This window comes from Vicia villosa, unplaced genomic scaffold (assembly GCF_029867415.1).
Source record: "Vicia villosa cultivar HV-30 ecotype Madison, WI unplaced genomic scaffold, Vvil1.0 ctg.001947F_1_1, whole genome shotgun sequence".
In the NCBI taxonomy this organism is placed as follows: domain Eukaryota; kingdom Viridiplantae; phylum Streptophyta; class Magnoliopsida; order Fabales; family Fabaceae; genus Vicia; species Vicia villosa.
Window position 1 is genome coordinate 316,655 of NW_026705785.1, and position 72,089 is coordinate 388,743.

General features: G+C 34.2%; 3 protein-coding genes and 1 long non-coding RNA gene across 4 annotated transcripts; 3 read left to right on the top strand and 1 right to left on the bottom strand.

Moving 5' to 3' along the window:
* The first annotated feature begins 21,797 nt into the window (after nucleotides 1–21,797).
* Nucleotides 21,798–22,316, top strand: LOC131637216 (E3 ubiquitin-protein ligase ATL6-like). The gene has a single exon (XM_058907805.1). The coding sequence runs from the start codon at nucleotides 21,798–21,800 to the stop codon at nucleotides 22,314–22,316; it is 519 nt and encodes a 172-aa protein (XP_058763788.1).
* A 10,580-nt stretch (nucleotides 22,317–32,896) lies between these two features.
* Nucleotides 32,897–34,787, bottom strand: LOC131637219 (uncharacterized). The gene is made up of 5 exons (XR_009294290.1): nucleotides 34,070–34,787; nucleotides 33,908–33,985; nucleotides 33,571–33,807; nucleotides 33,418–33,473; nucleotides 32,897–33,304 (listed from the first exon to the last, which is right to left on the bottom strand). It is a non-coding gene; the product is annotated as an uncharacterized LOC131637219 (long non-coding RNA).
* A 19,498-nt stretch (nucleotides 34,788–54,285) lies between these two features.
* On the top strand, nucleotides 54,286–54,807 carry LOC131637217 (E3 ubiquitin-protein ligase ATL6-like). The gene has a single exon (XM_058907806.1). It carries the CDS (start codon nucleotides 54,286–54,288, stop codon nucleotides 54,805–54,807), a length of 522 nt encoding a protein of 173 aa, XP_058763789.1.
* Nucleotides 54,808–69,477: 14,670 nt separating this feature from the next.
* On the top strand, nucleotides 69,478–70,511 carry LOC131637218 (E3 ubiquitin-protein ligase ATL6-like). Its single transcript, XM_058907807.1, has 2 exons — nucleotides 69,478–69,993; nucleotides 70,407–70,511. Exons 1-2 carry the CDS (start codon nucleotides 69,478–69,480, stop codon nucleotides 70,509–70,511), a joined length of 621 nt encoding a protein of 206 aa, XP_058763790.1.
* Nucleotides 70,512–72,089: the final 1,578 nt, after the last annotated feature.

The window sequence follows — 72,089 nt, forward strand, 5'->3', positions numbered from 1 at the left end:
ATTTACAGTCTTTGTTTAAATTACTGTCAAATATAAACTGTACATATATTTGTTTAGAACTACGTTTGAGTATAAACCTTAGGACAACTAAACTATATATATATATATTAGGAATATGACCTAGGATTGAGAATGTCTTCCCGGTGAAGGCTCTTTCCTAATTAGAGATCTGTAGTTCAAACCCCCAAGATGAATTATTCCCGGTGAAACATCTTGGCAAAAACCTTAGAATCCAAATAATAGGACACATCCACCCAAAGAGGAATTATTCCCGGTGAAACCTCTTACCCATTTGCTTAGAGCCAAAATAAGTTCAAAACTACATAGCTTTCTCTTGTGCTATAACAAGGACCCTCGATTATCCTCCTCTTGGGCTTTGTACAAGGACCCACAGGCTTCTTAAAAGCATTTCCAGCTTCCTCTTGAGCTTGTATACAAGGACCCATCAGGTTTCTTATAAACATAGGAACAGGTCTTTAGTCACCTTCTAGCCTACCCTGGTGAGTTTCTTCCAATTTAAAACCAGACTTTAAACCAGCTAAGTTTGTCTCAATTTCACATTGAGTACATTTTTTGGAATGAGAGACATGGACAGTCTCTGTCACCTTTATCTTCATCAATCTTCCTTAGCAGAGTCTAGGATCCATGTTTGGTCATCCTCAGCATTGAGTCAGCCTTCATCTTGGGCTTTAAACAAGAAGTCTCCATTAGATAATCTTTCTGCCATTCATTTCAATAAAGAACCCCTGGAAAGGGTTAGCCTCCAACATCTGTCTAAAAATGTCAGAACCCCTGGAAAGGGTTAGCCTCCAACATCTGTCTAAAAATGTCAAAACCCCTGGAAAGGGTTAGCCTCCAACATCTGTCTAAAATGTCAAAACCCCTGGAAAGGGTTAGCCTCCAAAATTAATTAAAAATAATTTCATTCTCTTAGGAGATAATTTCCCCAAAAGAGTCAGAACCCCTGGAAAGGGTCAGCCTCCAAAAAAACATGATAAAGTCAGTCTTTTAACAGACAAATTCACTAGCTGAGTCAAAATCCCTGGAAAGGGTTAGCTTCCAAAGAAAAACAGTCTTTTAATAAATAAAACCTCCTCAGTAGAGTCAAAACCAACAAAAACAGTTAGCCTCAACCTTGGGCTTCATACAAGGCACCCAAACAATAAAACTCCCCTGTCAAGAGTCAGCCTCAACCTTGGGCATTGTACAAGGCAGATAATAGAGTCTCCCCAGTGAGTCCTTCATCACTCAGTAGCCACAACCTTGGGCTTTGTACAAGGCAGATAAACCATATCTTTCATGTGTCAAAGATTCCTAACACTTAGGATCTTTCCCCATATAGTCACCCATACTTAATTCATTTAAGAGTCCGCCACAACCTTGGGCTTTGTACAAGGCAGAAAATAATGTTTTCCCTAGCTAGAGTCAGCCACAACCTTGGGCTTTGTACAAGGCACATAAAATAGAGTCATTCAATTATTCTCAACAGTTAGCCACAACCTTGGGCTTTGTACAAGGCACACAAATAGAGTCTCCCTAAGTAGAGTCAGCCTCAATTCTGGGCTTTGTACAGAACACAAAAATACCCTGTAATTAATTCCCAGTGGAGTCATCTCCCAGAGTCAATAATATTAATTAATCAATCAAAAAGCCTCAAGCTTGGGCCTCATACAAGCCAGCTAAATTCAAATCTTTTATACAGTAGATAGACATAGCTTATCTCTATAGAGAGATATTTTTACTACTCTACCACATTCAAACAAACAAACATTTCAATTTCAATTTCAATCAAAGTCTCCCATTTAGGACTCTGAAAGACATGCTCTGGCACATCCCCAGACTTGTACACTTTCCCTAATTTGGACGAGCATCTTTCTTTCATTTAAGAGGCATCTGACTGGCATACTTGCACACACACAAGTAAGGTCCCCCTCTTGAGTGAAATGAATTCAGTTATTCTGTCACTCTTTCAAAATGTTTGTGGTAGAATAGTACAAATACCTCTCTGTAGAGATAATTTCATGTCTCTTTACTGTAAACAGAGATTTAATTCCAAGCTTCAACCTTGAGCTTCAAGCAAGGCACCAAAAACAAATAATTTCCCTAGTTAGTTCCCCGAACTACATTAAGCTCTGACTTCCACTAGGGATATGTAGGCATGAGGTTCACAAGGAATCTCAGCGAGCTAATAAAATACCAAAAATAGTCAGTTTGTCTGTCTGTCTGTCTTTTAAAATCAAATCAATTCCTTCTCCTAACACAAAGGAGAAACTTTCCCAATCATTAGCAATAAACACAAACACAATGACACAGAGAAGGTTCCTGTAGAGTACTACAGATATGTAGGGTGTTTAAACACTTCCCTATGTATAACCGACCTCCCGGACTCCAGAATTTCTAGTCTAGGTGTAAATCCCCACACTTAGCAAACTCCTAGGGTTTAGTTGAGATCTTTTTTCCCTTTCCTACTCGTAGGACAAATAAGAAAGTTCGTGTGATATCGTAGGAAGAACTGAAATAAAATTCATCCCACCACGGGCGCATTCTCCTTCCAAATTTCGCGTGAAGGGTTTAGCGTGCCGTCCTCCCAAGTGAAACGGGGAGGTAAAAGAAAACGACACCACACTAAACAGGTTTCGTTTGTTGAAATCAAGATGTTTCACAGTCGTCCCAGAGCACGAATTAGTCGAAATAGCCGCTGGTGGTTTAGACTATTCAATTAGAAAGAAATTAGATACCCAATATTTAAGAGACATGGCCCAATTGGCAGATAGGGTTCGACAGGTCGAACGGCTAAAAGCAGAAAAGGCTAAAGTGAATAAGAGTCACAAGAAAGAAAGAATATCCTATGTTGAAGTCGAAGACACTGATAGCGAAACCTTCGATGACTCATATAGCATAGAGGAGGTCGAAATAGATCTAGCTGAATTAAAAGAAGCACCGCCTTATGCTTGCAAATTACTTACCCCTGCCAACGGAAAAAATCCAGTAGAAAATGATAAAAGCGATAGATTTCCTAAGAAAACCTATACATTCGATGTCACCAAATGTGACGAAATATTCGATTTACTAGTAAAAGATGGCCAAATGTTAGTGCCTCCTAACTCTAAAATTCCTCCGTTAGAACAACGGAAGAAGCGAGGCTTTTGTAAATATCATGGTTTTTTAGGCCATAGAACCTCACAATGTTTTCTTTTCAGGGATCTAATTCAGAATGCTATCAAGGATGGTCGTTTGAAATTCGCTGACAAGACCAAGAGCCATATGAAGGTCGATACCAACCCCCTGAACATTGCTGACACCAACCTGTGTGAGCCATGTGACATCAACATGGTGGAAGTGTCTGAAGTCGAATTTGCTGAACCAGAAATGATGTCAAAGGGAAAGCAGGCTACTGAAAGCCTAAATGATGACGCGGTCTTCAATACTGATGTTGAAGGATCTCTCGACCCAGAAATGACCGACAATCTGGAAGGAAAAACTAGTGAGGCCACTGAAGACCTCAGGATGAAACTTCAGCATATACAAATTTCTGAAGCCCCTCCGGCAGTTGTCAACATGGTAAATGCTAGACGACCTTTGTCTGAAATCGAAGAGCTGGAGAAATGGCTGACAAGGCAACAGGGAAATATGGATATTTCACCAAAGGGCGAAACTTTGAAAGATTACCTTTGGAATTGCCACGAGAAGAATGGGGGAAAAATGCTGATGTGCCCAAGATGCTCTATAATGCTGAATCGAAGAATCCAAGCTAACTTCGAGAGGACCCTGAGAGAGAGATTGGAGCAGCCTTGGAGAGGCGGAAACCTACTGCTAAAGATATACCCAAGAACTGCGGAAAGTTTGGTGAGTTTCTTGGTCAGATGCCACAAAGCAAATACAGAAGTGGTGTTATGTCCCAGGTGTGGAGCAGTGTATGATGAACTCCTAGCACGTTCCCTCGAAAGGAGTTATTTTATCATGAATCAAGAAACCCAAGGTCTCCGTCCTAATATATATACGTTCGACAATCGAACTTCATATAAGAGGCCTGACAGTCCTCACCCTAAGGCACGAAGGGTCACATTCAAAGTCCTTGCAGATACACCTAGGGACAAATGGGTGCAAGCTGGCGCAAGAACCAATAAGTGGAGAAGTTGGGACCAAGGAGGAAGAACTGCGATGGCCTATAGGAAGCAATTCCAGACCTCAAATCGAGAGATGTATAGGCTTGAGAATTACAAAGGTAGAAATCCTATGTCCAGATCCCAATGGAGACGGCACCAGAGAATGAAGAAGGCCCAAAGAGAATACAAGCCAAGAGAGATTGGAGAGTCTAGCAGCAACCAAGTCCAACACCAGGGGGCAAAGGCAAGCAAACCTCCGGTAGAACGCAGACTCTTCGAAGCTGAAAATATTTTAGAAGAAGAAGAAAAGATGCGTTCCAGTTCTTGGAAGGAAGAAGATAGAATGACAAATGATTTCGATTCGGATGGAGTATCATCTCTCAACTTGATATGCAACGTGGTGTCAGTCCTCCCTCACGAATTCAATCAAGAAACTGAAGTTGACGAGTGTGAAGAAACTGACGTCGAAGAGATGACAAAACACAGACCTGTGTGTTACTACGTGCTAAACAACGGAGCAGTTGAGGAGCAGAACACTTTCTTCGAAAGGCCTGACGAAGGCATGCGAAATCATCTGAAACCACTCTAAATAAGGGCTAAGATTGAGAACGTTGGCATTAACAAAGTTCTGGTAGATGGAGGGGCGGCAGTGAATCTAATGCCCCAATACATGTTGAAGAGAATTGGTATGTTTGACACAGATATAAGGCCTCATAACATGGTTTTGTCAAACTATGAAGGCAAAATTGGGCAGACTCTGGGAGTTGTTCAAGTAAATTTAACTGTGGGTTCCGTTACCAGACCAACTATGTTCATGGTAATACCAGCAAAAGCAAATTATAACCTCTTGTTAGGAAGGGAATGGATCCACGGAGTTGCTGCGGTGCCTTCAACTATGCACCAAAGACTAACCATTTGGAGACAAGATGGCATAGTGGAGAACATCGAAGGAGACCAGAGCTATTATATGGCTGAAGTTAATCAAGTCAACAAAACTAGCTTCGACAAGAACCTGGGAAATATAGGACCTTGTCATGCTGCGGAAGATATATACACTCCAAACAAGAACGCATTATATTATCTATCTTTACACCCAAATGGCTTCCAGTGGAATAGAGAGATAATGGACGGTCCAGAGGACATCGCATCAAGAGAGAATTATCCAACGATACGGCCAACAGGCTGGGACGACGACGTTGATGATGTCTGAGTCCTCCTTCTTTGAGAAGATTTCGGCTTATATAGCCGAGAACAAAAGAAACACGGCTCTCGAAGCCGAGTTATCAAACATGACAGTAAATTCGGTTTCAGAAAATAAGGAGATATCAAATTCAAGGTTACATGCGTCCTCTCAATCCTTTGAAGATCCAGTTCGAATGGTAAACACCACAGAGGAAGAACTTACCCAAAAACTGGACGCAATCTACGACGAAGAGCCTCTGGGGTTCGAAAAAGACCATATGGCCTCAAATATTAAAATGTTAGCCCAAGATCCACTTGAAGAAGTAAATCTCGGGGAAGGAGATCGGAAGAGGATAACGTATGTTAGTGCAAAGCTGGAACCAACTCTAAAATCTAAAGTCATTACGTTGCTGAAAGAAAACAAAGATTGTTTTGCGTGGGATTACGACGAAATGCCTGGTTTGGGACGAGACTTGGTCGAACTAAAGTTGCCAATCAAAGAAGGGAAAAAGCCTATTAAGCAAACTCCAAGAAGGTTTGCACCCGAGATCCATTCGAAGATCAAAGCAGAGGTGGAAAGACTCCTGCGCTGCAAATTCATCCAGACCACGAGGCGGGAGACTTCCTAGGTTTTTTGGTCCACAAGAAGGGGATAGAAATTAACCAGAATAAAACAAAGGCCATTATGGAAGTGAAGCCTCCTTCCACGAAGAAGCAACTGCAGTCCTTATTGGGGAAGATAAACTTTTTGAGAAGATTCATCTCCAATTTAAGTGGACGCACACAAGCCTTTTCACCTTTGCTTCGACTCAAGCAAGGCAAGTTTGAATGGCTAGCTGAACATCAAGAAGCTTTCAAAAAGATCAAGCAATACTTGATGCATCCTCCAATATTGGCTCCTCCGAATGGAAAGAAGCACATGCGCTTGTATATTTCAGCTTCGGATAAAACAATAGGATGCATGTTAGCTCAGGAGGATGAAAATGGCATCGAAAGAGCCATCTATTACCTAAGTAGAGTACTCAATGATGCAGAGACTAGGTATAGTGCAATAGAAAAACTCTGCCTTTGTTTATATTTCTCATGTATTAAACTCAAGTATTATATAAAGCCAGTTGTTGTTTATGTTTCGTCCCATTATGATGTTATTAAACATATGTTATCGAAGCCAATATTACATAGTCGAATTGGCAAATGGGCTTTAGCCCTAACTGAGTACTCTTTAACATTTCAACCCCTTAAGGCAATGAAGGGGCAAATTGTGGCAGATTTCATTGTTGATCATGCAGTAGTGGAAAATTCTCAGCAATACGTGGAAATGCCACCTTGGAGGTTATACTTTGACGGTTCAACTCACAAAGAAGGAACTGGCGTTGGAATATTGCTAATTTCTCCTGAAGGAATTCCAACAAAGCTCAAGTATAAAATCGAAGGCCCTCTGTGTTCCAATAATGAAGCTGAGTACGAAGCATTGATAGTCGGACTTGAAGCTTTGTTAGAATTGGGGGCAACCAGAGTCGAAATTAAAGGAGACTCCGAATTGGTGATTAAACAACTAACGAAAGAGTACAAGTGCATCAAAGAAAATTTGATCATGTACTTTGTCATAGCAAATAGGTTGCTTAAAAAATTCGAATATGTGGATCTGAACCATGTCCCAAGATTGCAGAATCAGGAAGCAAACGATTTGGCACAACTAGCCTCAGGGTACAGGGTATCGAAAAGCAAATTCGAGGAATTGATCCAAGTAAGAGGCAGAGCAATGGCTACGAAACTTTCTCCAAGTGATCTGGAAAACTCACAAATAGGGTTTGCTAACAAAGAAGAATTCGAAGTTTTGAACATAGACTCGTTGGCAGACACAGACTGGAGAAGTCCAATTGTGAATTATTTGAAGGACCCTTCGTCAGACACGGATAAAAAGGTAAAATATCGAGCCTTATCATACTTTCTGATGGGAAATGAGTTGTTCAAAAAGACTCCTGAAGGAGTACTGCTAAAATGTTTGGGTGAAGAGGAAGCTTACTTAGCTCTCTCGAACGTGCATAGCGGAGCATGTGGTGCCCACCAAGCGGGGCACAAAATGAAATGGCTTCTATTTCGATACGGAATGTATTGGCCTTCCATGTTAAAAGACTGCATAGAATTTGCCAAAGGGTGTCAAGAATGTCAAGAACATGCAGGTATTCAACATGCTCCCGCAAATGAACTAAGTTCAATAATAAAGCCTTGGCCCTTTAGAGGATGGGCGTTGGACCTAATTGGAGAAATTCACCCCAAGTCATCTAGAGGTCAAAGGTATATTTTAGTGGGAATCGACTATTTTACAAAATGGGTCGAAGCTATACCACTCGCGAATGTTGATCAAGAAGCTGTGATCGAGTTCATTCAAAAACATATTATATACAGATTTGGGATCCCAGAAAGTATAACTACAGATCAAGGATCAGTGTTTACTGGGCGAAAAATGCAAGATTTCGCCAAAGAGATAGGCTTCAAGTTGTTTACTTCTACACCTTACTATGCTCAGGCAAATGGACAAGTCGAAGCAGCGAACAAAATAATAATTGGTCTCATAAAGAAACATGTAGGGAAAAAACCTAAAAGTTGGCACAGAACTTTGGACCAAGCACTTTGGGCTTGTCGAACATCTCCGAAAGAAGCTACGAACACTACACCTTTTCAACTGACATTCGGACATGATGCGGTACTCCCAGTTGAAATATACTTGCAATCAGTCCGGATACAAAGACAAGCAGAAATTCCCCCTAACATGTACTGGGAACTGATGATGAATGAATTAGTTGACTTGGACGAAGACAGACTTCGAGCTTTGGAGATGATAAAGAGACAGAAAGAAAGGGTGTCCAGAGCATACAATAAAAAGGTGAAAGGTAAAACGTTTATTAATAATGACCTAGTTTGGAAAGTTATTTTACCTATAGATCGAAAGAACCAAGCTTTGGGGAAATGGTCCCCACACTGGGAAGGTCCCTTTCGAATCTTGAAACTATTCTCAAATAATGCTTACGAGATAGAGGAATTAGCAGAAGATCGTAGGATCTTAAGAGTGAATGGGAAGTATCTAAAGAGATACAAACCAAGCATGCATGAAGTAAAGATTGCAAAAACGTAGACATCTAAGTAATACTACGTAAGCCAAAATGGTTAGATTTGCACCAAAATGGCTTCGTGATCAGAAAACATGTATAAATAAAAATACGGCAGAAGATCTTCATTAATTTTTATAAAAAAAAGGAGGTACAAGCGACTTTGGTCCATATGGAGCAGCAAAGATTACAAAAAGCGAAGCAGTAAAAAACCTAAAAAGGATCTACCCTTTAGTTGACCCTTTGTTCTAAGTCTTCCAAAGACAGCATATGAAGACCCTCTGCTTCGAACATGTTCATGCGCCCCAAATCTCGCATCCTTCGCACTACACCTCTCTTGAGGAACAAATAGGATAAAAACCTCCCAAAAGGAAGGCAACTTACTGAACCCTCTCGAGAGGAAGTTAAAGCAACAGTTTCCACGAGTCGTTTGAAGATCAACAAAGGAAAGTTGATCTTCACCCCTCGCAAAGCACAGGAGATGAACTCTAAGTCCTCCACCATAATGTTGTTCTCATCACAGCTTCGTGGGTAAAAGTTACCCACTAGAAGTTGATGCCAAATCCTGATGACTTTGGCGCTATATGGATCATTCTCCATGAGACCCTTCAGTAAGACAGAAGTGGTCATAGTGAAGCTGTTATCATCAAAGGTTGCTCCAGTGTTGCTGCAGCGCAACAAGTCAGAGATGGTGGAGGGCGTGATAGAAACTTCAGCCCCTCGAACTTCAGAAACTATGGTAGTTCTTCCTTCAGGATCAACGCGTAGGTACGCAAACATCCAAAAGTCAGCAAGCATCTTGGGATAAACAATCCCTTCTAAAATTGTTGGGCAAAATCCCATCCCCTGATTGTGGAAAAGAGCACGAAGGCTGATGTGATGCCTGCTGAATTCTTCTGGAGGCCTCAGAATCTTTCTGCGCAGCAGTCGCTTTAACCTTTCTCTTTCGAGCAACAGCTGTAACAAAGATTGGAATTATTATTTCGATAAGAGAAAGAAGAGTCAGTCTAAAGATTAACTAGACCCAAACCTTCGGGTATTATAGTCAAGACACGAACGTGTTCAAGATCTATATGAAGATGCCCTTTGAAAGTATCCAGGGTATGCTTAGTCGGGACCACTCGTTCAGCGCGTTTTTTGGTACTCTCTTGAAGAATTTTGAAAGCATTCCCACACACGAACCAGTCTGGGAAAGGAGGGCTTAAAGCCACACCAAAATCAGCACTTGGTAGTGGAGGGAATTTTGGAGGATTAAGTTTAAATGCCACTTCATAACGTAGTTCTGGTCGAACAGACGGGGGCAATTTCAACTTATCCAGTTTTGCAGAAAACTTTTCACGTAAAATAACAGCAGCTTCGCGAACGGTCCGACTAAGATCATCAGGCCTGTAAATAGTTTCAAAGAACTTTTGAAAAGCTTGGATTTCTTTAATGTGAGTGGAGGTACCTTTGCGGAATTTATCCTGCACAACAGTAAAAGCTTCAGTTAGTTCTCGAGTAAGGCCTTCGACATCATAGATTTGTGTGGTATAATAATCTGACCACCATTGTTGAAAATCTGGATTGGAATAGAAAGCAGGAACGAAAGAGATAGGAGAAAGGGTGAAAACATCAGTATATCTGGCTATCTTCGTATCACATTCATCTTCAGTTAGATATAAAGTACGAAAGCACATGTGGTTCCTTTTGTCATACAGACACTTGGGCTTCACTTGGACCAACCCAAACTGTCTCGACACAAGATTTGGCTGATAGCAAACGAGGATACATTGACCTTTGGAAGGTCGAAGGCGGTGATAGAATAACCTCGGGGTAAGAAAAGCTTCCCAAATAGCCAAAGACTCAGCTTGGTGATCCGGAGATGTTGTAGGAAATTCTCGAGTAAACCATTCAGGACCTACAGCTCTTCGTACAAATGGAGCCATCGAAGAACTGAACTGGTAACGTTTAGCAAACATCATTACATATGCTAAGAAATGTTCACGAAGTTTCCCAGTTTCTTCTTTCGGGGTTAACAAGGCCAATCTAGTCCCTTCGACAGCTCGATTTTTGATTTCTGGAACTTCTTCGTTGACGACGCCCCTGAATGGGAGGTGAGCTTCGAAGGTGGTATTAAGCCACAATTGTAATAACCAGAAGGGACCAGCAAAAAGGAGAGATCCTGTTGTGTAAGTCTTTACAAGATCTACAGCTTCACCAAGGTTTTCGTAAAGAAATCCTAGAATCAATTGGCTCAGGTTCAGTTTCTTACCATCATGTAACTGATTAGCCATGCAAAGATATCTTTTCGCTACTTGTATGGACCTGGAGCAGAAAACACACCTCGAAAGCCATAATGCCAGGAAAGCAATATGTTCTACCTCAGAGACTGCAGCATTTGCCTGATCATGATATTGCTCGATGAAAGTAGTATAAGTGACTGTAGCTTCGTTGAAGTTGATAGTATCAACATCCAAGACATTAGGATCACAGGTTTCGCCAGTCGGTCGAAGCCCTGTGATGGCAGCTACGTCGAAAAGGGTTGGAGTAATCATTCCACATGGAAGGTGAAAGGTATTGTGAGAAGCGTCCCAGAAATGGACTGACGCTACTAACATAGTTTGGTTATACTCTAAACCAGTCTTGGACAATTGAATTAGGTCATAAATCCCTAACTCTTGCCAGAAAGAAGCCTTCTGTTTCTCCACTTTGGCTAACCAAGAATAGTACAGTTCGGGATCTTTTGCTAAAGGGATTGACCTAAAAACCTTCACAAAATTGGTTACATAATCTAACCTAATTTTCTCTAAGGCTACGGGAGGCGCAGTCGAAGCCCCTTCTGTAGGGTTAGAATCCTCTAAGATTGGATTACCTTCATCGTCTATTTTAATCTTGCTAACCAGAGGCCTAGTCTTATAATACGCAGGAAAGAATTTATTTGGTGAACTATTTTCTCCTGGTAACGGGCCCATGAAGGCATAAGTTTTTCCAGAAAGTTCAAAAGGGATGATTACCTGAGAAGCGTAAATGGCGCGTTCCTCCGCAGTATTCGGATTTGGTATGTATTCGTGGTTCCCCATTTGCATAGGTTTCTGAAGCTTCAGGACTGGTTGGAGAACATTTGAAGAAGACGCCATTGAAGGATGTTTGATTTGAGGAAGAAGTTTGAAGGCAACTAAGTATGGTCTTTTCTGAAAAGAGTTTGAAGGAATAGAACTGAAAGGGAAAAAGAGAGGAAAAGACTAAGTATTTAAAGGTTTAACGGAAACCCTTTCAAATCTTTTGGGTAAAGACTAAAGGACACGCGGCAAGTATTGATTTAATCCAACGGCGGTCGAATAGTCACCAGCTCTATTCCTAGGATATAGGAGTAATGATCATAAAGTAAGGTCAAGACGTGGGAATGTAACTGTTGAGAAGACATTTTTGAAAGCGACAAGACGTTTTGGAAACAGAGTCATAATTGATTATGACGTCAATTATTAGTCTCGAGACTCTAAGAAAGCAAAACGAAATCCCATTATGGCAAGAAACGCCCATTTCTCTCGTTTGTCGAAACAGGCATTTATTGGGGGCAATTTGTTAGCTGGAGATTTCGTTTAAGAAGTTGATCTTCGAAGGTTTTAAGTTCGAAGAATGATGGTTACTGATGACCATCTTCGAAGATTTAAAAAATGGCTACTGATGGCCATGCTTCAAGAAAATGTCTAAGTTGAAACGAAGGAGAGAAGTATCGAAGCTAACACGGAAGATATCTTTGCTATAGAGGTTACTTGTGAAGAGTGAAAGTTTGATCGTTTTCAAGAATCTTACATTGTGGGGGTCTAGAAGTTGCTTACTTCTATACAGGTAATTAATTGTTCTCTCTTGCCAAAGTAATATGTTGCATTTTATTGCTTCAGATTCATTCCGTGTATACTTTACATTTTGACAGAAACACAATATACTATTTTGTGCCTTAATTAGTTGTTTTTGTTTAGCTTAATTAAGACATGGATGCATTCAAATCGATTGTCAAAAGAGTACGAGAAAGGGGTATTAGAATTCGTTAAGTTTGCGGTTGCGCACACCGAAGACTCGAGTCGAATGACGTGTCCTTGCATGGGTTGCTGTTATGGGGGTCAGGTTGACGCGGATCAATTGGCATCGCATTTACTACGGTTTAGAATTGATAGAAGTTATACATGTTGGAATTTGCATGGTGAGAAAAGTAACGGGAATGTTGAATCGAGGTATAATATGACGTATGCTTCACACGACGATTGCATAGACACGTACGATTATGATCGAGTCAAAGAGATTGCAGAAGCGCTTGAAGAAGATCTTGAGGATTGTCCCAAAATGTTCGAAAGGTTGGTAAGCGATGCAGAGAAACCGTTGTATAATGGTTGTACAAAATTCACAAGATTGTCTGCGGTGTTAGAGTTGTATAACTTAAAGGCGGGCAATGAATGGTCAGATAAAAGTTTCACAGAGTTATTAGCCCTTATGAAAGATATGCTACCAGAGGATAATGTTCTTCCCAATCGAACGTATGAGGCCAAAAAGATGTTGTCCTCTATTGGCATGATCTATGATAAGATACATGCCTGTCCAAAAGATTGCGTTTTGTTTCGAAACGAGTATGCAGCGTTAAATGAGTGTCCTAAATGAGGTGCCCCTCGATATAAGAAAAAATTGTCTCCGGCAAAAGTCTTATGGTATTTTCCTATAATTCCGAGATTTAGACGCATGTATCATAGTGAAACCGATTCAAGACACTTGACTTGGCATGCAGATGAAAGAATTATTGATGGAAAGTTGCGACATCCGGCAGACTCACCACAGTGGATGAAAGTTGATAATGATTATCCTGAATTTGGAAAAGAAGCAAGAAACCCTCGCTTGTCATTGTCTACAGATGGAATGAACCCACATGGTATTCAAAGTATCTCGCATAGCACCTGGCATGTGATTCTTATGATTTATAACCTACCTCCGTGGCTATGTATGAAGCGTAAGTACATGATGTTATCTATGTTAATTTCTGGGCCTAAACAACCAGGGAATGACATAGACGTATACTTGGCACCCTTAATCGAAGATTTAAAGTTTTTGTGGGAGAACGGTGTGGAGGTTTATGATGGGTATAGGAAAGTAAGTTTCAACTTGAGGGCGATGTTGTTTGGAACAATTAATGATTTTCCACCATACAGAAATCTATCAGGGTACAACAATAAAGGTCAAAAAGCGTGTCCTGTTTGTGAAGATGGAACTGATACGACACGATTGAATATTTGTGAGAAGAATGTCTTTCTTGGTCATCGTAGATTCTTAAATTCTAATCATCACTACCGTGGATGGAGAAAAGCATTCAATGGAGACACCGAACAACGTAGAGCTCCATCTATATTGATAGGTGATCAAATTTTTGAAAAGGTGAAAGATGTGAGTACTCAGTTTGGCAAGCCTTTTGTACATACACTTGTCAAGAGTGGGTGGAAGAAGAGGTCAATTTTTTTTAACTTCCATATTGGAAGTCGTTGTACGTAAGACATTTCCTCGATGTTATTGTTAGCTGGAGATTTCGTTTAAGAAGTTGATCTTCGAAGGTTTTAAGTTCGAAGAATGATGGTTACTGATGACCATCTTCGAAGGTTTAAAAAATGGCTACTGATGGCCATGCTTCAAGAAAATGTCTAAGTTGAAACGAAGGAGAGAAGTATCGAAGCTAACACGGAAGATATCTTTGCCAAGACTTAGACATTTCGCAGAAAATTACATAAAGTACTGAAGCTTAATGTATTTCCGTAATATTTTCGAATATAATTATACGGCCACATGTCGAAAAGGACTTGAGCGGGAAGATTTGAATTGCGAAACGGTTTATGTAACTGCACATAGACAGATGGCATCCCCAGAGTTCTCGTGGATAACGTGGCATTAGATTATTGTATGACCGTTAGGGTCAAATTTAGTATAAATAGGAGTCTTAATGATAAGATTTCGTGTGTTCATTTTGTACAAATCACTCACATATTGCTCAAGTATCAAGTGTTAAGAGAAAGAGTTCGCTGAGAAATGTACGTATGACACCACCAATTTGAATACATGTGTATTTACTTTTATCAAATATCTTTTCGATTTCTTTACTGTCCTTGTTTAAACTTTTACTTTCGAAGTCATTTAATTTCATGCACATTACTTTCCTGCAATTTATATTCTTGCGACTTACATTCTTGCATGTTAATTTTCTTGCAATTTACATTCTCGCAATTTACGTGTTTTCTTATTACGATTTATGCGTCGAAGTTACACTAACTCATATAACTAGCGTTATCTCGAATGATTAGTCATTTGAACATAAATTTCTCGAAATCAAAACAAACAGGTATGAACCAAATCATATCAATAAACCTTCCGTTTGACCATGTCCTAGGATCAATCTAGTCGATCCTGCGAGTAACCAAATCATATTTATTATAGTTTGGAGGACTAGCGGTTGTTTACCGGAAATCACCATAAACAGTTATGCATATTGAAAAAAAATGTATTTGACAGTGTTATTGGTACGTTACTCAATATACAAGGAAAATTTAAGGATGGCCTTATAATAAGGAAGGACATGGTAAACATGGGAATGAGAACTGAATTGGGACCCGTGACGAAAGGAAGACGAACATATCTGCCACCTGCTGTTTATACTCTATCTAGAAAGGAGAAGAAAATAATGTGTAAGTTCCTCAGTGAAGTTAAAGTTCCAGAAGGCTACTCATCAGATATTAGAAGACTTGTGTCCATGAAAGACCTCAAGTTAAAGAGTTTAAAGACGCATGATTTCCATGTTATAATGGAACGTTTTCTACCAATATGTATACGTTCTATTTTTCCAGAAAAAGTAAGAAACGCAATAACTAAACTGTGTTTTTTCTTCAAGTCAATTTGCAGTAAGGTGACCAATCTTGCGATCTTACCAACATTGCAAAAAAAGATAGTTGTTACTTTATGTGATCTTGAAATGTATTTTCCTCCCTCGTTTTTGACATAATGGTTCATCTAGTCGTTCATCTTGTGAAAGAGACACAATTGTGCGGACCAGCTTATATGAGATGGATGTACCCTGCTGAACGTTATATGAAAATATTAAAAGGGTACGTGAAAAACCAAAGTCGACCGGAGGGTTGTATTGCCGAACGATACGTTGTTGAAGAAGCGGTTGAGTTTTATACTGAATATCTGTCAAATGATTTAAACTTATATAAATATTTCTCATAAGTTGTTAAAAAATAAATAAAAAATGATCCATTATCGATATATTGCATTTGTTTACTTCAACGATATGAGGTCTCATATTGAATTTAGGATCATAGAGGACGCCTCTCTATTAGAGCTGAAATTGAAACTGGAGAACTTCTTACACTACACTGTCAATCGAATAGTGGTTATGATCGAGTATCGTTCATCCACAATTGATAAAGAAGAGAGTATCAAGTTTATTAAGTTTGAGTTGAAGATAAATGCATATGTAAGATTGGGTTGAGTTTGTAAAACATAGAAAACATGAAGATTTCCAAAAAACATGAAGGTTTTATTGAACATGGCTTGGAATGATGAGAATAATGTTGGAACTTGTAGAATAGGTGGGATTCGTTTAGTTGTTTAGGGATGATTTTCTTATTGTTATAATGTAATGTGAATTGGTTTAGTTTTTTTGGTCATGTTATAATGTAATGTGAATTGATTTAGTTGTTTTGGTCATGTTAGAAATATGTGAATCGGTGTATATATATTTTGGATTAATTACAATGGTATATAATGTAATGGTATAATTTATAATGCCTTTTTTATATATAATCGAAATCGCTTCTTTATTGAAATAATAAGATTACTGAAATAATGGGATTACGATTGTAAATTATAGGTTTATGGGATAACAATGGTAAATTACAGGTTCGTGAAATAATGCTGCCAAAAATGCAGGTTTAGAAATTAAAAAAATAATAGGTTTATTAAAAACACTAACGAAAGCGCTTTTTAGGTAAAAGCGTTGCCTTAGGCCTATCTATGAAAGCGCTTTTTAAGAAAAAGCCTTAGGCCTATCTATGAAAGCCCTTTTAAAAGCGCTGTCGTAGGTAGCATAAAAGCGCTGACTTAGGCCTATATATGAAAGCACTTTTCAAGAAAAAGCGTTGCCTTAGGCCTACCTTCGACAGTGCTTTTGCCTAAACAAAAAGTGCTGCTAAAACCTATAGCAGCGCCACCTACGACAGCACTTTTAAGCACTTTTAAAGCCTAAAAAAAGCGCTTTCGTAGGTCTTTTATGGCATAGTGCATTATGGATCCTTTTCCTATGGTACCAGGACAAGTGAAGTTTCTTATAGTGGCAGTCGATTACTTTACTAAGTGGGTGGAAGCTAAGCCCATACTTTGGATCACAACAGAAAGGGTGCGATGTTTTTATTGGAGGAATATAACATATAATTCTGGCCTTCTTGGGATTATTGTATCAGAGAACGGAACACAGTTCTCAAGCTCATCGGTCATAGAGTTGTGTAAACATATAGGCATCCAAAATCAATTTATTTTAGTCGAACATCCTCAAGTTAATGGACAGCCTGAAGCGACTAACAAGATTATCCTTCCAAGAATGAACAAGGAATTAGAAGAAGCAAATGGGTTGTGGCTTGAAGCGATTAACATGAGATATTGTAGTCTCTCATAAGATTCCAGTGATGCGGCTAAATCTATTATCATTTTGTCGACAATCGATTAATCTAAATGAACAATTGATATATTCCTTTGAAAACTTAATTTTTGCATTTGAAAAATATTTAATGATAGCTTATGATGCATGGATGATGCATGGAAATTTAGAAACATTAAAGATTAAAAGACTAATGATTTTATGAGAAATTAAAGCTTATATACATATAAATTGCCACTGAATCTTAATCTTCATGATTCAATCTTGATTTCCAAAGCTTATTCAATATTGATACTTGATTCTAATCTTTTTCTTCTTTGATATTTCTTCTATGACAAACTTTTATCTTCATCAAAACTAAGCTAAGAAAGATGATGAACATCTTCTTTACAGACTTGACGTCAAAGAAACCCCTTCACCGTGCTCGCAATGGCTTCAACTTTCTCTAAGGATTTCCTCCTCCACCGCTGGGACATGTAGCGGGCGATGGAGTCTACATTCAACTAATGGCATACCACAGAGGCGTCTTGTCATACATCACATGTGGAGAAATATCAAAAAGGTCTACGTTGGCCTGAAGAAATTCTATTAAGGTGGACCTCACTTCCTGGGAAAACTCAAATCCTATCTTTATTGAACAAGCAAGGTTATTACAGAGCTGGATAGACTCAAACTCTCCATCCAGAATAGGCCAAACTTCATCTTCGCATGCGTCCAGGTCGAACGTGTTGGTTTTTCCCAGATCTTATTTTGCTCCTGTTGTTAACATGAGAATGTGCTTATGAATAAGCTCCTTGTTCCATTTTGCCTCCTCTACGCAAGTGCTAATCATGTCCGACCTTCCTTTATATCTTGATAGGTTACTTTCAATTGGACTGATGATGCTACTACACTTAGATTCACTAAGAAGGATCTCCCCATGATACCTCTGAAGGCACTCTTACACGATATTAATTGGAAATTGAGGATTATCTTTCTCTCACACAATCCTTTTAATATTGTTTTTTGTCAAAAATGTTAGTTTGTTGAAGGCCTAGTTGTTTCAACGTGTCGGTGTAGAGGACGTTGCAAGAGCTTATGTCATCCACAACGAATCTTGTCAAAATTTGATCAGTGATGGTGACTACTAGAATTAGAGGTAGGTCGAAGTTTGAAAGTCCATTGATCTTTTCGCGATCCAGAAATCTTAACTTCGATCAATCTTTGTTTTGATGATTGGCGATATTTGCCGTTTGTAGCAGGAAATCTTATGACATACAAGTGTTGGATGTTGCGGTATCGTGGAATTTATTGATTGGTGACAAATGGTGAATGATTGATTTGGAGGATGGAATGGATCTCTTGAACATGACTAACAGAGTTACCGCTTCTACTCCTTTTACTTTCGGTAGATATCTGATTTTAGATTGAGATTGATCTATAAATGGAGTTCTGCAGGAGTAAGAATTCGTTTCTCATAGACGACGACATCGTTACATTCTGGAACCAAAGTTGGTTGTCATATGTTGGTACGAAATCCTGAGTCAGTGTTGCTAATCTTTGATACAATGGTGCAAGATGGATGTAAAAGTTAACACTCCAACGTCTAAGTCAATTCAAAATTCAAGATAAATGTAATAAAAGTAGAGATAAAAAATTACACCTTGCGTTTCACATAAGATGACTTTTATTCCTCAGATCATGTGAAATGAATTTGAGATGATTTAGGCCTTAGCCATGATAGCCTTTGAATGAACAATTCCAAATTCTTTGCATTTTTAGGATTTGGTTCACTATAAAAATCAACGTTTCTAAATAAAAAAATATAGAAACATAGATGGCAAACACAAAAATAATAGTGATAGCCTCAATGAATAATAGTTAATTAATTATATAATATTAGTATTTTTATCAATTAGAATTATTTCATAATTTATTATTTACAATAATTAAATAGATACAAAATATTCGAAAACAGCACTTTGTTGAAATGATAAGTGTCTCTTTCAATTAATCAGAGGTCTTGATATCTAATTTATATATAAAAAAATAAAATAGAATTTATTTTATTAATAAAATTATATTTAGAAATTATTAAGTTGTAACCTTTAAGAAGTAAAAACAACTATTTTTTTCTTTTTATTTTTAATTTGATGATTAGTTTTTCATTGACCTTAATCAATTGCTTAGTTTAATAATGTTTTAATTTTTTTATCTTAATTTATTTCAGTTCAAAAATATTTTTATCACGTGTAAAATTAATAATTTAAAACTCGGACCGTTCATGCCGATCAGACTAATTAGACCGTGACCATAGGGTAGAGCGGGCGAATAAAGCCATTGGACCTTAGTTATAATTGATCCGGTGAAAATTGGTATGATTCGACCGGTTCAGTGGTCAGACCAGTGAACCCGTAGATTTTTTGATTCGGCAAATTGATTTTTTTTATATTTATTTTTAGTTTAATTATAATTTTAAACCCTTTATTTTAATTTTTTAAAATTTTGGTGACCCTATTTTAAAATTTAATTTTAGTAATATTTATAATTATGTTAAATACTTATAATAACTAAGTAATTTAAAATTATAGAAATAAAAATTCTGTCAAATTTTAAAAATCGAATATTTAACCTTTGAAAACAATTAAGATTATAGTTTTACCAACTGCAACATATATCTGTTCGATGTTTTATTTTGATCATAGAAAAGAGAGTTCTATATTATATAATTATAACATTTCTCCCCAATGCAATTTTCATTAAACTTATTTTCAATTAATAATAGAGTATACTAATATAATAAATTTTAAAAATTAGAAAATTAATTATTCGATTGAATGATACTATAAATTAACAAAAATTTTGAATTTCTTTTTTTTTACATTATTATAAGTCATGTGGTCCGAAGAGAAATTCATTAGCCCGACTCAATAGTTTGACTGGGTCGATAACCGGTCCGAATTTTAAAACATAACACACATTTATTTTTTTCAAATAAATTTATTAAATAATAATGCTGTACTTTTTATTTTTAAAATCCATTTTCTTTGTTTCCCACCCACAATTTCCTTTAATAATCAGTCAATGTGTAATGAAGGTAAAAACTAAGTTTTTTCATCTATTTTTATCATTGACTAAAATCTATTTATATTTTTCTCAGAGCTTAATTGAGGTATTTTTGTTATAGATTAGAAAATTTTTTTTCTCTGTTTGGTAAGACATGTTTTGGAGCTTATAGTTTATGTCTTATGTCTTATAAACTCATATGATAATTTAGACCCATTTGATAACGATCTTTTCATCACGAACTTATAGCTTATTTTATTAGCTTATAGCTTATTTTTCAGACATTATTTAAAATAACGTTTTAACTTATGTCTTATAGCTTATTATATTTTCTTTCTTTTTTATCCTTATTATTCTAATTAAAACTCATTTTTAACCCTTATAATTTATTTTAACTTAAAATAAAATAAATATATATTAAATATCTTGTATGTCATTTTACATTTATAAGTTAATTGAACTGTTAATTTTACCAAATATTTCAATGAGCTTATAAGCTATCTGTCTCAACCTTCCGCTATAAGCTATAAGTCATCAGTCATAAGCTATAAACTATCAACTAGCTTATCAGTCAACCGCTATTTTTACCAAACAGATTTACATTTTTAAATTGATTTTAAGAATTTTATAGAAATTGTAGAACATATTTTAAATTTATTTGACATGATAGTTTAAATATTTATTATTGAAAGCTTTATTGTGTTCAAAATCGCATATTTTTATTTAACAAACATAAAAATGATAGTTACGTATTTTTATTTAACAAACATAAAAAATGATACTTACGTATTTTTATTTAACAAACATAAAAATGATACTTACATATTTTTTTTTAAAATAGTTCAAATCTCAATCTTTTTTTAAATTTTAGTATTTAGAAATGTTATAACAAAAGGAAAAAAAATATGTATTACACTATTAATTAATATCGATCATGTATTCTGTTAAGTCACACTGAAAATTTTAAAAAAATTATATGACATAATAGAATGATATATTTTTATTGGATGATTTACACTGTCATTTTAAAATAATAACAAAAAAATTGCTATAAATATCTTTTATTAGAATCTATTTAAACTAAATTTTATATAAATTTATTTTATAAAAAGTTCTCTTTTAAATTATTTGTATAAAAAATATATAGCACTATACAAATTATTTTTTTAAAATATTTTAACAAAGGATTTTGAGATTTTAAATATCACAATTAATTTATTTTATATTCTTTCTCATTCTGGTTCTCAGGCCAAGTAATTCAGAGTTCATATTAAAAAATTATAATACTAATCAAGTATTATTCCCACTTAAAATTGAATTCGATATTTTTTAAACTTTCATTCTTTAGCATGAATTTGTTTACCACCCGAGCTCAAATACTCGGTTGAATATGACAATTTTTCTCAAAATTAAAAATATACCTTTACTTTTACTATTATTAAAACATACATTCATTTCATTTAAAACACAATTGACTAAAAACAGGGGTGATGCTTGGACACCCATTTGACACCTAATAATACCCAATACAATTGTTTTTTATGACTTATTTTTTTAAAGAAAAAATTATAAAAAAGTTAATAAGGAAAGAACCAAAATGTACTAAATAAACTACTTTTTTAATAGGATTCAGTCAAAAGATAGGAGAGATTATGTGTTTATTATTGTCTCCATAAAAAAATGTTAGACTCAATGACACACTCAGAATTCAGTCCCATTTTCATCTTCCTCCTTCTCTTTGTTTCTTATCATCGTCACTACGGTACTGCAGAAGCTCAACCAGTAAAGCATCCATCGTGTCTTTACGGATCTCCAACAACAATATGGGATGTTCCGCCGCTTGGTGTAATTGTTGGAGCCGCCATTGCAACATTTCTCTTAATTTTCATCTTCTTGTTGTTCCTGCGCCACTACTTATATTCGGATTCATCAAAATGCGAAGCTGCCATTGGTATCAAGCCTCAACTTCTCAAAACTTTTCCAATCTTATTGTACTCTTCAGTCATCAAACATGTTAAGGAAGGTGATGAAGGTACTCTACCATGTGCTGTGTGTCTCTCTGACTTCAATGACAATGATAGCGTTCGTGTGTTACCTCGATGTGATCATTTCTTTCATCCTCCATGTATTGATGCTTGGCTTTCTACTCATGCCACTTGTCCTGTTTGTCGTAACAACCTCAACGGTGGCCGTGGAATTGAATCGGTGTAATAATAGTCTGGTGCAGTTAAAAACTCCGCATTCACGTGATCAAGATTAGAAGGTTTAATTTGGTTAAAACTGAAAATCACGTTGATAGCTTAAATGCGTGAAAATTCCAATTGCGGGGGATTCAAATTTGTATTTGTAATAATAAAAAATATAAAGCATTTTTTTCTTTGATTTTCTTTTATATAAACTCTTTGATGTTAGTACGTAGCTTTTTTGGTTTGGCTCAAAAGGAAGTCTTGATTTTTAAATGTGAATGTAAAACAACACACTTATGAAGATCTAAATCAAACAATGTGGGACTCAGCCTACCAGTTTCACAATTCTTCTTCTTCATCGACAACAAACTTTCGATAAACTCAACTCAACTCACATTTCCATTAACTCAACTCACCTTATATTATTAAGAAGAACAATAGTTATACATCTCTCTTTGCCATGGTTCTTAAACACGGTGGTGGACGACGGTTTCCATTTCTGGAGACATAATGACATAGTAAAAAAAAACTATTACTAACACCAAGCAAAAATAGATCAACATACAATAACAGTACACAATACAATGGATACCATAAAATAAATCTATGAGCATTTTTACTAATATTATACTACCTTCGGTCTCATTTATAAAAAAAAAATCTCTTTTTAAATACATTCAATAAATAATGTATCTGGACAGTAAGTTGTCCAAATAGATTATTTATTCAATGTATCTAAAAAGGAAATATTTTTTTATAAATGGGACCAGAGAGAGTATAATATAATAAATCTATGAGATTTTCTTTTTTGATATTATACAATATTTTATTTTTAATGAGATTTTTTTATACTTGTTTTGGATTATATTGTTTGATCTTTTAATTTGTTGGAGGCAATTCGAGGGGGTCAATGAGGGAGCACTTTACTTGGGACGCACCTTTGTGAGAGACACAACACATCTCCACCTAAAACCTTAAGGTGATAGGTGTGTGAGTTTCGTCACTTATAAAGTGTTCATTCTTTCCTTTTTTAACCAATGAAGAACTCTTCCTCACACTTGATTCTCAACACTCCCCCTCAAGTGTGAGTCTTATACAATGCTCCCCCTCATGTGGAAGCTCTCTCTTCGACATACACTTGTACTACCGTTGACACTCAACGGAACACCTTCTACCCACCACCTTCGGGAAGTGTTACGATACAAGTGAGTCGGTCCCTATCTCGAAACAAAGACTCTTTCGATACAAGTGAGTCGGTCCCTATCTCGAAACCAAAGGCTCTGATACCACTTTTGGAGGCAACTCTAGGGGGTCAATGAGGGAGCACTTTACTTGGGACGCACCTTTGTGAGAGACACACCACATCTTCACCTAAAACCTTAAGGTGATAGGTGTGTGGGTTCCCTCACTTATAAAGTGTTTATTCTTTCCTTTTTTAACCAATGTGGAATTTCTTCCTCACACTTGATTCTCAACACAATTAAATTCAGATAGTAGTTTCTTATATTCTGTTGACTCTAATGTCAACATCATAACGAAAAAGGCCATGAATATGTGTAGCAATAGTGGCGATACTAATGCTTATGGATGCTGAGGTGGTGGCGGAGGTAATGACAATGAGGGCAGTAATGGTGTTTCGATATGGAACTCCGGTATGAAGAAACAACAATAGCAAAAATGTTCGATAATTCTAAAAAGAGGTCCCAGTGTTGTTGAGCAAGATCGGTCCTGACTTTTTAGAGGCCTTTATAGATAAATAATAAATATTGAGCAAGTAATTTTGAATTCTTATTCTTCTTTAGAATTTTATTTTTCCCTTTTGTTTCAAAGAGAAATGAAGTCACTGGGTCAGACTAAATGGGAAGGGTGATGGTTGTGATTATCATCAGAGGTGGTGGCGGTGCGGTGGTTAGCGCACAGGAGACAAAGGTTTGACGATGAAGAGTTAAAAGGAGATAAATACGTAAAAATGTAAAAAAGAGATGTGAATTTTATATTGTCATCGTGCAACCAAATGAAATTAAAGTATTGAGTTAGAGAGTGTCACACAAAAACAGTTGATGAAGATTCACTCCACAAATAATAATGAATTATATTTAATCATAAGAATTTGATAATAAATGTGTCAAAAAAAAGAATTTGATGATAAATAATTATGATTGTATGATGAATTTTTAAATATTTAACTGTAAATAGTATTAAAATTATACAAAAAAATTAAAATAAAATTTAAAAAGAACGGATCTTCTTTTCAAATTTTTAAAAAAAATTGGCTTCTAATATAAAAAATTGCTATATTTAAACAAAAATAAAAACTAAAAAAAATAATTTTAAATTTTTTGATAAAGCCTCAAAACCTTAAGACATAATAGTAAGAGCCTCAAAATTTTATTAAAACTGATATATAAACCTAAGAAAAAGCTAAACTAATCTAAAAAATTTAAAAAAAATCTTATAAACTCTACTTTAAATTAGATTGATTCTAATCAAGTTGTTTGGAAAAATTTTAATTTTAATAATTTAATTTATTATCTTATGTTGACTTAATAAAAAACAATACTAATTCTTTTTAAGTTTAAATTTATTATTATAAAATAAAATATATTTTTTTAGGGACAGCTGAAACTTAGTATACATTTAGCAAATAGGGTATTTATTACTTATTATTTATTATAATTCTTTTAACTCTTCTCTCGATTTTGAGGCCCCAATTTTTTTAAGTCTTGGACGTGTTTGCTCTGGCCTAAGGCCAACACTGTTGTTAACCTTAAGACATATTTAAACTACTCTAATAATACATTAAAAAGAAATTTAAAAAGTTATTAATAATTCATAAAATAAAAAATAATTAATTTTAATTAAAAATGATAAAAAAAATCGGAGGTCGTGTTATTGTAGCATTACCACATCATTAATAAGGGCGTCACATCTATAAAAATGGAGGGGACCTTGGAAATTCCAGGGGTAGTAATGTTGAGGATAGTTTAAGCCTAATCTAAATAGGTCAACGTTGGTGGGGTCCATTGTAACACCCCATAATTTCAGTTTATTAATTTAATTTGGATTTAAATTAAATAATTGGAGTTTTAGTATTTTTATTTGGAATTATTTGGAAAATGATGAAATATTGGCATTGGGCCTAGGGTGGTGGTTAGCAGTAAGGGGGTGTTAACTAAGCAAGCCCATTATAATAGTTTATTTTATTTTTCATAAAATAAAGGAATTGGGAAAAGAGGAAGTGGAAGCACTAGTGACAGAGTCTGAGGAAAAGAAGAACACGTGAAAGTGAGAAGAGCCAAAGGGGGAGAAGAACTTCGAAGATTCGACTCTGAGGTAAGGGGGGATTCTTCGGGTTAGTAATCCTTATGCGATTGTAGGTAGTAGGATTGATTAGGATTGTTATCTAGTTCAATCGTACGTGTCGGGTTTGGGAATTATGTTAGGTTTTGATGAATTGTATGAATTACATGATTTTGTTAATACTCATGTTATATGTGTTAATACTTGTATAAAACTTGTCTGAAATATGTTATGATGTGCAAACTGATGGTATTTGTGTGCTATGTTCGTATGTACCTGAAATTGGGGATATGGGATAGGGTAAAAGCTGTCAAAATAGTGATTTTGGCTGTGCAGGTACGTAGGAACCGGTTCCCATGTGGGACGAACCGGTTCCCCCTTGTAAAAACAGAGAAATATGGATTCTGGGCAGCTGGGAACCGGTTCCCATGTAGGGACAACCCGGTTCCCCATAGTAAAAATCAGAGACGTGATTCTGGATGCAGCCAGGAACCGGTTCCCACGTAGGGACAACCCGGGTTCTGCAGCATTTTTCCTGAAAATGTTTTATCTTTGAAAACCCGTAACTTTTGATCCGTGTATCTGTTTTATGTGCCGTTTTGGGCGTTGCGAAGCTAATGAGATGCTTTATTTGATAAAGTGATGAAACGGGCAGTGGCCGACTTTATTTTAATTCGATTTGATTGTTGATGAATTGGAATATAGTATATGTATATGTGCTTATTTATATATGATTATTGATACATGTTTGGTATTGGTGATGGGATTATGATATTCATTGGGTGATGTTGGTTTATAACATGTCGTAAATGAATACATGTTTTGTGATTATGTTGTTGAGTTGTTTTATCAATTTATTACATGGTGTGTAATGATGATAGATGTAACGATGTATGATGATGGTGATGATTGATGATTGTGAATATTAATATGTTGTTAATATTAATATGTTGGTTATGGTGGCAATTAACATTACTATGATGTGTATGTTATTGTGATGATGTGGTGTATGTATGTGAATGATTGAATGATGCTTATACATGTACATACTTGTTGTGACGTTATTGGTAAGAGGTGATAAGCGATGTTAAGCATCGGAATGATGATGAGGTATGATGATGTAAGTATGTGTCATGTGTGCATTATTCATAAATCATTTGCATTGGAAGGCTAATTCCCATTGTGCGGAGATTAGCGGGAAGTCATCGTGTGCCCATGTGGGGTGTGAGCGATGAGGCAGTAGTCGTGTGCCCATGTGGGGTGTGAGCGACTATAGGGCAGTATCAAAGAGAGAAGTCCTGTGATATGATTCACGAATTTTGGTACCACATGCATAGTGTCAGTTGAATCATATGCATTGGTTATAACATGATTGGATGAGATCCAGTGTTATGCCTTGGTGTGTTTACATGATTGATGTATTAAGGTGATGTTGTTAATATAACTTGATCATTGATGAAATTGACGAGTTGTGGGCCGATGGCCAATATTGTTGAATTGATGCTTGTTTGTTGTAATAATTCCGATTATGTGTATGATTGAGTGGATGATAATTACTATGAGATTTTATTGCTTATGACTGCATAATGCTTATTAATTCGAATGAAACTCACCCTTACTTTGATGATTTCAGATTAAGGATGTAGCGGCTTCTTGATTGGGTACGGATAGCTCGTAGGCTAGTCCATAGTTCGTGTCGAGTCATGCTCTGATTGTAACACTGGGGAACGCTAGTTTAGAGACGAATTACTCTGTTGGCTTTGATGATTTATAATTGTATTGTAGTAACTTGCATGGATGATGAATATGCAATGTTATGAGTTATAATCCGCTGTGTTGAACATGAATTTTGTTTATATTAAATGGTTCCTCATGTGGCATGACAAATGACTATGGTATTTTATGTTAAAGAAATTGTGACATCCTTGTATTTCATGTTTACTCTGATTATTATTATTATATTTTCCGCGGGGGTTTAGAAGGGTGTTACATCCATCTATGTCATGGATCCTGTGTCCGTAAATATTATGAACTTGAATTGATTGGTTTGTATTGAGTGAAAAGCACGTAGAGTAAATTTCAATGTGGTAACAGCTAAAGTTGATTTCATACTTAAGGAAAAGCTTAAGTTGTGGATGATAAAACGGGTCTGGCCTGTCGGACATGCCTATTTTGTCAAAAAAATTATGGGCATGCTAAGGTTTTAGATCTTTACACTATAATATGTCTGCCCGCTCCGCCCTATTTTTTTGCAGGCACGGACATTATTATGAAATTTTACAAATTTTAGATTTAAAAGGTGCAATGTCTACGGGCCTGCCCCGCCAAACACTCTAAACAAAGCCGACCCCGTTGCTCCCTATTTTTTTGAGAGGCGGGCATGTCCGTTTTCTACCCCTAGTTGAAGCTACTCAAAGAACATCTGAAATCTTGAAATATAATGTCTTTGGAATTCCAGATCTACAGGTGAATGAATTTTTCAAGATTAATGAGTTTGATGCTTTAGTAGCAGAAAGCAGAAAGTGCAAGGGAGGATTGTTTGAAGTTAGTAGAGGATATAAATGTTGGCTCAAGCATAGCATGAAAAATTATGCAAGACAGGGAGAGTATTCTTAAACATTAGTCCATATACAAGTGGATCAGAAAGGGTGATGCAAACTCAAAGTTCTTCCACAAATAAATTAAGATCATATTTAAAAGGAACATTATAGTGGGTTTGGATATATCAATGGGGAGAATTGATCAGGTGAAGATATCAAGAGTGAAACAAGGAATCATTTTGAGAAGAGATTTCAAGAGAGGGAATATATATGGCCCAGCTTTATGGAGTGCATTATAGTGTTCTTTCAAGTGAAAATTCATCATTTCTAGAATATTAGGAAATCCAAGAGGTGGTACAGAATTGTAATGGTGACAAAATTTTTGGGTCAAATAGTTATAATCTTTGTGTTTTAAAGAATTGTTAGGACATAATTGAGGAGGAAGTGGTGGGGTGTGTGAATGAGTTCTATTGGAATAATAAACTTCCAAAGGAATTTTAAACTTCATTCATAGCATTGATTCCTAAGACAACTAATCATCAATGCTTAGAGGACTTCAGACCTATTTGCTTAGTGGGATCTATGTATAGAATCATATTTAAGATTTTGTACGGTAAAATTATGAGGGTTGTGGGGAAACTGATATCTATTCATCAATAAGATTTTATCCCTAATAGGCATATGATGGATGAAGTTATGGTTGTCAATGAACTAATGGATTTTGCTAGAAGAAAGAAGTATTGGCTTGGGAATCAGTATTTTTTGGATGTGTGGGTTAAGTGGAGTGAATTAACTGATGAGGCAATCTTATAATACAACAGACTAAAACTTATTCTTCTGGGAATTCAACCGTGCCAATTAGTTGAGGATGAGTTTGTTTTGGTGGAATCATGTAAATTAATTTTCTGCGAAAAAAGAGCTATGAAGTGCTGTTGGAATTGGATCAATAAGATACTGTTGTACCAGCGGGTGCGCAGCGGGTTCTGAATTATCTGAGGAAAACAAAATTTCTAAGTAAGGTGAAGATTTTTGCTTGGAGATTGTTGCTCAATACGTTTCCAAACAAATCAGAATTGGAAAGAAGAGGCATCATCAATGGGGTGAACAATTTGATTTTTCCTTTGTGTTTTAAAGAGGAAACAGATGATGTCCATATTTTCTTTAATAGATAGCAGTAAAGTGTGGAATAGATATGTATATGGTTGAGATGCTCATGGTGAGATAAGGTGCTGAAACCGTTTGAGAATTTGGAGCAGCTTAGGGCTTGTTTGGGTTCAAGTGTCTTAGGGAAGTTATGTTGATTTTTTTGGACTTGGGTGTGCTAGTTCCTCAGGTTAAGTAGGAGTGAAGTTCTCTTTTCAAGGGGCTTTGTAGACATTAAAGAGATATTGAATTTTGATAAGATTAGATCGTGGGAATGATTTTTTTGTCTTCTCTAAGAATTTCAAGGAGTTTCTTTAGGTTGATTGGTGTAGTTTTTGTTGGAAATTATTAATACTTAATAATATTTAATCACCATGGGTGTGTTCCAAAATGACAAGAAAATATCTATGTGAAGTTTTTATTTTGAATATGAAAATAGGCAACACTTCGTGAAGTGTTGCAATAGGCTGTTTGTAGTTTGAATCAGAAATAGGCAACACTTTGTGACGTGTTGCAGATTGAAAACATGCAACTCTTGGTAAATATTGCAATAGGCCAAGCATTGTAACTTTTGGAAAAAGAAATTGTTTCGCCAAGGGTCGCTACCTTATGAAACAATACTAAAGTGACCTATAAAAACCTCATTGTGGATTCAGAAATTAATAACAAAATTGTATATCTAACAAGCCTATCATATTCACTAAATTTCCAGACAATCTTCGCTACATCCGAGTTTTCGTCGGTCTTACGCAAACTCGATAAAAGGATGAATTATCCTGGGTATTCCCGTGTTCCGACTCTAAGACATATTGAGAGTGCTTGAAATACTTATAAGGAAAGTGATTCCGTTCACGATTCTAGCCTCGATTCCATTTGACTTGAATTGATTTTTCTAACAATCTTATAAGTATTCCAAATAATGACATTCGAGGTTTCCATTTCAAGCATTAGAAAAATGAGAGAGTACGTAAATCAAATCAAGAACAAATTTGTCATCATGGATTCGGGTATGTTTTCATTGTGTCTCTTAAATATTAGAGCACCGTACAAATCATAATATCAGATTCTGAATATGAAAATTTCAATGAATTGGTATCAAAACATTGATTAGCGATATTGTGATTTTTCGAAAATGATTAATCAATAGATTAATCTCATCATTTCATATATTAACATTTATGTTAATATGTATCATTATATTTGACATGTTTATCGTGCATATAAGTCTATAAAAATTGAATCAAAGTATCACATACGTGTTAGAGTATACTACCTTAAAATTGAATTGAACTATTACATATGATTCAGTTCAATATATTATGAGAAGCAGACGGTAATGGCCTGCATTTGAAAATATGCATTGATAATGGTCTACATGGTATTGATCTCTTTTTACATACTTTCATAGTTTATTTTATTACTGGAATCAACAATCATTGTCTTATGGATTGAATTTCCCTAAGTTATAATATTGATTACTGGATATGTGTATAGTTACAGTTTTGAAAAGTTTTACAACATAAACATTTAACGGATCGTATGTTGTCTTCTTTCGGTATATTGATCGCCATACATTGCGTTATATTAGTGGCATATAAATACTGCTTTTTATATGTATGTTGCTCTAATTAATAACTAGTAACAAACCCGTCCATACGCACGGGTTCTGGTCTGTTACGCGCATTTGTTTACTTAAAATATTTATTTTAAATAAAAGGTTAGAAAAAGAAAAAAAATATTAAGATAAATGATAAAAATTTCGCATATAAAATTATTTAGATCAATAATAAATTTTTTCCCGTAAACTATTTTTGGATCAAAAATATTTGATCATAAATATCATTTCTCGTATATAAAAATATTTAGATCAATAATAAATTTTTTCCGTATACAAATATTGTTTTTGTTTAGGTATCATTTACAAAAATATTTGGATCAATAGTAAATTTTTATATATAAAAATATTTAGATCAATAATAGATTTTTCCCTTATACTATTTTTGAATAAAAAATATTTGGATCATAAATACTATTTTTCGTATATAAAAATATATAGATCTATAATAAATTTTTTCCCGTATACAAATATTATATTTGTTTAGGTATCATTGGTTCACTAGTAAATTTTCGTATATAAATATATTTAGATCAATAATAAATTTTTTTCCCGTATACCACTTTTGAATCAAAAGTATTATGGTCATAAATACTATTTTTCGTATATAAAAATTTATAGATAAATAATAAATTTTTTTCCGTATGTAAATATTATTTTTGTTTAGGTTTCATTTACAAAATATTGGATCAATCGTAAATTTTTGTATATAAAAATATTTAGATCAATAATGGGATTTTTTCCCGTAAACAATTTTTGATCATAAATACCATTTTTGAATCAAAAATGTTTTGATCATCAATACCATTTTTCGTATATAAAAATATATAGATAAATAATAGATTTTTTCCCATATACAAATATTATTTTTATTTAGGTATTATTTACAAAAATATTTGGATCAATAGTAAATTTTCGTATATAAAAAAATTTATATCAATAATAAATTTTTTCCGTATACCATTTTTTAATAAAAAATATTTAGATCATAAATATCATTTTTCGTATATAAAAATATATAGATCAATAATAAAATTTTTCCCATATATAAATATTATTTTTATTTAAAAAAATCATAATCTATATTATTAAAAATATATTTAGAGACATGAAAATTTGTTATATTTATAAGACTGAAAACATATTTAATTATATAATTAAATGTTATTTAATATTAATTTGGTGAGATAAGAGATGAAAGGAATAAATGTTGAGTTTTTTTTGTTAGATAGAAGTGAAAGAAATAATAGTATAAAATGAAAGAAAGGTAACAAAAAGTACGTAGTAGAATTAAAAAAAAGAAGGATATTATAATTGAATCACATGACAACATCAATTGATCCAAACTTGACAACTAAAGGCATAATAAAACAAATTTGTAGTTGAAATAGAAAAAGTGACATTATTTGTTAGAAAAAGTAAATTTTAGACACAAATTGCTCTCAATTTGATGAGATGGCAGAATAAGAAAAAAGAGTATATGAAAGATTTTAAAACATCTATTTTTTTTATATTATAGGTTGAGTAATTACTTTATGAGACCAAAATGACATGATCTCAACTGATGATATGTAGTTTTCATTGTAAACAATACATTAATGTTTAAAGTTTAACGTTTAATTATTTAATACATAATTTTTTCTTTTTTAATGTGTACACTAAAAATACATGTTAGTAATATTTAAGTTGGATAATCTTTCATTCTTAACATAAATAATTTATCTATAAAATACAAAGGATGATAAACTCTTTCATATATTGAAATGTGGTAGTACGTGTTTTTTAATATATTTATGAAATAATCTTTATTATCTGTAATTGATTGTTGGCATTTGAAATGAGCCACCCATCTACTGCATTTATCTCATGCATCATGCTAAGAGTGGTCAAACCAATATAAAATCTAAAATAAACACTCATTTATTTGATCTTTTAAAATAAACATCTAAAATTCAACAAAAGGTAACTTCATTAGAAAACAATAGACTTAAAAAACACACAGGCTCCATAATAACAACAACATCCTACAAATATACAAAAGTAGATACAGCAGCAACGAAAACACGCTCGCACCAAGATCAGAACAAACATAATGTCGCCCGCACTATTCATACCAACTTGTTATCACACATACTGAAACAAAAAAAAAACGACTTCAAATCCAATTCGCAACTACGCCGAAAAACAGATACAACACTCCACTACCAATTACCGGATCCAAATATAAGTCATCCTCCAATTATGCACCCAGCAGCATAACTACCACTGATGAAATAATGAAAAAAGAAAGAAAACCACAAAACACTTTCCCCGGAATAATTTCTAATTTTTCGTCACGGTTATCGCAGATTGGCTAGAATTGCCTGCTGCTTTGATTCTTCTTATTGTTGTTGCTCCTGATCTACTTGCAAACACCTTTAAAAGCAAGACAGTTAGGGTGGTAGTATGCCTTATCATTGCATATTATTTGATGCAAGAACATATTTGGGCTTCTGGTGGTTTAGAGATTCATTCACAAACAAACTAACCTGTAGCAAAATTTTCATTCGCTTGAGTGGAGCAATAGTCGTTCATGATCTGCAAGCTATAAAATTTCTTGATTTGATTAGAATTCATCACAACACCAAAAAGTATTTTGGAATTATCAAAAATAAATAGTTTTCGATAAAATGGATTATTACAGGTCATTGTAATTTTGATTATTTCTCAGTTAGTTGAGAAATAATCAAAATAGGATTATATCTCACACTTCAGAACTGCAAATCTTATTATATCCCACACTGCTCACAATCTACGAATACTGAAGGCTCAAATTCAACTACCCATTCGACACAGCCCGACTCCAAAATTATTGAGATCCGGGCTGGTGCAAATCAGAATCGTCTTTCCCGTACCACTTAGTTTCTTCACAAATGGACCTGAAACAAATAAGACTTTGTTAGTATGCTAACAATCAAGGCTAAATGAGTTTCCACTGATGCTGCGAAGACAATTTCACCTAGAGGGTCAAAATTGTACCTCAAGGAGAACATCTTTTGATTCATCCATGACAATCTCATTAAAATTATTCCCAACTATTTTTGCATCACCATCATTCTGTCACAAAGTTGCAAACATGTTAGACATGAAACATTCAAGTAAATAGAGAAGAATAGTTAGTAGTAAAATCAAATAACTTACACTTTCAGGGATTGGACTTGACTTGAAAAAAAGGAATATTACACATGTAAAATTATATAGAAACAAAACAATCAAAACAATGGAATATTACACATTTGAATATATGCAAAAAGTTTGAAGCTTTATGACAGATATACCACTGCCAAATCGCACACCACCGTGAAATCGCCAAAAAGTCAGATCCATCGCCATCAAATTTTCGCTTGAAACTAAACCATAACCCACAAACAGATCTCCATCTTCTTCGCTTGAAATCGAATCGACATCCCAAAAGAAAATCTCCATAATTTTTGCTTGAAATCGAAACAACATTTTGTAAACAGGATTATAGATTTATCTCATATGATGATTCTTTGCTTTGAGATCTGTATCACTTGTCCAAAAGCAGAAAGAGAAAAAAGTGAAGAGGAAGAAGAAAGAAGCTGAACAAAATACAAAGTAAAAGAGGAAGAAGGAAAAAAGTAAGAAGAAGCATCATGAGAGGCTTCGGGAGAGATAAAAAAGGAAAAATATTTTGAAGAACAGAGAGCTTGGGGAGTTGAAGAACTTTTGTGTGAGAAACAAAAGTTGAAGAAGAAGAAAGCTGAAGGTCGAGTTGAAGAGTGAGAAATGCGAAGAGAGAGAAGTTGTTCTGATGAGAGAGAATGGACGTTGCGTGTGTGTATTGGCATAGGTTCTAAGGCAGAAAAGTTAGTTCTTGGGGAGGAAAATACTGGACATGTAAAATGTGTTTTCAGTTTAAAAATATGTACTTTTTCAGTTACATTTTGTTCCACATGAACTATGAAAGACAACAAATTTTATAAATTTGTTCACAAATGAAAGTAATTGTCATTGACTTGAAACTAAAAGTACATACTGGTTAGAAAAAGTAAATTTTGGACAAAAAATGCCCCTAAAATGATGAGGTGGAGGACAAAGATAAAAGGTTAAATTGGTGTTTTCCAGAGCCATTAATTTTCTTATATTATAGATGATATGAAACAAGCATCAAAACAATGACATAAAAAGTTTAACTTTGTCATTGCAAAGTTCACAAATCAAAGGGGAGACACAAAAGTTATGGGGAAAATTTTCAATATTATCAAAACAAGAATTCAAAGAGTTTGTCATCATCAAAAATGGAGAGATTGTGAAGAATATATCTTATATTTAGTTTTGATGAAGATAAAGATTATCAAAGAAGAAAAGGATCAAAAATGTCATGCACATCAATGATATAGTTGATCAAGAAGGTTGAACATAGAAGTTCAAGAGAAGATTTGAGAGAAGTGAACATAACTAAGGTACTCATTGCAATTCATACTCTTTATTTTAAATTGCTCATAATTGTATCTCTCACTTCATCTAAAAACCTTCTTCCATCATCATGCATGATTATCTAAAAACCTTCTTTATCTAATTCTTGTGATAAGTGTTTGTACACAAAATTGTGTAAGAATATTGTGATATTTCATCGTCTCTATGTTGATTACATCGTGATCATTAGAATTGAGATGAATTGAATCTTAGAAATAAAGAAGTTTCTAGCTTCCACATTCAAGATGAAAAAATCTTGAAATAGTGGACACTCTTTTCGATCAAAGTAATGCAAAAATAGCGGGGGTTATGAACTTAGTCAAATACACTTTGTTGAGAAAATTCTTGATAAGTTCGCAATGCACTATATGCGATATAGCACTTGCAAATAGTAAATGAGTAGATTTACTAGCAATCCAAATGGTGAGCATTGAAAGACCATCATAAGGATTTTTATTTTCTTTTAAAACCAAAATCTTGATATTCATTATGGTAGGTTCCTACCATATTAAAAGGATATACCAATATGAGTTAGATATCGAGTGCTGAAGATCATAAATTTACAACTGAGTGGATACTTAAACTAGTTGGAGGTGAGATTTCTTGGAAGAGTAAGAAACAAACATGCATCACTCTCTTGATCATGTAGCCATGTTGTGTAGATCTCGCTTCCATTGGTCAAAGAAATTAAATGGTTGAGGGACCTTCTGTCGGAAGTTCCATTGGCTAAATACATTGTTTCAAAGGTGTTAACACAATGTGCTAGTCAAGCCAATTTAGCTAGAGAATTCAGATAAGTGTAAAATTGAAAGTCTGGGCACTGAGGCCTTATACATTCTTGAGAAAATTGATTAAATATGTAATCATTTTCTCACATATATACGATCGATCTATAATTTGGGAAATTCATTTACTAAGCCACTGGCCAGAGACTTGGTAAAAACAACCTCGAAAGGTATGGGGTTGAAACTCCTTGAGTAAGAGTTCCGAAACGGCGGTAACCCAATCTTACATTAACAGAACATTAACCTCAAGATTTTCAATGGGTAACAACAAGTCTTTGATTTGGATAATTGTCAAACATTTCGTGATAATGTTGACCTTAAAAATGAGGGTTGAGTTTTCTTTTAAACTCTTAATGAAGTTCAATACCGAGGGTATGTGTCTCATGGAAAAGGACACAATATGAACTTCACCTATGTGAACTTCAAGATGGTGTCGTCTCAAAGTGAGAGTTGGAGTTTCTCTCATAAAAAATTCACGAAACATGATAGCATATGGCCATAAATAAGTGCTAGGCGAGAAATGTGGGCGAAGAACCCTTAAAGAATGTGTGTAACGTAATGCCGGTATAATCATATGGATTAATCGTTTAAAAACATTGCTACCTAATATTCCGATTAGACTTTGCGTTATCCTTACTAAGATTAAGTTTAAAATCGAAAGATACTTAATTGTATTAACATTCTTTTTCCCTTTTTTCTGGAATTGATCTTGTCATTATTAGAACAAGTGGGAGATTGTTGGAAATTATTAATACTTAATAATTTTAATCATCATGGGTGTGTTCCAAAATGACAAGAAAATATCTATGTGAAATTTGTATTTTGAATATGAAAATAGGCAACACTTCGTGAAGTGTTGCAATAGGCTGTTTGTAGTTTGAATCATAAATAGGCAACACTTCGTGAAGTGTTGCATAATGAAAATATGCAACTCTTAGTAAATGTTGCAATAGGCCAAGCATTGTAACTTTTGGAAAAAGGAATTGTTTCGCCAAGGGTCGCTACCTTATGAAACAATACTAAAGTGGCTTATAAAAACCTCATTCTGGATTCCGAAATTAATAACAGAACTGTATATCTAACAAGCCTATCATATTCACTAAAATTCCAGACAATCTTCGCTACATCCGAGTTTTCGTCGGTCTTACGCAAACTCGATAAAAGGCTAAAGTATCCTGGGTATTCCTGCGTTCCGACTCTAAGACATATTGAGAGTGCTTGAAATACTTATAAGGAAAGTGATTCCGTTCACGATTCTAACCTCGATTCCATTTGACTTGAATTGATTTTTCTAACAGTTTTTCAGGGTCTGTGTTTGTAAAAACCTGTTGTATATGTAATTTATTTTTATTGTTATTGTTGGGTTTGAGTACTCCTAATACATCCTTTTAATATATGTATTTGATTATAAAAAAAATACATATTGATTTGAAAAAATAAAACTTAATTAGGATTGACCCTTTTTCTTTTCTTGGTTTTATGTAAAAAAAATGAAAGAAAAGGGAAGGAAGGATAATCATTAGCCATTTTCTTATTTTCAAGATTTGCTATTAACACTACAAGGAAGATGTCATACAGCCACAATCATTTATTTAAAACAAAAATCATATTTTATCTAAGGACATAATGATCATCACTAAAGCTTGTTTTATTATATACTCTTTCCGTCCTAAAATAAATATTATAGTTGACATTTTCACACAGATTAAGAAAATGTGATAAATGAAAGAGAGAGAATGACAATTTTACTAAATTATCCTTATTGGTGTATTCTTATTATCATTAATACAATGTGAGAGAAACAGTAAATCAAAAAAATTAATTAGAGGATATAATTGGAAGATAAAAACTAAAATTGCATTGGGAACAAAAAGTGACACTTATTTTAGAACAAATAATTTTAACAAATGTGACATTTATTTTGAGACAAAGAGAGTATAATATAATTTTAATTTTTTAATTTTAATAGTCTATAATAGCGCTTTTAATAAATCGCTATCATGAAATCTAACCATAAAAAATTCAATTTTAGTACACTTTATAATAGTTCTTTAATAGAAACAAAATCATATTATAAACACAGTGCAAAAATAGTTTCTTTTTAAAATTTATTGGGAGCAACATATAATAGCATATCCTTACCTATTTTTTATTTTAATTTTAAAAATCTAATGCTATTATAGGAGTAAACTTATAATAGTGCCCGGTATAAAAGCACTATTGTAAGTCTCGAAGTGAAGCATTTAATAGCATTTTATAAAACAAAACTATTAAATTAGTGTTATTATAGATTAAATTTGTAGTAGTGATTGCTTGCTATGTTATGAATTGTGTTTTAATAAGACTAATTTTAAAGTGGACGCCCTAAGAACTATGTAAAGAAATAAAGTCAAATATCTCTCACTTGCATGTTTTAGGATACAAATGCTTTATCCTTAACAACAAAAGAATAACCACGAAAAATTTGACGCAAAAGCTTATGAAGGCATAAATCAAATTGAAGAAAACAATGTTTGGAACTAGTTTCTAAAGCTTTAGCTAATCTAGTGATTGGTGCCTGATGGGTCTTTCGCAACAAGTTGGATGGAGATTGCAATGTTTTAAAAAATAAAGTCAGACTCATAGCGAAAAGATACAATCAACGTGAATGAATAAATTTCCATGAAACCTATGCTCCTATGGCTAAATTAGAAGCCATAAGGTTGTTATAAGCCTTCTCTTGCATAATTAATTTCCAATTATTTCAAATGGATGTAAAAAACGCTTTTTCTTAATGGCTACATTCAAGAGGAGACATATGTTGATTAACCTTCAGGTTTTATCAACTCAACCTTTCTAGATCATATATTCAAGCTTAAGAAAGCACTATATGGAGTGAAACAAAGTGGACAAGTTGATAAATCTCTCTTTATCAAGAAAACCAAACATAACATCTTATTAGTTCAAATTTACATTGATGGTATCATATTCGGTGCTTTTAGCGAATATTTGTGCAAGAAATTTTCTAAAATGATGTAGAAAGAGTTCAAAATGTCAATGATGGGGAGGCTTCGATAATTCATATGACTTCAAATCTATCTGACTAAAGAAGAAACCTTCACAAAACAAGCTAAATACTGTACAAAATTGCTAAAAGGTTTGACATGGAGAAGTCCAAAGAAACAACAACCCCAATGTCAATATCACACATCCTCGACAAGGATAAAAATGGAAAACCAATTGCAAAAAGCAAATACCAAGGTATGATAAGCTTTATTCTCTATCTAATCGCATCTAGTCCTGATATCATGTTTGTTGTTTGTCTTTGGGCTCGTTTTCAAGCACCAATTATTATAACTTAAGGGTCTATGGTACCCTAAGGAAATGATTATAACTTAGTTTGGTACACCAATTATTATTTTGCTGGAGAAAATTGGATCGAAAAAGTACTAACGATACATGCCACTTGTAGCGGGGAAAATATGAGAACGAAGCCATTAGTTGACTCGACTCATTATTTCTGTGAAAGTCGCCACCGCGCTTTATTATTTACAAAGGAAAAGGGAAAATAACGAAGAAAATCCAAAGTTTGTTTTTAAAACAAAAAGAAAAGATCTTAGGTACGGGTGTTGATTATACAAGGGGAAGATTTTAAGCACCCATCATATCAGTGGTACTCCACAGGAACCTTTTTGAAAATCTGTGTTGTGTGTGTGCAAAAGAAAGGTTTGTTTGAATTTTTAAAATAAGCTCGACAAGACATTACATCTTGTGCCTACATACCTTCTCGGTGCAATGGAGAAGTCAGAGCTAATGTAGTTCCACTTAAAAGGGAAAAGGATTTTTAAAAGGAATAGACACTTTATCGTCGTCGAAAAGAATACTCAGCCATTGATCTTGATCATGAGAACAAATGGATTCTTTGCATCACAAATGAAAGAAGGGCTCCAACTCGGATGAAAATCAACAAGTATGCCATGATAAGTGCCAAAATGTCGATGTTTTGAGTATGTAAATAGTGGCACTTATCGATGCTTTTGTTAATACCGTTTGAGTAATTCTCCGTTTTGTGTATAAATACGTATACTTTGTGAATAGTTGTATTTTCATATACTTTTATACCATTTGATAGTTTTTCCTTTGTTTTTATAGGTATTCATGCTTATTGGAGCCTTGAGGAATAAAGTGTCAAAGGCACGGCTTCGACTTCGCAGTTTTGGTGCAAGCCCGCTTAGCCACCATCAAGCGGACTTCCAAAGACTCAAAATAAGGATGATAAAAATCATCATTTTGGTTTCCATTCATTCATTATTATAAATAGCATTGAATAAGCTTTCCAACGCTTCGAACCGGGCGCAATTCGGAGTTACGGTTCTCAACTTATGGCGAAAACAAGATTTCACTTTTGCTGCCAGCCGCTAAGCGGGAGTACCTCCGCTGAGCGACCATGACAGATATCAGCTCGTTAAATAGGGGTAAAAATCACATTTTTAGGTTATGTTTTGGGGTAATTGTTCCCAAATCATCAAACCTTCATTCTTAGGGTAGATTAGCTTAGAAAACAACTTCGGAGGTTGCATAAGGATGATCGGGGGTGGATTGAGCGTCGAACGGAGCTGACAAACCGGGAGATTTTCGGTTCATTTCTCTTCTTCTTTGTGTATTTCTCTTTGGTTGGGTTTGTTTGTATATTTACTTGAATCTTATGTATATTTACCGATTATAATGTTATATTTAACTTGCTTTACGAATCTGTGTTGATGTTATCCTGGATTTTTGCTCTATGCTGGGGATTTGGGGTGCTTTAGAGATAAACTTCTTGAATCCTTATCTAGGATGATTATCTGTTAGTTTCTGAACTCTAGAGATGGATTTAGAGCTAGCATTCACTGTGGGTATCTGTACTTAATGCTTTCGTGTTTGAGCGGCGCGCGAGAGATCGCCGACGCGAGAATACGAATGTTCTCGCGACTTCGCGTTAGAGATAACCTTAGTTGTGAGATGATCTTGTTTGTGCTCCAGAGATGGACGCTTATGTGAGAGATACGTGATGACATGGATGAGTATCGTAGGTTGAGTATAACGGGTTGGTAAGTGTATGTTTGTGAAGAGTGAATATATTTACATTCCTGATAAGTTATTTCTCTTCTAAGAATGTGTTCATTCTTTTCCTGTCTATATCTTTGTTTACTTTTTGCTCATTCAAACTCAAGCTCGAAACCGTAGAAACTGTTGAATGGCATCTCTCCATCTCTGTGGACGATAATTCCCGAATCAATATTTCCAAATCTTTTTTGTTGCTTGCCCTATACTGCATTCAACATGCCACTAGCTCTCTAATGTGGAAAAGATCTCATTATATCAATCAATTTCAAAATCACAGGGTATCGCAACTCACTACAACAATTAATCGTGTCTAAACTTTGAAGAAAAAGCCACCAAGGGCAAAAGATATTTTTTAAGAAAGATATATAAAAAAAAAGATTGCAAACATAAGAAGATTTTGAAAAAGAGAGAAGATTTTGAAAATCTAAGAAGGGGAGGAGATGAAGAGGCTATCCTAGAGCATAAAATAAAAGCTAAGGAAAAGAACGATCTAACCAAAAAGAATCCAACACTTGACATTAAGAGTCAAGGTAGATTTCTCATCCTTTGGACTACCAACACTAAACCGACGCATTACAACTTGGGTATCCAAATGAACTTATTATCTTTAGCATGACTTTGCATTAAGTACATTAAAATTATGACGAAAATTGGACAGAGTAACGACTATATATGGGCGAAATCCTTATCACGATGCCTTGGAATTAACGATCAAGGGCTTTCGAGGGAATACATGCACACACAAACAGACAACAATCCAATGCCAGACAGAATAACAGACAGAGTAAGAACAGCATAACATGGTCCAGAGGTACTAAGTCAAACAAGTCCAAGTCTCCAAAATACTCGGGATAGTAACCAATAATCCATAGGGTCTTTTGTATTTTTTTAAGATTTTCAGTTGTTTATTAATGTTTTAGCACAAAAAATAGAGTATGGTCTAAATGGACAAAAAGAAAGTAACGAAAATAAACATCCAAATGGACAAAGAGAAAATAGCGGAAACATAAACAAAGCGTCCAAATGGACAAAGGGAAAATAGCGGAAACATAAACATGATGAGTGATAAAATAAAGCATAAAGAGAGAAATATAAAGGACAATATAATAAAGTGCGAAAATTAAAGTTAATTGTTAAAGATGACCATCTTGAAACTTGTCAAGTATATCATCAAAGTGTTAGTCATAAAAATCAATGGTGAGTGAAGGATGTTCTCAAATTTAAATTTAATGGAAGTTAACCAGAAGCTTGATAAAATCATAGCGACAACACGATAAACTTCCATAAGTCTTAAGTCAACCGCATACAATTCTCTGCCATATTAGATCTTTTATTCGGGACACGAAATGTTGCGTATGTTAAGCAGATCGCCAAGTTATTTATGTAGAACTCACACTACAACGAGGCCGGTCAACAATTTATGTGCTAATGCATGCGAGAGATTTGATATATAGATCACTCTCCGAAAGCAATACCGCACGAAAAGAAAATAGGTAACGATCTCGTTTTCATCAAGAATATCCATAAGAACTCTCAAGATATTGAAAACTTTCATCGATCAAAAGAAAAAGAAGGAGAAGAAGAATAAAGATACATTAAAATAAAATCACTCAAACTATCATTAATATCACTCATCTAAAATTATGGATTTGGTTCTTTCAAACCTATCAACATCCTAGATCCAATGATATTATTGAAGTAGAGGAAGAAGAGATACAAAAAACAAGGTTAAAAAGGCAAAAAACCATATTCTGTTAGCTGCAAATCGATTTTCACAAAGTGTAAATCGATTTGCATAACTCAGATTTTCAAATTCTACGCAGAAAACAACTGTGTAAATTGATTTGCACAAGATGCAAATTGATTTGCACTGCACAGTTTTTCAAAAAAAAAAGAAGAAGCAAATAAAGAGAAGAAAACTTATTTAAACGTAAAACCAAACACCTTGTGATCTTGCATCAACTTGAGCACGAAAATACATCAAATAAGAAAGCAAATATCATCAATGTAGCACAAAAGATGCATCACACACAAACAACAAAGGTTCACATATTTGATTATGGAATGGATCAAGAGAATTACCACTTCTTTCACAAACTTTGAGTCTACTTGAAGAACACAACCACAAATGCTTTGATCTTCCACAATTGATGATGAACAACAAAAGAAAAGAGTGAAAGGATTAAGGTTTAGTTCAAAATTAGTAGGATTCAAGGTGAATCTTACTAATTCTATGGGAATGAACTTTGAGTGAGAAGTTTAGAAAAGGATGAGGAGAGAAAAGGAAAAAGTTTATTTGGCTTTCAAAACTGGTTGAATGAAGAGGTGAATGCCTCTATTTATAGGATTTAGGCTTGGAATTAATGGTGGTTTGGAGTTAGGCTTGGTAAATGAAATTAGGTTTGGTAAATGAATTTGGAGCCAAAATTATGATTCAATGGTGTTTATGTCATCAAATGAAGGTACATGATAATATTGATCAAAATGATGTAGGAAATAGATTGTGCTATCTAGAACATTCACCCCACACATGAAAGTGGTGACACACTCCTCAAAAGCTGAAAATCACCTTCATTCTTCAAAATTCGCACTGGTGCAATCGATTTACATCTTATGCAAATCGATTTGTACTGCTGAAAAAGGCAAAATCTGGGGCAAAAATAGCCATGCAAATCGATTGTTGTCTTTTACAAATCGATTTGCACTGATGACAGAAGCAAATCTGGTGCAGAAACAGTTGGTGCAATCGATTTCACTCTTACGCAAATCGATTTCTTGCTGGAGAATGATGAAAAATGCCTTTTTGATGGATATTTTGACTTGGTACCTACAAAACACAAACATACAAAAGCACAAGGCAATATTTTTGGTATTTTGGTTAGTATAACATATACAAACTAAATAAACATTGTGCTCAATGATCCCCCTTACAGATGAAATGAGCACAACACCAAAAACAGAGCTTTAAGTTGAAACTCTTGATTGATGATTGATATGCGAATGATGTATGATCTTAGGGTCAAAAATTGGGGTATGACACCACTTACTTGGGAAATCACTTGTCTCCTAGCATATCAAGAAACAAGCAAGTGCCGTGTTATCCACAACCAAGGGTTAATACATTATTGTAGTTTGCTATTTCTCTAAGGTTATCTTGATTAAACATCAATTAAATGGTTATGGTGTTAATCTTGGAGTTTTCCCGATAAGATGCGACAACGTAAGTGCCATAAACCTCTCTAAAACCCTAATTCTTCACTCTGGGGCTAAACACATTGAAGTTAGACACCATTTTATTAAGGATCACGTGGAAAAATATAAAAGCATACTTGAATTTATGACCTCATCTTATCAACTCGTACAAATTTTTATAAAATCTCTTCCTAAATAAAGTTTCTTCTTCATAGCACCTGAGCTAGGAATTTTAAATAAATCGTGCATGGATTCGTATGCTTATGTGTTTGTTCTCCTTCTCCTTATTCCCTTTCTCTACTTGATACTTTGTGATCTATGAGCTTTGATTGTTTTTCTCAAAGGTGGAGAAGTAAACTCTCAAAGGGAGTAGAGTATATTCTCTACTTAGTTTAGGAGGATTTTAAACACTCCATTTTTATCTACCTATTTCTTTTACCAACAAAAAGGGGAATGTGAATAAATGTGCTTCCATGTATGAAGTTGACACTACTACAAATAACACATTTCATGACAAAACTTTCACCACATCCATTGAAAATCTAAAGTCAAGTGACATGGAACGCGCCATTTATTTTTATTTTTTAAGAAATAAATCCTATACCTTTGTTTTTCCCAAAAATGACATAAAATGTTGCTCAAGGTTTGAGTTTTTATTCTTAGCTTATGCAATTTTATGTTTTATATAGAACCAAAAAGGCGCCTTTATTTTATAAGTTATCTTATCCCTCGGTTTTCTATAAAACCGAGATGAAATGTTTATTAATATTTTATTTAATTAAATTGAACCCAGTTTTAACCTCAGATATGTTCCCTGGGTTTTTCCAAAAATTGAAAAGAAAACTATAAACAATATTTTATTCCTTCATCATAATGTTAAGTCTTATTCACTTTTTGCACCCTAGAGAAGGAAGGAACATTATTCTTCTCCAGCGAACGAAAGGTACATCAGTCTTCTCCATCTTCTCCTAGGAGGAAGGAAGCTTGAACCTCAAACCGATTATTTTGTTTGAGTCTCTCATCACATTTCTGACATGTAAAAATTCTCCATGACTGTTGTTGTTGTTGTTGCTTCAATTATTGGTGTTGTTGTTGTTCTTTCTGTCGTCGTTGTTTTTGTTATTGTTATGGTTTATGAGACTTAAGGTATAATGTAGTGTTGCAAAAAAATTATTATTACTAATATTATTTTTGGCATCCTTGTAAAAATTGTTGAAATACGCAAAGTTACACAAAATGGGTATGACATGGTGAAGTGGCAAAAAAAAATATACCTACGTCACATAGAGTTGAAGTTGATGAATGCATGAATGATACTCTAGAAGTTATAATTCATGATATTAGAGTATATTATTTTAAGAAAACTCATGTGGAAGATACTTTCCAAAGATACATAGAAGAGTCGTTATACCTGGGATTCAAAAATTTTACAAGACTGTCAGTTATGTTAAAACTATTTAATCTTAAGGAAAGAGGTGGGTGGACGAATATAAGTTGTACTACATTGCTTGAATTGTTGTAAGAAATACTTCTTGAAGGTAACACGTTGTCGAACCGTAGTTATGAGGCCAAGAAGATATTAGGTCCAATGGGTTTGGACTATATCAAAATACACACATGTCGTAATGATTGCATATTTTATAGGAAGGAGCATAAAAACTTGAAAGAGTACATGAAGTGTGTGAATTCACGCTACAATTAGAAATGGTGATGAAGGTGATGATGGTGTAACTAGAAAAGGGTGTTCCTTTCAAGGTGATGTGATACCTTCCAATAATTTAAAGGTTCAAGAAACAGATTGCTAATGTAAATGACACAAAGAATATTATATGGAAAACATATGAAAGAGCATGTGACGAAAAATTCGTCATGTAGGTGATTCATTGCTATGTAAGAAAATTGATTCGTCGTTTCCAGATTTTTCCCTTGAGCCAAGGATCCTTAGGACTAGACTTTCCACCAACGGAATGAACCCGTTTGGTAATTTGACTATTAACCATACTTCATGGCATGTTGTTCTCATAATTTACAACCTATCTCCATGGTTGTGCATGAAAAAAATGATGTTATCCATGATGATTTTGGATCCGAAACAACCAGAGAACGACATAGATGTTTGTTTAACATCATTGATTGAATATTTTAGAATTTTGTGGGAGGAATACATTGATGTTGATGATGTGTAGAGGAAATAACTTTAATTTGTGTGTTACATTATTTTGTACAATCGATGACATTCTTGCCTACGGTAATTTACATGGGTACAACATCAAGGGAAAAAAGTGAGTCATATTTGTGAAGACGATACATGCTTCCACCGATTATAAAATGGAAAAATATTGTTTACCTTGGGCATCAAAAATTTCAAAGAACTAATCATCCATACATAGATTGCGGGTGGCTTTTAATGGAAAGTGTGATTTTGGCATCACTCCAAATCCCTTAACGTGGAAGGAAGTTTATAAAAGATAAAAAAAACATTAATGTTACCTTTGGAAAGAAACAAAAGGGCTCGTGGAGAATAATATTTGGATAAAGAGGTCGGTGTTCTTTAATCTTTCATATTGGTCTAGTCTCGATGTAAGACATTTTCTTGATGTGATGCATGTGGAGAAAAATATATGTGATATCTTTATTGGAATTTGCGGTCCAGTTTATTTATGATGGATGTATCTGATAGAGAGATACATAAAGATATTTAAAATGTATACAAAGAATCATCATTGTCCATAAGCTTTGATCGTTAAATGGTACATCTCAGAAGAAGTTATTGAGTTTTGTACAAACTATTTGCCAGAAGCGAACTCTATAGGAATTTATGAGTCTCATCATGATGGTAGATATGATTGTAGAGATATTCAAGGCTTAAATGTTAAGACATTTGACTAAAATGAAGTTCTTCAAGCGCGCGCGCATACACACACACACACACAAACACACACACACACACACACACACATATATATATATATATATATATATATATATATATATATATATTGAATAATGTTGATGGAGTTCAACCTCACTTGTCTGTTTACAAAAGTATTATCAAGGAAAAATTCTCCCTGATGAGTGAAAAAATGTTGTTGACAAAGCATAACAAAACTTTCATAAGTTGGTTTAATGAAATGGTTTCAAAAACGAATAGTGCATCGGAGACAATTAAATCGATGTCAGATAAGCCTAATTAATGTAATAACTTGGAGTGCATACGACATTACTAAATTTTCAATATATACAAAATCAAAGGATGGTCGTAGTATGATTCGCTGTCGCGCACGAATCAAAACGAGTAACTTTAAAAAGCGTAGTATAGCGACAATGGCTCGAGTCGTATCGCAAGGATTCTTGTATTATATTAACTAATCAAAACCTATTTAGGGGGGTTTGGTTTAGGATCGATTTAATAATAACAAATTGAAAAAGTGATTAAAATAAGTGATTATGTACAAAAGCTAAAATGACAATTCTACTGATTCGTTTACCGACTTATCACTAGTTCAATAAACTTCAATCCCCTAAGCGGATTCTATTCCCCTATCGATTACAACACCAATTACCAAGCGAAATTGACATTATAAGGTTTCATTCCTATTTTCCGAATAAAGCAAACGGATTAAGCACAATCACGAATTCAGCAAACGTGATTCTAACATACACACTTTAACAATTAAGCAACGATAAAGTACGATAAAAGTCAAGGAACATAAATCAATCGGTATAAATCAATAATATTTCTATATAACTCGAATTAAGCAAACAAGACATATAGATTAATATTGAAAGGGAAAAGAAATTGAATTAAAGATTAAAAACCTCAAAGTATTGAAAACCGTAACAAGCAGAATTTGCCTTCGGGGATTAGTTCCTCATCATTCATACAAAGCTTTCCAAATTATTCCGTGAAAAGTGTAATGTGAACAATACGGCTAAACCTAGGTACTAGAGAGAACCAAACGGTTTGCAGCCCAACTGGGTCAAATACATAACCCAAGCCCAATACAAATGACCCAAAACGAAAAATAACTAATACTGTGACTTAAACGACATTCTGGGAAAAATGAACTCCGAATCTGACTTTTACTCCAACACAACAGTTGTAGCTCTATCTCTTAGCTTTCCGGCGATTATTAGAACGCGTCAATCGGATTCCCGTAACTCCAGTTATAATCATTTTAGTGCAGACTGCTAATGCTGAAAATAAAGTGCGAAAATCAAATAACAATAAAAATAAACTCAAATATTAAAAAAATTATAAAATAGAAAAATAAACAAAGTAAAGTGTGGAAATGCATAAGTATAAACATATAGGAATGTGCATCAAAGTGCACTGATCAAATCCCCCCACACTTGAACTTTTGCACTCCGAGCAAAATAAAATAAAGACTCAAGAAACACAAAAGCAACAAATACTCATTCCAGGCTACAAACTTTTCTTCAGTTAAAATAGCATCGATAGGTACTAATCTTACACACTAAGGATATCGTAAGAATACTACTCCGCAATTGTGCAGTCATAGGCTCCTACATATACAGATCAATCTGAATTATGTTATTATGCCTAAGCCTAACTTACGCATCCTCCTCTCTTTCATTCTGGTGCAATCACATTAAGCTCGTTATCTCCACACACTCATAGTAAGACTACCGGTTAAGGACTCTGATCCTTTTTGCATGGGGTTCTGGTACCTAAGTGGTATACCCCTTTTATTCCCCAATTGTAGTGCGGGGGATCGGACTGTAATCCTCCCTACCAAGTTCAGCACCAAAAACCTCTGAACCAACTAACAACGGGTCTTGAAATCATTATTTTTGTAGGTTCTACAACTGTTGGGTTAAGTGACCGGGTGAGGGTTACCAAACTTAGAAAGTGCATTCCTTTTTTTTCTTTTCTTTCAAATAAAACTTGGATCACTCACTTATTTTCATCGGCTTCCTTACGTAGAGCATGTGTGAGATGGTGCCGACTGCAAAGATAAAATACTCAAGAGAAGAATGAGAACTCAAGGTTATGTCATAATAAGTATTCAAATTAACTCATTTTCTTGATCAAAATCAAGGTTAGAAGAAATTATAATCGGGAGTTTTTCATTGCACTCTAAATAAGCGTATTTCAAATTTTCAGGAAGTTGCTTCAGCTCGGGGGAAGTTGGTTGCTCAATGGAAGGAGTGCTTGAGGATGCCGGGATGTCAAGAGTATCAGCTGCATGAACAACTTCACCGATAAGAACTTCACATGTAGTAAATATGTTACCCTGCAAGGCAGCATCAATCTCAGCACATACAATACAAATGCTAGTGTCAGTATAATCAGAACATGAGTAAACATCATCAAAATCAGACAGTGATGGAAAATTAGATGCAAGCAAATCATCACAAGTATCATCAACATTTTCAGAAATCAACTCTATTTGGAAAATAGAATGCTCTTCCAAGGGTTGTTGGTTTGATCCTTGAGGTTGTTGAATGTCATTCATCAAAGTGGCAAGCTGTCCAATCTATGTTTGCAAATTCTGAAGAGTATAATCTATTTGTTGTTGATACTGGAGATTATTTGCAGCCATTTGATTGACAAGGTCCTCTAGTGAAGGTTCAGAAGGTGCAGAGCACACAACCTGGAATTCATTCAAATGCTTATGTGAATCTTCACCTACAAAACCATTAAACCTAGGCAACAAATGTATTAAACCAGATTTCAATTCAAAAGGTACATCAACATGCATAAACCATTATAGTTCGCATCAGGGGCAGCCAACTGCCTTAAAGTTCTTTGTTCAGCCATGTTATCAACAAACACAGAAATATCAACTATGTCCCAAACAGGCAGAAACAAACAGAAAGAAGGAAAATGATTAAATTAAAATCAGAAAAATATAAAAACATAAAATTTCATCTAATTAGACGAAATAAGAATTATGGAAATGTTTTTGGATTTTTTCGGAACAACAAAAATAATAAAAAAATTAATTAAAAATAGAAAAAAGAGAAATTTGGCGATTTGGGGTCGAATTCCTTTACTCTTCTAGAGTGGGGGAGTATTGATCGCACGATTTTTCTGCTCCCAGTAAGCAAAAAAGTTTTTCAATCGAACACAATTTTTCCAAAAACCGATTTTTTCGACTCTAAACGCAGATTGGCCAAAACCTTGAGGAAACTACGGCCTAAACACAAGAACACTAAACTTATGACTCTAATATCATTTAATAACGACAAGAATCCCCGACAATGACGCCAATTTGATCCGCTGTTGTGCACGGATCAAAAACGAGTGTTTTATAAAAACGGTAGTATAGCGACAATGGCTCAAGTCGTATCGCAAGGATTCTTGTATTATATTAACTAATCAAAATCGATTTAGAGGGGTTTGGTTTAGGATCGATTTAATAATAACAGAGTGAAAAAGTGATTAAAATAAGTGATTATGTAAAAAAGCTAAAACGACAATTCTACTAATTCGTTTACCGACTTATCACTGGTTCAATAAACTTTAATCCCTTAAGCGGATTCTATTCCCCTACCGATTACAACACCAATTACCAAGCGAAATTGATATTATAAGGTTTCATTCCTATTTTCCAAATAAAGTAAACGGATTAAGCACAATCACGAATTAAGCAAACATGATTCTAACATACACACTTTAACGATTAAGCAACGATAAAGTACGATAAAAGTCAAGGAACATAAATCAATCGGTATAAATCAATAATATTCTATATAACTCGAATTAAACAAACAAGACATGTAGATTAATATCGAAAGGGAAAAGAAATTGAATTAAAGATTAAAAACCTCAAAGTATTGGAAACCGTAACCAGCATAATTTGCCTTCGGGGATTAGTTCCTCATCATTCGTACAAAGTTTTCCAAATTATTTCGTGAAAAGTGTAATGTGAACAGTACGACCAGACCTGGGTACTAGAGATAACCAAACGGTTTACCGCCCAACTGGGTCAAATACATAACCCAAGCCCAATACAAATGACCCAAAACGAAAATAACTAATGCTGCAACTTAAACAACATTATGGGAAAAATGATTTCCGAATCTGACTTTTACTCCAACACGAAAGTTGTAGCTCTTTCTCTTAGCTTTTCGGGGATTATTAGAACGCGTCAATCGGATTCCGTAACTCCAGTTATGATCATTTTAGTGCAGAGTGCTAATGCTGAAAATAAAGTGCGAAAATCAAATAACAATTAAAATAAACTCAAATATAAAAAAATTATAAAATAGAAAAATAAACAAATTAAAGTGTGGAAATGCATAAGTATAAACATATAGGAATATGCATCAAAATGCACTGATCATAGTACCATGTAAAATAGTGGGGTTACGGTTGAAGCTGAATTCATCTATTTCTCTAGTTCCAAAGATAAGAATTATGTATTAGTATCTAGAGCGTACTTTGGGGTCATTGAGGATATTTTGGAGATTTTTTATGTTACTTTTAAAGTGCATTTATTTAAGTGCAAATGGATTGACACTAACACTAGTGTAGAAACCGATGAATTATGATTCACACAGGTTGATCTTTGAAAGACAACTTATATGAACGAACCATTCATCTTGGCATCCCAAGAAAAACAAGTTTTTTATGTCATTGGTCCTTCTAAGACAAGATGGTCAATAGTTTTACAAGGAAAACATATTTCTGATAGTGATGAAAACCAAGATTTAAATTTTGAGTACCCTTCTTTCGTAACATATGTATGTCTCTCATTTGAAGAAAATGATTTAGATGATGATGTGCATGCTATTCTTCATGATCGTCAAGAGGGGATATGAAAAAACTAATATATAAATGTTTATATCACTTAGTAATAAATACTTATTCATTTATCTTTTATATTCTTTTTACTAAAGCTTTAATGTTGTTGTTGTTGATGATCTAATTGGTATTAAATGGTGTTCAAATTATAGGTGCTTAACGACCGATGACAAATCACATAAGAGAACTTTTGGATGGCCTACAAGACTTTTATATTTTGGTTATTGTTTTTGTTGGTTAATCATTTGATTTAGTTTTAATTTGTTGTAAAATTATAAGGTGTACATGTGGAATTTTGACTTTGCAAATGTTGTAAACAATGAATTTTTTTGGTACAATGTTTCTGTTTGAAAAATGGGCCAAAGGTACAATGTTTCTATTTCAGAAATAATCAAAATATGGTTCTATAATACATGTTCAAATAAAAATATAGAAAAATAAACAAAATTAAATAAAAATGTTATCCCCTTAGTTAATATTATAAACCGAGGTAAGAATGATTCTAAATTACTTCGATTTTTCTGATATTCAAAAGGAAATGTGCGGCGTGTCATCCATATATGAAAATAATAAAAATGTTGTTGCTAGGGATCGAACCCATGTGAAGAAAACTTTCTCCCTCGGTTATTTCAAACTTTAGGGGTAAAGTGATAAGTTTTCATGACGCTCTTCGTTACGTCGCATGAGTAACCAAGGTTAAATCCCCTTCGCGGTCGATGTTAAATGTGTTTTTTTGTAGTAGTGTGATGATCATGCTGAGAACTCTTCTAACTTTTTGTTGACGACAACACCAATGATTATAAAAATCTCTGGTAGTAGCTTTCCAACTCTCTGATGATGGTGATCAAACTTGAAGACATCTAAAACTTCATAAATAGGAGACTTAAGATTTAATTGAAATGCTTATTTGATCAATGTTTCTGGCAAAACATCTTGAAAACATCGGAGTTGTGAAAGAGAGAAAAAATGAGAATTTATTTGGTTGTGTCTGTCCGAGTGACCACAGTCATGTGGAAGTAGGAGAATAAATCTTAAGACACTAAGGCAAATCACACATACACACTTAAAAATTTATTCACGGTCAATTGATATTTTAATTTGTTTATCACTATATATTTATTTTAAGAACACTCTTATATATATATATATATATATATATATATATATATATATATATATATATATATATATATATATATATATATATATATATATATATAAAGAATAAAAGTATTTTATTTTTTATTCATTTTTTATTTTATTTGTTTAATTCATTTTATTTCTTTTTTTCCATCTTTGGTTCCTTTAAAATTCAAACAATGTATGTGAATGAATGTAATGACTATGTTTTTCACCTTATTTTTATCATTGACTAAAATTTATTTTTTATTTTTCTCAAGCCTAGATTAGAAAAATAATTTTATCTTTGTATAGTAAAATTTGATTTTTATTAAAAGATAGCTCAAATCTCAATTTTTTAAAGTTTTAATATATGAGAATAATATTCATACACTGTCAGTGTAAAGTTATTTTACACATTTAACCAATAAAAAATTAATAAAATACCAGATCATTAAAAGTTTTTTAAAATAAAAATAGGGTGTAATTGGATGCATGTTTGTGATTAGTTGACAATGTAAAATTATTTTACACTGTCAGTGCATGACTTCTTTTCTCTTAATATATATATAGAAAAATAGTAACAAAAAGATAACATACTAAGTATATTTTCACTAGAAACTAATTAAATTAATTTTTCATATAAATTTATTTTACAAAAAAGTTCTCTTTTAAATTATATTTATCAAAAATATGTAGAACTATATCAATTATTATTTTCTAAGTTCTAACAAACGGATTCAGAGTTTTTGAATATCACATTTTTTTTTCTCAAAACTAAAATAAATTTTTGCTTTTACTTTAATTAAGACATTCATTCATTTCATTTAAAACACAATTGACTAAACAAAAAGGGATAATGCTTGGACAAGTACAACTGTTTTAGATGACTAATTTCCTTAAAGAATGTTTTTCATAAAAAAGTAAATAAAGAAAGAACAAAAATCTACTAAAGAAACTCAATGAGACACTCAGATTTGAGTCTCAACTTCATGTTCCTCCTCCTCCTTGTTTCTTATCATCATCACTGCGGTACCGCAGAAGCACAGCCGACAAAACAACAACAACAGTTTCCTTACGGATCTCCAACAACTATATGGGATGTGCCGCCGCTTGGTGTAATTGTTGGAGCCGCCATTGCAACATTTCTCTTAATTTCCATCTTCTTGTTGTTCCTGCGCTACTACTTATGGTCTGAGTCATCAAAATGTGAAGCTTCCATTGGTATCAAGCCTCGACTTCTCAAAACTTTCCCAATTCTACTGTACTCTTCCATCATGAAACATGTTAAGGAAGGTGATGAAGGTACTCTACCATGTGCTGTGTGTCTCGCTGAATTTGATAATAATGACACCATTCGTGTGTTACCTCAATGTAATCATTTCTTTCATCCTCCATGTATTGATGCTTGGCTTTCTACCCATGTCACTTGTCCTGTTTGTCGTACCAACCTCAGTGGTGGCTGTGGAATTGAAACCGTGTAATCGAGTAGCTTGATTATTGCTCATAAATTGTGAATTGATATACATTGCAGGAAGTGTGTTTGTAATAATATCATAAAATATATTGAAGTTTTTTCTTTGTTTTTTTGTTGTTGAATAGTAAGTAGCTTGTTGGTTTGGCCAAAATGGAATTGCACTCGGTCATAGTTCGTAGGATCCATCCATCTCATGAATTATGTTTTGCAAAGATTACAAAATTTGAATTAATTTCCTTGTATTGAATGAAAAGGACAAGGAGCAAATGTTATACCTAAGAAACATAAACACCCTCAACTCGACATCCACATATAATAATTTTAAAAAATAAAAATAATTATAAATGTCAGTGCTAATATCCGACGCAGATACAAAATATAATTATAAATGTCAGTGCTAATATCCGACGCAGATACACACACATTTGATTCTAATGAATATAATATAGATTGATTTGAAGAAATAAAACTTAAAAACGAATGACCTATTTTTTTCGCTTAATGCTATGTTGAAAATGAAAGAAAGGGAAGGATGGATAAAAGCTTAATTGTTACAAAATAAAGAGAAAGATGAACAAGTTTAAAGAGAAAGATGAGAAGTTCTCAATTATATCTTGTACAAGTTTAACCAGGATTTTCAACATAGTTTACATCGTGACCCATGTTCGATAATTTGATCAAGTCTGCAGTTTCGTAACTCGATTTTAGACGAGACTTTTGTAAAAGAAATATAAAATGGAGATCTAGCCCCTAAAATTATTGCAAGCGCGATACTTATCATTGCTGCGCGATGTGACGCGTTTTGGCAGACACGTAAATTTTTTATTTAAAGGAAATTTTAGAGAAAAAGTGACGACTAAAGACATTGAAAAGGCGAATTTAGAGTATATTGGAGTCATTGAAGAGAAATTCTTCTATAAATTTTAATGATGAATACTTCTCCACTTATGGTATTTGTTAATTTATCAATGAGTAGGTAAGTTTCTATATATTAGGACTTTTTGAGATGAACTTTATTTTTATTTTGTTGAATCATATCTCTGTTTGAGATTTGTTGAATACTTATAATATTTTTATCTAATTTAAATTATTCATGTGTTTATTTTTGTTTGTCTCTTACATGCTTACAAATTGATCTAAATATTTAGGGATGTCTGACTTTTAGTCTAAGGCCCGCTCAATATATTCCTCTAAGGCCCGCGCCGAGGAGGAAGATACCTCAAACTCCTTTGTGACCTCACCGGATTCGCTTCTAGGAGGTAATCAAATGTGTTCTGCAGGAACATATGGCGCCCACTGTGAGGCCCCGATAAAACTAACATAGGCCACATATTTTCCATCTGCATCCTTTCCATCTCCTCAACGAAGATGCAATCGTAATTTTCAAAAGCAACTACCGTGATGATCTTGAAGAGGTGTTACTCATTTTCTAGGTATGCGGTGGATCTTGGAAGTAGTAATCCTAAGGAAGTCGTCCGAAGGACGCATGTTTTATCGAGGAAACAAAACAAAACAATGCATAAAGGAAGCTAGAATGTCTTGCCATGATAATGTTTGATAAAAGCGCTTCATCATGTTTCCGCAGACCTCACGCTTGAGGGGTTGTATAGGTATCTTGGTTGGGAAGATTAATGGAAGAGGTTAAAGATGTTGAACTCTCAGTAGTTGGCACACATTATGCTTAGAAGAAATCGAAATGCTTTAAACTTGAAGATGAAGAAGCTAAATCAACTGATTAGACAAAGTTTACTCAGTTCAACTAGGAGGGGCCATACAGGATCAAAAGAGTACTCGAAATGGAGTTTGTCAAAATCACGTCATCGCGGTCCTCTTTTTTACAAAAGTCAACTAGGCCATCACAGTATTTTGTCGCATCAGTCAAATTGTGCCATCGCGGCCCCTTTGATCAAGTCGACTAGGCCATCGCGGTCTCTCGTCGCATTAGTCAAATTGTGTCATTGCGACTCCTTTGATCAAGTCGACTAGGCCATCGCGGTCTCTCTTCGCATTAGTCAAATTGTGCTATCGCGACCCCTTTGAACAAGTCGACTAGGCCATCGCGGTCTCTCGTCGCATTAGTCAAATTGTGCCATTGTGGCCTCTTTGATCAAGACGACTAGGCCATCGTAGCCTCTTGTCGTGCCAATCAAATTATGCCATCGTGGCACCTTTGATCAAGTCGACTAGACCATCGCGGTCTTTCGACACATTAGTCAAATTGTGCCATCGCGGCCCCTTTGATCTAGATAACTAGGCCATCGTGGTCTCTCATCGCATTAGTCAAAATTGTGCCATCGCAACCCTTTGATCTAGTCAACTAGACCATCGCGGTCTCTCGTCGCATTAGTCAAATTGTACCATCGCAGCCCCTTTAATCAAGTCGGCTAGGCAATCACAGTCTCTTGTCGCACCAGTCAAATTGTACCATCACGGCCCCTTTAATCAAGTTGACTAGGCCATCGCGGTCTCTTGCCGCGCCAGTAAAATTATGTCATCGCGGCCTCTTTGATAAAATTGACTAGGCCGTCGTGGTTTCTTGTCGCGCCAGTCAAAATGTGCAATCGCGGCCCCTTTGATAAAGTCGACTACGCCATCGCGCCTTTTTGATACAAGTCGACTATGCCATCGCGGTCTCTTATTGCGTTAATCAAAATTTCGCCATCATGACCTTTTTGACACAAGTTGACTAGACCATCACGGTCTCTTGTCGCGTCTGCCCAAATTTTGCCATCTTGGCCTTTTTGTGATGCATAAAGACGACTATGCCTTCACGGCCTCTGGTCGCATCTAGTAAGAAAATTTATTTTGCATAACTTAGCGAGCTAACCAACAATCGGAGACACCACATCGCCTCAAAACTTGTAAAAAGTTTGAACTCTTGTCACATCCGACCAATTACGCCATCGCGGCTTGTTGTTGGATCTAAACCGCTAGGGGCTTAAAAGTATAGCATGTACAATCCACAAGGGGCTTAAGTTATCACAAGTTCGAATCAATGAAATTATGACTCCATAACTACGCCAACAGTCTTCTGGGGTCATACACAAATACGACTACGTAGGAACGTCTGAAAGTCTTTAAATGACTTGCTTTAAAACAAAAATGTGAAATGTTAGTAAGTTGAATTCTCATTGTAGCTCTACTACGTCACATTTTAGGAATCTAACTTAGTTTCTGCAAAACGATAATGAGTCGAGATCCCATTGGGGCTCTCCGACTTCTCCAAAATCCAGAAACTAATTAAAGTTTTGTAATAACAGGAGTTGAAAATACATAAAGAGTCCCCTCGAGTCGAGTGACCTACCAGTTAAGATAAGCAAGTACCTTCGACACCATTCAAGGTCAAGAAGACTTTCATCCAAGACCATATTATTAAAACTTCTATCAAAATGTTAATCCATTGATACACACTCGGGGATATAAACAAATAGCTAGGAAGCAGGCCAAGAACTATAGCTTAGATCTATTTAGGAGCATCTAAACACTTCCATGATCTACTGCGATCATAAAAATGCATGACCAAGCGTTTAGTTAATGTGAAAGTATTAAAAGGGTCCGGATCCCACTAAGGCGTTCCGACTTCTCCATATCTTGAACTTTTTGGGTTCTAGGACGCCATCAAGACAGGAACTCATTTGGCGCTCCTCTCCTTACCAATATCAAGATACTCCCAAGCTCAAAGACTTCAACTGGTCGAGAACCCATTGGGGCTCTCCAACTTATGTAAACCTAGAACCAATCTAGTTCTACAAACGATCAAAGGTCACAAACCTACTCGGAGTTTGAGACTTCCGCATAGATAACCGCTATCACACACCATTAAGTCGTGAAGACCTCAACCTAGAAGTAAAGAAGAGAAATTTGGAAATATTTTTCCGAACTATTCGACCCAACACGTCTTGAGATCTTGGGGCTCGTACATATTCCCTAAATCTCTAGGTTGGACGTTCAAATCGGATGTCCGAGCAGTACCAAGTAGTAGCAGCCGAGTTGTTGCTGAAGCTGGGGTGACAACCCGGAGCTACCGTGAGCGACTTAGGAACATAATGATTAATGGTCATTATAAGTCCTTAATGGAATCGGTTTCACAGGATTAATGGGACGTTATAATATTTATGAAATAGTTACAACGGGTACAAGGCAGCTTAATGGGACGTTATAATATTTGTGCCGAGAGGTCATGACACTGGCCAAGTATTGTTCCCACCAAGAATCGAACTCGATATTCCCCAAATATTCTTTCCATAGAAGGAGCTCGTTTACCACTCGAGTCCAATTGCTTGGTTAGGTTAATCATTTTATTGGTCTATGTAGGTTTGTGTTTTTTTCCATTTTATTTCCTCTACTTTAACATGACTTTTTCCACTTTATTTTTCCCTGTTGTCTATTCTTACACTATTTTGTAAACTTAGCATTGAGAGGAAATAAATTGTTTGGTTGGTGGAGAGAGAGGGAGGGAGAGAGAGAGAGAGAGAGAGAGAGAGAGAGAGAGAGAGAGAGAGAGAGAGAGAGAGAGAGAGAGAGAGAGAGAGAGAAGAAAATTGATCTTGGAAGGGATTCTTAAAAGGTTGAAGAGATAAGGAAAATCTAAGGGAGCCAATGAAAAGAAGACACATAAGAATTGTATGATAGACAATGAAGCAATTTGATCTTGAAAAAAAGATAAGATTCTAAGAAGAGTTCGAATGGAAAGATATTAAAGGTGCACATGTAACATTTTGGAAAAAAAAAAAAAAGAGAGAAGAAAAATGAATTTTGATTTGCATATAATAAAAAAGTAAAAATTAAAATGGGACTTTAAATTTCCATATGATGGTGATATTAAACATATTTAGAATAAAACAAGAATTTAAAAAACAGTATTATCTATTACAAAATCATATATTACAACATGTTTTGTTTTTTCAACTCTGAAATTATAGTTAATAAACTCAATAAAAATATTTAATAACAGAGTTAATTAAATTTTATCAAAATAAAAATATATAAAAATAATTATTGCAAAATTAACAAATTATTTGGCTATTATTTTACCATCAAACATTCACCTATAGTTAATTTGATTTTATAAACCTGACATGCTACTAATAAGAACATGAATACTAAAAAACATATGTGTGTATGAGTTCAATTTACTTCAAGAGTAAAAAAAAAATAGTTTAAACTAAATTATAGCCGAATGATTAATTAAATAAAAATGTTAATTTATCATTAAATTAGATTAAATTTATTTTAAAGGCTATGATTTGGAGTAAGTTAAAAAAATGACTAATAACTACTAACCATTCTCTTACAATCAAGAGAAATGATTCCTTATAATTTTTCTTACAATAATATTCGCAATCATTTATAGTCTATATTTTTATTAATTTTAATTTTCCTATTAATTTTAATTTTATTCAAAATCATCAATACTCTTGTACATTACTTAAGCATTCGAGAATAAATTCTTTTTCTCTCAATTTTAAATCGTTCTTATTTAAAGAAATATATTTTAATATTATTATGAATTTAAAACTAGTCTTGATTTTATTGTTTAAGGGATTTGATTTCATCATAATTATATGACATAAAATTTTATATTATTAGCTATTGATAGAATGGAATCTATGTGGGTCGATGAAAGAGAATTCACCCTTCTCTTGGTGGAGGATTTAGACGTGGTGTTAGCAGAAGACGCCTGTTTGGTGGAATATGAGGATGAGGAACAACTGAAGCATACAAAGGGTCACATTGACTCTGAGTATCCTCCGGAGGTTGAGCACTTAGTATCTAATTTACATGATGACTGGATTAAAGAGGATTTAGTAACTTCACAAGTTAAGGGAAAAAGGAAGAGGGAGTTAAGTTGGTGTCGGTGGTTGACAAACCGAAGGTGGAGAGGAAAGCGGTGGAGGCTGAAAAGGAGAGGCAGGTTATGGGCGTAAAGTAAAGCGACGTAAACGTCCGGATTTATATGTGGAGATAAGGAAGTGCATGTTGATGTTGAGAAGGTTGGAATAACAATTGGTGTTATTTTTGTGGCTGATTGTTCTAATCTGTTCAGTCTTTTATCTGGATGAGGTGGAGGGGGTTAGGAGGAGGTGGGGTGGGGAAATAGTTATCGTAGTAGGAAGGGGGTGGTGGTTGAGGGGGTCAGGGTTGTGATGACGATTATGTATTTAAATGAGCCTGGTCTGGGTGGGTGGGAGAAGCGTAGAGAGGTGAGAAAAGTGAGAATGGAGAAGCGTATGTGGATCTTTTGCATTTAGGAGACTAAATTGGAGGTGGTTGATGAGTTTGTTTGTCGTTTTCTTTGGACTGAGTAGGTTGGATTTTAGTTCAGGCAATCTGATGGGGTATCAGGTGGTATATTATATTATGGGATGTGGGAGAGGTGGAGGTGTGGCTTACCCGGTCGATAGAGCATTTCTTGATTATTCAGGGCAGGTATATTAAGAGCGGGGAAGAATTCTATCTGGCCAATATGTATGCTCCTTATCGCGGTGCGGGGAGGCAACTGTTGTGGGGAAATTTAGGGAATATCATGGAGATTTCAGGTGGTGGTCCTTGGGGTGTAGTTGGGGATTTTAATGCGGTGATGTAATACCGTGGGAGAACTGACTTTTGTTTTGATATTTCGCAAAGAGGAGTGCTAGCAACACTCTCTTTTCAGCACTCTCTCCAACACTCACTTTTTTATTGGTTAAAATATGTTTGGGTCCCTCACTTTGGAAATGGATCCCACATAAAGTGGTATGACCCACACATGTTTCAACCAATAAGAAAGTGAGTGTTAGAGAGAGTGTTGAAAAAGAGAGTGTTGCTAGCATTTCTCTTTCGCAAAACATGTTGCGATTAGCAAGAGTCGCCACCGACTTTTATTTTATCCAATTAGGAAAGGCAAAAAGAATGTGAAAGACCTTTTTTAAAAAAGATTTTGAGTTCAGGGGGTAGGTTATACAAAGGGAAGCTGAATGAAAAATTATGGAAATCATGCTATTTTTGGCCTTAATCTTATATATTTCTCTCTCCATGAATTTCTTTTGATTCAATCTGATAATGAGCTAAATATTTGATTGGAAATCAAACCCAAAACAATTCTTTCATATTTTTTCTTATTTACTTAAATTAAATTGCATTTTTATTGAATAAAAATCCAATAAAATATAAAATAAAATGATAAAAATGAAAGTATTTATTTTTGTGCTTCTAATGGGCTCAATATCATGTTAGTGTATCAAAAATTGGGCCAATAACTTCAAAAAGTCCAATTTGCCCATTTGAGACTTCATGCATTTCTCAAATTTTGGCCAAGTTTAGCAATGCATATCTCCCTCAATTTTAACCCTATGAAGGTGTTCTTGATCATTTTGAAAAGCTTAAAGTGTCCTTTAAATTATTCTTTTGGTTTCACCTCAATTAAATCTTCCATGTTCATTTATGCTTCATTTGAAAAAGATGACTTTTGGTTGACTTTTGAAAGGACCTATAATGTCTTGAACCATATCTTCCAAAAGATGCATTTTTGGCTTTGTCTTAGGTGTGACAAAGTTGTAGAGAATTGAATTTCCTTCAAAATGAGCTTTGGTTGGGAAATTTTCGATAAAGCGTGTGAAAGTTATGGCCAGACAAAGTTCAATTGACTTTTAGTTCAAAAAACCCTAATTTAGAAACCTTGACTTTTGAGCTTTTCTTGATGAATCATGATCAACCCTTGATCAAATGATGAGTGTGACCTCATATCCTTGATGTTGACCAAAAATCTCGACTTTTGACTGTACTTTGACCATAGTTGACTTTTAGGTCCACATAGTCGACAGTTGATCTTCTGAGCAATTGACTGAGTAGTCTTACACTATAGAACTTGAAACTTGGCGTGAGGATACTTTGAATCATATGAGATACCATGAAGTCCACTTGAGGCCTGGATATATCCATTTCCTTCGTGAGAACCAAAACCCTAATTTAGAGCTTGTTGTTTAGGAGAGAGATAAGCATGCTTGCTTCTTATGCAGCTTTGAACTATTGGAGATCTCATTGCCTGAGCCAATTTGCTTTGAAGTATGGTGGGAAAATTTTGGGGTATGACATGTGAGACATCAGTTTGAATGACGTAGTATTGTGATAGTGGATCCTTCAGCTGTGGAGGTCTCTTTTAATAGGTTTATTGATGTAATGCTTTGGTGTATTTTCCTTTATGTGGGAGACACTTTACTTGGTATCATGGTGACGGGCGTGTCATGATCAGGTTGGATAGGTTTCTGGTGACGGAAGAGTGGTATGTCATTTGGCCTAATTTTACTTGGTGGGCACTGCCTAGAGGTTTATTAGATTATCGTCCGTCGATGTTGAATATTGATATTCAGGATTGGGGTCCACGGCCTCAACATATGCTGAAGTGTTCGGTAGATTTACCAGGGTATCATGATTATTTCCATTAGTTAGTATGATTATGCGATCACCACCTTATATGTGGAAGGTGGTGTTGTGGGAGGGTGGTTTCGATTAGGGAGGTTGTTTTTCGACATTTTCAGTCTCATTTTAGGATGGTGGAAGGTAATTGACCGGTGATTGATAACTAGGTGTTTAAAACTCTTTCTGGGGAGGAAGGGGTTGACCTCATCAAACCTTTTTCTATAGAAGAAGTGAAAGTGGCGGTGTGGGATTGTGATAGTTATAAGAGTCCTGGTCCTAATGGTGTAAGTTTAGGGTTTATAAAAGAATTTTGGGAGATTCTTAAGGATGATTAGTTAAGATATATGGTGGAGTTTCATCGCAATGGAAAGTTCACTAAAAGTATTAATAGTAAGTTTATTACTTTTCGTCCTATATCTCTAGGGGATGTTTATATAAAGTGTTTGCAAAGGTGTTGGCCAATATATTATGAAAGGTTATTGGAGGATCGATTTTTTAGGCTCAATTTGCTTTTATAAGTGGCATACAAATTTTAGATGTAATTCTTTTAGCTAACGAGGTGGTCGATGATGCTAGGAAAAACAAGAAGGAACTCTTACTATTCAAAGTGGATTTCAAGAAAACTTATGATTCGGTTGATTGGAATTATTTGTCAAGGGTAATGGCTAGAATGCATTTCCCTGCGGTGTGGATGAATTGGATCTATGAATGTGTCTTGACAACTACGACATATATTTTAGTTAATGGAATCCCAAATGATGATTTTAAGTTGGAGAGAGGTTTACGACAGGGTGACCCTTTATCACCTTTCTTTTTCTGCTTGAGGTTGAAGGTTTAAGTGTTTTTATGAAATCTTTGGTTCAGCAAGGGTTGTATTCTGGGTTTAAAGTGGGCAATGGTGAAGGAGACCCTTTTACACATATTTAATTTGCAGATGACACTCATTTGATGGGTTTCAAGAATTGGTCGAATGTTAGAGCTTTAAAGCGGTTTTGTTGTTGTTTGAATCTATTTCGGGGTTAAAAGTAAACTTTCATAAGAGTATGTTGGTGGGAGTTAATATTTCTAATTATTGGTTAAAATAGGCATCTTTAGTGTTAAATTGTAAGATAGGAAGTCTTCCGTTTGTTTATTTGGGGCTGCCCATTGGGGGAGATTTGTGGAAACTTAGTTTTGGAACCCGGTGGTGGAATCTATTAAAAGAGGTTATCTGGGTGGAAAAGGAGAAATTTGTCGTTAGGTGGTGTTTGATTTTGATAAAGCGTGTTCTATCCTCTAATCCGGTTTATTTCATCTCCTTCTTCAAGGCTCCCGCGGATATCATTTCTACTCTTGAATCTTTGTTTAATGCTTTCTTTTGGGGAGGTAGGGAGGATAGAAGGAAAATGGCGTGGATTGATTGGGATTCTATTTGTTTGAGTAAGAAGAATGGAGTTCTGGGAGTGAGAAGGTTGAGGGAGATTAATGTGGCTTTATTAGGGAAATGGTGTTGAAGGGTGTTAAAGGAGAGGGGAAGCCTTTGGTGTAAGGTGTTAGCTCAGCGATATGGAGAGGAAGGAGGGCGGTTGAGGTATGAGAGTGGTCAGGGTCTATGTGATGGCAGACAATGAATATGATTAGACAAGAAGTTGACATGGACGATAGAGGGTGGTTGCTCAATAATATTGAGCGCGTTGCGGGAAATGTGGTAGAGTCGTTGTTCTAGAAGGATCCTTGGTTGGAAGGAGGGATGTTGATGAATCGTTTTAGCAGGCCTTTCGAGTTATTTGTGGATAAGGATGTCTCAGTTGCAGATGTGTATTCCTTAGGGTGGGGTGGATAGAGTCGTGTAGAGATGGCGTAGAAGGTTGTTTGCGTGGGAGGTAGAGATGGTGTGGGAGTGCATTTTGCTTTTGAGTTATGTGGTTTTGCAGGTTAATGTGATTGATTCGTGGGTGTGGAGACTTCATGATTCAAATTGTTATAATGTGAGTAGCGCATATCATTTATTGACAAAGAGCTTGGATGATTATTTGGTTTGGTACCATCAGCTTTGGTGGATGAAAGCGGTGCCTTTCAAGGTTAATCTCTTTGTTTGGCGGTTATTTCGTAATAGACTTTCGATGAAAGATAATTTGATGCGAAGACATATTATTAGCGTAATGGAGCAAAGTTGTCCATCTTTATGTGGCTTAAACGAATCTCATGATGTGAATTTTATAGTAATCTTTGGTTGTTTTTGTCTGGGTTATTGGGGATTGAGTCGGGTTTTCAAGAAAATTGCAAGGATCATTATGACAAATTTGTGTCGTTGGGTGGTTGGAGAAAATAATGCATCCAGGTGTTACATATTATTTGGGTAGCCACTATTTGGTTCATTTAGGAAACGAGGAACCAACACGTTTTTCAGAATAAGAGCCTTTCTTTGATGACTATGTGTGAGAAGGTTAAAATCCATGTCTTCTGGTGGCTAAAGGCTCACAGGTCTTCTTTTAGAGTTGAGTATCGGGTTTGAATGATTAATCTGCTTTACTGTACCTTAGGCACTGGTGGCTAGGTTGGATTTTCGGTTGTCGTTATATGAATTGTGTGATTTTTTTTTGGACAGCTCTTCTAATACATCTTGTATTTGAAAGGTTGTTTTATGATTAATATTTTTAGTTTTTTCAAATAAAAAATATTTCAAAGAATATGATGTCTCACAATCATTTATTATCTCTATTGGTGTTCTATGTTATTTTTATGATTATACATCCATAATATTGTTTAATAACTTTTGAGGTTTTATTCTAAGATAATTGCACTTTTTTTAATTCATGTTAAATTATAAGGGATATATGATTGATCCGCACGGGTAATTAATTTTTTTTTAATACGATATATCACAAGCATTTATTATCTTCAATTTGTTCCCTATTATTTATATAATTATACATCTTTAATATTCTTTAATAATTTTTTGAGTTTTATTTCTTTTATTTCATCTTTTAAATGAGAGATTTATAATTGATCCACACGAATAATTTTTTATTTTATAATATGATATAATTCATCTATTTTTTTCTGTATTATTTCTATAATTAGACATTTTTAATATTGTTTAATAACTTTTTTTAAATTTTATTTTAAAAAAATTATATAATTTTTTTAATTCATCTTAAATTATAAACAATTTATGTCTGCATAGGTGGTAACTAATTAATTTTTAGAATATGAAGTATCACATCCATTTATTAGGGGTGTTCATTGGTTCGGGTAAATCCAAATCAAACCGAAATCCGAATCAATCCATAGTGTTTGGGTAGGACATTTTTTCAGTTCGGGCAAGAACCGAACCAAACCAATGAAATCCAATGGCAATTGGTTCGGGTATCAGATTTTCAATTTTCTACCCGCAAGCCCAACCCAAACCAATCATATTAATAATCATAAAAATTACTACCAAGCATTCAACTTCAAGAAGAAAAAAGTGAAATACCGTATGGGGACAAATTATTATATTTTAATTTGTTATTAGAAAACTATTAGTGTATTATGGTAAATAAGCATAGAGCTATGAAACACATTCATTATCATACTAACTCAAGTGTCTAATTAAATATTCAAAAGCTTTTATATTAAATATTTTTTTGTTAGATATTATTTAATCTATTAGAAAAAAATTACTAGTCTAACATTTACGATTAAACACTATTAATACTAAAAAAATTATATTATCATGAAAAAAATTATTTTTCAAATATTTTTTGTATTTTTTATCTATCTGATTAATCCAACCCAAATCAACCCGTTGTTTCTCGGTTTGGTTCGGCTTGGGCTTTATACAAAAAAAATTCAAATCCAATCCAAACCAATCCATATAACTTTAATCGGTTCGGGTATCGGGTTCTCTCAAAACCGAACCAAACCGGCCCGCGAACACCCCTACCATTTATCATTAGGGGTGTAAGCGGATCAAAAAAATCCAATTAAACCGACAATCCAAACCAAACCAAATCGAAATTAAACCGATTATTATTGGTTTGGTTCTAAAACCGAACCAAACCAATAAAAACCGATGTGGTTTGGTTCGGTTCTCGGTTTTAGTTTTTAGGAACCGCCAATCCGATGAACCGAACTAATGGAAATAATGACGCTCTAAATATTTTATTCTACCCATCATTAAACTCAAATTTTTTTCGGTCCAACCATTATCCATCTTTGTTTACACTTCCTTTCTTTAAGAAAAACACGCATCTAGAACCAAACTCTAAAGCATAGAAAGTAGAAACCATAAGTCACAAAAATTATGCTTTCACATAACTGCTGCTTTTGTTGTCCACAACTATTTGTTCCTTTCACCACCGTCATTTTGATATGTTATGGTCGTGTTCAAGTTTTCTTTGTTAATTTTCATATATTTTTGTACCTTTTTCTTCTTCTTTTTCTTCATCAAAATTCATTTAGGTCTTGTTACAAAATAGTTTTGATGCGTGTTCGAGGTGTGAAACCTGTTAATGAATGTGTGTTTTGTTATATTCTATATGTTAAGCTTTGAAATCCCTTTCCAACTTTCTGATGCTAAGTGTTAACTTTTATATTTGATAGTGAACTTATTTCATGATGCAATGGAAATCATGTCACTATTTCGTATGGAATAAGAACAACTTGTAATTTGTTTATAATAGTATAAAATACACCAAAAACACGATAATGGAGAATATAATGTTTTAAAAAATAATAGTATAAAATACACCAAAAAATACGATAATGGAGAATATACAGATGAATATAATGTTTTAAAAAAAACATTGTAAACCGATCAACGAAACCAAACCAAACCGAACCAAATCAGTTAGTTTGGTTTGGTTCCATTTTTGAAAAATGTTGAAAACCAAACCAAACCAAACCGATGGAAATATCATTGGTTTGGACTTTTTTTAAACAAAAAAACGGTCCAAACCGATCTGATTACACCCCTATTTATCATCTCTTTTTCTCTTCTCTATAATTTACATGTGGCCGCTCAAATAACTAATTATTTTTTGAATTTTATTTTTAATATTATATATTTCAATGTTAACAAACAATAAATATACAACTTTAGCATTCAACAATCAATACTAAAAAAACAACCCACAAATCCGTACGGATGTCCGAATCACCAATAATAAGTGGCAATGGACAAGTCTGTACGGATGCACGGTGTTATTAGTTATTAAGTTAAAAATTTTAAGAAGTTAAAATTTATCTTTATAAAATTTTCTTCTATTTTTAATTTGATGATTAACTTTTCATTGACGTCAATGGATTGCTTAGTCTAATGAATGTTTTATTTTTATAATAGTTTATTTTATTTCAAAAACATTTTTATCACTGTAATAGTGCACATCATTTTTTCTATTAAATTTATTAAATAATAATCTTTTATTTTTTATTTATTTTTTATTTTTTAAATTCATTTTTTCCACTCTGTTTCCTTTATAATCCGTCAATGTATAATGAATGTAAAGACTGAGTTTTTTCAGTTTATTTTTATCATTGACTAAAATTTGTTTTTATTTTTCTCGGGAATAATTAAGGGTATGTTTTTTTATAGATTAGAAAAAATAATTTGATCTTTGCATTTTAAACTTTGATTTTGAGAATTTTATTAGAAATCGTAGAACTTATTTTAAATTTATTTCTTATAAATAAATGTGTAAGTTTGACATGATAATTTAAATATGAAAAAAAAATATATGTACCGACAATATAAAATATTTTATTAGGTAAAAAAAGATAATTTAAATTTATTTATTACTAAAAGTTTTATTATGTTTAAAATTACATATTTTTTTATTTAAAAAAAATAAAAATGACACTTATGATTTTTTGTAAATAGTTCAAATATCAATTTTAAAAAAAAAAATCAATATTTAGAAATATAATAACAAAAAATATTAATTTTTAGAATTATTTTTTATTAGAATCTATTTAAATTAAATTTCATATAAATTTATTTTATAAAAAGTTTTCTTTTAAATTATTTTTATAAAGAATATGTAGAACTAAACAAATTATTTTAAAAAAATATTATAACAAACAGATTCTGGATTTCTGAATATCACAATTTTTCTAAAAACTAATATAATTTTTTTAACTTCTATTCATTCATTTCTTTCAAAACACTGTTGTTTAAAACAAGGGGTGATGCATGGGCACCTAGTTTATTATGACTATTTTCTTCAAAGAAAAATTTATAGTAAAAAAGTAAATAAAGAAAGAACAAAAATGTACTAAAGAAAGTAAGAAACTATTTTTTTTTTCTAGGATTGTGTCAATGACAAACTCAGATTTGAATCCCATTTTCATCTTCCTCCTTCTCCTTGTTTCTTTTCATCATCATTACAGTACTGCAGAACCACAGCCGGGAAAACAACTATCGTTTCCTCACAGGTCTCCGACAACTTTATGGGATGTGGCGTCGGTTAGTGTAATTGTTGGAGCCATCTTTGCAACACTTCTCTTAATTTTCATCTTCTTGTTGTTGCTCCTGCGCCGCTACTTACCGTCTCAGTCATCAAAATGTGAAGCTGCCATTGGTATAAATCCTCAACTACTCAAAACTTTTCCAATTGTATTGTACTCTTCCGTAAACAAACATGTTAAGGAAGGTGATGAAGGTACTCTACCATGTGCTGTGTGTCTCGCTGAATTTGATGATAATGATACCATTCGTGTGTTACCTCGATGTGATCATTTCTTTCATCCAACATGTATTGATGCTTGGCTTTCTACTCATGTTACATGTCCTGTTTGTCGGACCAACCTCGACGGTGGCCCTGGAATTGAATCGGTGTAATAATAGTTTTTGGTGTAATAATAGTTTTTGGCTTGGCCGAAATGGAAGTGATGAATGTAAAACAACAAATCTATGAAGATCTAAATCATCAACTTTGTATACATAGTCAAGATAAATTGATGAATTTTATAATTTAGTGAAAATAATTTTCGATGTTAATTGTTTTATTATTTACTCTGTTCAACACACAAAATATCAGAATCTAAATCGGTCATCCATGTCATGAACTTTATGTTCGCAAAGATTACAAAATTAAATAAATTGCCTTGTATTGAGCCAAAAGGACAAGAAGCAAATTTCAATGTGGTAATATGTAAAGCTGCCTTCATACTTAAAGAAAACCCGAAGCTACTCAAAGAGCATCTAAGATCTTTGAATAGAATGTGTTTGGAATTCTGAATCTACAGGTAAATGAATTTGTGAAGATAAATGAGCCTGATGCTTTAGTAGCAGAAGGTGCAAGGGAGGATTGTTTGAAGTTAACCGAGGATAGAAATGTTGGCTTCAAGTAGAGTGTCAAAAACTATGTGAGATAGGGAAAGTATTCTTAAGCAAAAGTTCATATACAAGTGGATCAGGAAGGGTGATGCAAACTCAAAGTTCTTCCATAAATCAATGAAGACCAGACTTAGAAGGAATATGATAGTGGGTTTGGACACATCAGGGCAGAGAATAAATCAGGTGGAAGATATCAAGAGTGAAGTCAGTAATCATTTTGAAAAGATATCATCTCCATAATCTCCTTGTATGTATGAGGAAATCATAGAGGTGGTGTGAAATTGTGATGTTGGAAAAATCTTGTGTCAGATGGTTACTGTTAGCTAAGAATTTTCGACTAAGGCATAAAGTCCTGGCCAGGTTTGAGTAAAGATCCAAGGAAGTGGAAGCAGGTCGACAGAAAGCAGGCCATGAGGGAGTCGACTGACATTGGAGTAGTCGAAAAGGAATCAACCTCCAAAGAATATCCAGGTGGTAGAAAGATCAACAAAAGACTTAGTGAATATTCTTTTAAGATGTGAAATAATGAAAAAAAAGAGGCATGGTAAGTAGTTATGGAAACGTGGGAAAGTGGCCAAGAGCATTTATGCATGGAGATGACATGGCAGAAAGGGATTGGTCGAAATAAATTAGCCGTTATATTTTATTTATATATAGAAGTAGATGTTATTTTGAGTTTTAAAGGTCGCATTTTGCAACATCGTAAAAAAAAAGCTCAAAGTACCTGCATGCTAGAGAGAAACGAGCAATTTCTAACATGTATGCATGCGTCCAATTTTCAATTTAAATGAATTTATGTTTTCTTTACTTTTACAAGCCTTCAATTTTACTTTGTCCCGTTTTTCTTTATTTTACTTTGTTTCTTTGTATTTGATTTTTACTCAATCCAAATATTACAATACAAACACCACAACCTTCCCAAACTTAACACTAAGTTCTTGGATTTTGTAGTCGATCCTGCACATAAACTTCAAACAAGAGGCTAGAGATTGTTTTCCAAAAATATGTGAAAACAAATTGACACACCTGGTGGAATCCGTTGTGTTAAGTTTGCATATTTGACACAGGTTTTACATGTTTTGAATGACATTTCTCAAACATTGTGTGCATGATATTAAGGAGTGTGTGCATGATATTAAGGAGTGGTAGGAAAATGGTAGAACCCAAAAACACGAGCGCAAATCCAAATGGGGAATAACCCTCAAGAGGAAACACATTGGATTCACATGCATCCGACATTAGCATGTCTACGTCAAGTATTGTAGCAGCATCTTCGACTGGCCAAAGTGGGATAGTAATCTCACCGAACCATCTAGGGACACCAATAGCGACTAGGGAAAGTGGCTCTGGTCCATACATACCCAGTTTCACAATGCCCTTATATAGAGGTGATCGAATCTAAGGAATGCCATCGTCGATGATGGCAGGTATACATAGTCACATTTTGACATATGCTGAGAATACGACATCATCATTTTCACTTTACTATGGGTCATGACCTACGGGAAACCAGTTGGTCAACCCACAAGGATGGAATTTTCGTTCCAAGCAATTCTTACTTTCACCATAAATTATGTTGTGGTTATGAGGCA

What these genes read in the sequence shown, in the direction of transcription:
- LOC131637218 (XM_058907807.1), top strand. Translation starts at nt 69,478, where the DNA reads ATGACAAACTCAGATTTGAATCCCATTTTCATCTTCCTCCTTCTCCTT. An exon ending in GTGGCCCTGGAATTGAATCG is followed by an intron (nt 69,994 to 70,406) that starts GTGTAATAATAG and finishes CTGAATCTACAG; the next exon opens with GTAAATGAATTTGTGAAGAT.
- LOC131637217 (XM_058907806.1), top strand. Translation starts at nt 54,286, where the DNA reads ATGAGACACTCAGATTTGAGTCTCAACTTCATGTTCCTCCTCCTCCTT.
- LOC131637216 (XM_058907805.1), top strand. Translation starts at nt 21,798, where the DNA reads ATGACACACTCAGAATTCAGTCCCATTTTCATCTTCCTCCTTCTCTTT.